Here is a 72,089-nt window from a genome sequence, read left to right on the forward strand (position 1 = left end):
TAAATAACAGCAAATATCTCTAAAATATGTATTTTTCGCTGATTTTAAATACAGTAAAACATTTTTCTGTGATTTAACTGAATATCAGCTTTGATTTAGGAAAACACAAATTATTTATCATTTTTTAATCCTTAATGTAATAATTTTTTTTGACACCAGAAACTATTTGTAAAATATTTTAGAAAGTTTACAGATTCAAAAACAATAAAAAAAGAGCATAATTGAATAATCAAATGTTGGAAAAGAATTAATTACCATCTATGAAAATACTGCTAAAAATACAGATTTTTTTTATGTTTACATCAACTCGTCATCAGCTCTAATTTGATAAAACAGGAGAAATCTGTAAAATACTACTTTAATAATGTTTTATCATTTTTCCATCATTTATTTACATATTTATCCTTCAAAACTGCAAGATTTTTCAGATTTTAAATACAGCAAAAGACATGTTTTCTGTGATTTGACTGAAGATTAGCTTCAACTGTAACATGTAAACAGGCAGTCTAATTAATTATGATTTTTAATCCTTAATGTAAGTTTTTTCTAACTCTCTGTAAAACGTTACAGGAAGTTAGCCAAATTTCAAAACAGTAAAATATTCTTGTGATTTCATAATCAATTGTTAGAAAAGAATGAATTACCATCTATAAAAATACAGATTATTTATAGTTTTGGTCTGTCTTTTAGGGTTTATGTGTAAATGAATATCTTCTGTCATTTTAATGAGTCTTTATCTCTAATTTGTGGAGGAGCTGGAGAAGCTTAATGTTAGAAGATGTTAGAAGTTTTCCTAATATTTGGTAGTCTGTTGTCATACTCACACAAAAACTTAGTGTCTTTATGCAACTGTACTGCATGCACAATTATTAGTCAAGTGAGTATTTAGACCTTATCATCATTTTCATGCATATTTTTCAGCTCCAGACTATAAAAACTTGGATGCTAACTGGTTTTAAGCATCATCAGGTGATGTGTGTTTGTGTGATGATGGAGGGTGTGGCCTAAAACAATCAACACCTGGTAGCAAGGTGTGCAGAATTATTAGGCAGCTCCTTTACCTCAGACAAAATGGGCCCAAAAAGAAATTGAAAAGACTCTGAAAAGTCAAAGATTGTCAAATGCCTTTCAGAGGGATGCGGGAATCCTGACGTAGCTAAAAGCTGCTGAAGCGTGACCACCGAACAGTCAGACGTTCTGTTGCATACAGTCTACAGGATCGCAAGAAAGACAGAGAAAAAGACGCAGATGAACTGCTAAAGGCTTGAGAAGAACTAAACGTGAAACTAACAGGAAGTCTCTAACCTCCAGCGCTGCCAGATTCCAGAAATGCAACCAGAAGTAAAACTGAAACGTCAACGCTGGGCCACAAGATTCCTGAGGACAGATTTTTTTAAAGGTTTCATGGATGTATGAGTGGTTCAGGAAAAACTCTACACTATTCTTCTAGAAGGCCATGATTTAAGCAGGACGATGCTTCGTCACATGGTGAGTCTGTCCAGCAAAGACCTCAGAGGCGACAGAATAACGACATCCTCACCATCTAAACCCCACAGAGAACAAAAACATGTCCACAACACAGCATCTCTGAGAATAAAGGAGCAACGTTGTGCACAAAAATTCTTCATTCATTCTCTGAGCAAACTAAAATAAAATGTTCTGCATTATAGAATTTAATGCTCCAGTTTTTATTTCCTGTGGGTTTATTTGTCTTTTTTCCTTGGTTAATGATACAATTGTCACATTTCTATTGATGCTTTTGCAATTTTATCTTAACTTTCAGGCCAATAAAGCAAATTAAATAGAAAAAAGCTGGATTTTAGGTGGAAAGCTTTTGTGTTTATATGTTAATAAACAGACCAGAATTATAAATAATGTCCACAGCACAGAATATCTGGAATCAAAGGAGCAACGTTCTGCATAAAAATGATCCTTATTCATTCTCTGAAAAAACGAATGAAACTTTCTATATTATAGAGTTTTTGTTTCCTGTTTCTGACCATTTATTTAGTGTTTTGTTCATTTATCAGGCTGTATTGTGGCTCTCTGGGTTAAGGTGGACTGCAGAGGGTTGGGGGGTAATCCAGTCTCAGATCCTATAGAAACTCCCTCCTCTCTGCCTCTTTATCTTTAATGTCTTGGCTCTGGTTTGTCTCTTAATTCTATCTGCTCATCTCCTGAACATCCATCAGTGTCTATTTGTCTTCTCCTGTCCTGCTTCCAGCCTCATTTTCACTTCCCTCCCTCTCCCTCCTGAAGACAGGCTGAATGATGCACTCCTGGTCATTAATAAAACTTTTATACAGTCAGGAAATGCATTTGAGCCCCGGTGGCTGCAGCTCCTCTCAGACACACAGGAAATGGGCGCTTGGACGACGGCCAATCCGGCTATTTCAGGGCTTCGTCCGGAGCCAATCAGGCCGGGGCTGGTCGGCTAATGGATGGAGGAACCGCTCCGAATATCAGCAGATCAGGAGGTGAGGAGGAGGACGGAGTGAAAAGTTACAGAAATCAGCCTCATTTATCCGCTTATATCAACTATAAAACTGAAACCGTCATAAATCTGTGATTAAATTAATTCAACACAAGTCTGAGTCAATGACCAGTCAAGAAAAACAGAAAATACATTTTCAATGGATGTAAACTGTGTGTGTTTTAATGATATTTCAGAGATTTTCAGAGTAAAATCACAGGAAAAAATGTTCATTTATTTGATGCTACATGTGAAAAAACAAGCCCAGATGGAATTATTATTTCAATTTAAACTTTCACAAAGTTTTAGTTTATAATATTATTACTCCATTATTTTTCAGATTTTTCCTGTTTTTATTAGATTTAATATCAAGTAAAATCACAGAAAAAGGACTAAAAGTAATTCTCCCTCGGTCTCGTTTTCCTTCCTTCCTTCCTTCCTTCCTTCCTCTCTCCTTCTTTCCTTCCTCCCTCTCTCCTTCCTTCCTCCCTCCATCCTTCCTTCCTTCCTTCCTTCCTCCATCCTTCCTTCCTTCCTCCCTTCCTCCCTCCATCTTTTCTTCCTCCATGCTTCCTTCCTTCCTTCCTCCATCCTTTCTTCCTCCATCCTTCCTTCCTTCCTTCCTTCCTTCCTTCCTCTCTCCTTCCTTCCTCCCTCCCTCTCTCCTTCCTCCCTCCCTCTCTCCTTCCTTCCTTCCTTCCTTCCTTCCTACACTCCTTCCTTCTTTCCTTCCTTCCTTTCTACACTCCTTCCTTCCTTCCTTCCTTCCTTCCTTCCTTCCTTCCTTCCTCCATCCTTCCTTCCTTCCTTGCTTCATCCTTCCTTACTCCATCCTTCTGTCCTTCCTTCCTTTCTTCCTTCCTTCCTTCCTACACTCTTCCTTCCTTCCATCCTTCCTTCCTTACTTCCATCCTTCCTTCCTTCCATCCTTCCTTCCTCCACTCTTCCTTCCTTCCATCCTTCCTTCCTTCCTTCCTTCCATCCTTCCTCCCTCCCTCTCTCCTTCCTTCCTTCCTTCCTTCCTTCCTACACTCCTTCCTTCTTTCCTTCCTTTCTTTCTAAACTCCTTCCTTCCTTCCTTCCTTCCTTCCTTCCTCCATCCTTCCTTCCTTCCTTGCTTCATCCTTCCTTACTCCATCCTTCTGTCCTTCCTTCCTTTCTTCCTTCCTTCCTTCCTACACTCTTCCTTCCTTCCATCCTTCCTTCCTTACTTCCATCCTTCCTTCCTTCCATCCTTCCTTCCTCCACTCTTCCTTCCTTCCATCCTTCCTTCCTTCCTTCCTTCCATCCTTCCTTCCTTCCATCCTTCCTTCCTTCCTTCACTCTTCCTTCCTTCCATCCTTCTGTCCTCCATCCATCCTTCGTCCATCCTTCCTTCCTTCCTTCCTTCCTTCCATCCTTCCGTCCTCCATCCATCCTTCCTCCATCCTTCCTTCCTTCCTCCTTCCTTCCTTCCTTTCTTCCTTCCTTCTTTCCTCCATCCATCCATCCATCCTTCCTTCCTTCCTTCCTTCCTTCCTTCCTTCCTCCATCCATCCTTACTACATCCTTCCTTCCTTCCTTCCTTCCTTCCTTCCTTCCTCCACTCTGTTTTTACTTCATTAACTTTCACTTTTGTTGGTTTATTTGTTGTTGACTAAAAAAGTGGTCGTCTCACTGAAAGTTAGAATAATTTGTGACGTCTTTGATGTCAATACAGCGACACAAAACTTTAAATTCTGCATGCAGGTTTTGATGAGTCAAAAAGCAACAAATAAAAGATAATCATGTTTCCTATGAAATTAAAAAAAAGAATGTTTCCTATGAAACAAATAAAAGAAAAATATGTTTCCTATGGAATAAAAGATAAATATGCTTCCTATGAAATAAAAGATAAATATGTTTATTATGAAATAAAAGAAAAATATTTCCTATGAAATAAAAGATAAATGTTTCTTATGAAATAAAAGAAAAATATGTTTCCTATGAAATAAAAAATAAATGTTTCCTATGAAATAAAAGATAATGTTTCTCATGAAATAGAAGATAAATATGTTTCTTATGAAATAAATAAAAGATAAATATGTCCTTCCTTCCTTCCTCCCTTCCTCCATTCTTTCTTCCTCCATCCTTCCTTCCTTCCTTCCTTCCTCTCTCCTTCCTTCCTCCCTCCCTCTCTCCTTCCTTCCTTCCTACACTCCTTCCTTCTTTCCTTCCTTCCTTTCTACACTCCTTCCTTCCTTCCTTCCTCCACTCTTCCTTCCTTCCATCCTTCCTTCCTCCATCCATCCTTCCTCCTTCCTTCCTCCATTCCTCCATCCTTCCTTCCTTCCTCCTTCCTTCCTTCCTCCATACTTCCGTCCTTCCTTCCTTTCTTCCTTCCTTCCTTCCTTCCTACACTCCTTCCTTCCTTCCTTCCTTTCTACACTCCTTCCTTCCTTCCTTCCTCCACTCTTCCTTCCTTCCATCCTTCCTTCCTTCCTTCCATCCTTCATTCCTTCCATCCTTCCTTCCTTCCTTCCTTCACTCTTCCTTCCTTCCATCCTTGCTTCCTTTCTTCCTTCCTTCCTCCACTCTTCCTTCCTTCCATCCTTCCGTCCTCCATCCATCATTCCTCCATCCTTCCTTCCTTCCTTCCTTCCTTCCTTCAATCCTTACTCCATCCTTCCTTCCTTACTCCATCCATCCTTACTCCATCCTTCCTTCCTTCCTTCCTCCATCCATCTTTACTCCATCCTTCCTTCCTTCCTTCCTCCTTCCTTCCTTCCTTCTTTCCTCCATCCTTCCTTCCTTCCTTCCTTCCTTCCTTCCTCCATCCATCCTTACTCCATCCCTCCTTCCTTCCTCCTTCCTTCCTTCCTTCCTTCCTTCCTTCCTCCATCCTTCCTTCCTTCACTCTTCCTTCCTTCCTTCCGTCCTTCCTTCCATCCTTCCTTCCTCCATCCATCCTTCCTCCTTCCTTTCCCCATCCATCCTTCCTTCCTTCTTTCCTCCATCCTTCCTTCCTACCTTCCTCCTTCCTTCCTTCCTCCATCCTTCCTTTCTTCCTTCCTTCCTTCCTACACTCCTTCCTTCCTTCCTTTCTACACTCCTTCCTTCCTTCCTTCCTCCACTCTTCCTTCCTTCCTTCCTTCCTTCCTTCCTTCCATCCTTCCTTCCTTCCTCCACTCTTCCTTCCTTCCATCCTTCCATCCTTCCTTCCTTCCTTCCTTCACTCTTCCTTCCTTCCATCCTTTCTTCCTTCCTTCCTTCCTTCCTCCATCCATCCTTCCTTCCTCCTTCCTTCCTTCCTTCCTCCATCCTTCCTCCCTCCCTCCATCCATCCTTCCTCCTCTGTTCGGTCACGTGACAACACTGCAATGTGTTTGTAAGGCAACACCTGTGAGCTTCATGGGACGCAGCACACACACGCGCACACACACACCTACACACACACCTACGCACGCACCTACGCACGCACAAACGCACGCACGCACACACACACACACACACACACACACACACACACACACACACACACACACACACACACACACACACACACACACACACACACACACACACACACACACACACACACACACACACACACACACACACACACACACACACACTTCATTGGAGGCAGTTTTGGTTCCTTTCAGAGAATCTCATCGTCTTTTTCCCCTCAGTGTCTCCATCAGCAGTTTGTTTCATTTCAGACACTTTCCTCCACAGGAAACAGAGCTCCCCTCACCCATTAGGACCCGTGTCCGGTTACCTTAATGTGCATGTGCGTGTGTGTGTGTGTGTGCCTGTGTGTGTGAGTGTGTGCGTGTGTACGTGTAGGTATGTGTGTGTGTTCTTGCTGAGTAAGGCCACGGACCGAAAAAATAGACAAAAGTCTGAACGCTCCCATGCATGAGGCTGAAACCACCCAGAAGAGAGATGAGGCTCAGATTTCATCCATCAGCAGTTAGTGGTGATGTCACCTGTCCTCACCGATCAAATGGACCACTGAAAACGCTCCTCCTTCACTCCTCCTCCACTAACACGACCTCTGATAGGAAATAAAAATCACAGCTCAACGGACAGTTTATTCAGGGAGATACCGATTATCGGTGATCCAGACATATTAATGACTGATAATTGGAACCGATACACCTGAAATGTTATTTATTACTCCGTCAAGGAACACGGCGGAGTTATGTGATGATCGGCGTACGTTTATCCGTCTGTATGACTGTCTGTCATCAACATTACTCAAAAACAGACTAACAGATTTGGATGAAATTTCCAGTGAAGGTCAGAAATGACACAAGGACCAAGTGATTAGATTCTGGCAGTGATGCAGCTTATAGTCTGGATCCACGGATTGGTTAAAGATTTCTGCATCATTGCCAGATAACGACACGGCGTCACTGTAACCATGACAACAAGTGGACACTACATGATCACATGATTGTGATCCTACTACAAATCTACCACTGAGGACTTATCAGGACTTATCCATCAGAAATGATCCAAGGAACAACTGATTAAATTGTGGGGGTGTTTCTGAGTTCCATCAATTCCTGCCACCTGCTACATATTTAGGTCACGTGATCCGGTATCCATACATAACGTACACATGCAGAACACACGCCTGTACTCAGAGCAAGGTCATTTAATCTGTGGGTACATCTATATTAAATGGATACATTCTATGATGATTTCTGATCATCAATAACTAATAAAAAATGCTGCATTTCTGACATATGGGGAATGAGCAGCCTTGGAGGAGGACTGAGCGGCCTTGGAGGTAGACTGAAGTGGCCTTGGAGGAGGACTGAGTGGCCTTGAAGGAGAACTGAAGCAGCCTTGGAGGACGACTGAAGCAGCCTTGGAGGAGGACTGAGCGGCCTTGGAGGAGGACTGAAGCAGCCTTGGAGGAGAACTGAGCAGCCTTGGAGGAGGACTTGAGCGGCCTTGGAGGAGGACTGCTCTCTCTAAGTGCTTTCTGGTTAACAGCATGTGATAGCAGAGAACCAGTCATTCATGGATTCTGTCATTAATAGGAACTAATTTATTCAGTAGAAATAGCTGTGGTGACGTTCTCTGTTCACTGTCGACTGATTCAGAAAATTGACCTCATCTTCTCCTGCAGCTCGTCTGTTCTCTGGTTTCTAAATCTGTTTTGTCACTTTATTGTACATTAAGGGTCAAATGTTAAAGCATTTTTAGTTATTGTTTTCCAGACTATGTTTCAGGTTAATCTCTGGCTGCCTCCTAACTTAGCCGCTAGCCTCTGGCCGCTAGCCTCTAGCCGTTAGCCTTCTCCTGATTTATGCAGACAGCTGTGCTTCTTGTTTAGTTTTTGCAGCTTGTATCTCTGCTAGAGAGACGTGTCTGTCAGTTAGAGGATATTAATGAAGTTAATTTCACTTTAGAAAGATGTTTTGGTGCTGAGGTAGCATTAGCCTTAAGCTAAAAGAACCAGCTAGCCTCTCAGTGATAGCCTTATTGTAGCTCCAGTATAAACCAACAAGTGAATTAATCCGGGAAGTTTGGTGTAACGATGGAAATCCTTATGGAATATTGTAGCATTTACCATTTACTATTGTAAAAACTGCAGAATGTTGTGTACAATATTATGATATTTATACTTAGAAATGTTGGAAATATACAAAAAAAGTACTGAAAATAGCAAGATAAAACTGAAAAGTCACCATAGCTGATAAAACTAAGAAAAACGTGTCATCTGCATATGGATATATAAAAACCATTATGATGTTTACACCTCATAATGTTTGGGAAACATAATAAAAACCAGTGGATTAATACAAATAGCCACACTAGTCAAAGAAAAACACTAAGAGAAGGGTGCCATCTATAGAGAAATAAATAAAGAATATTATATTTATCACCACAAAGGTTTGGAATATAGAATAAAATTCACTGAATAAAAACAAACAGGAACAATAGAATAAAAAACTGAGAAACGAGCGCCTCCTACAGATGAATAAATAAAGAAAGTTATCATATTTATATCCCCAAAGGTTTGGAATTTATAACAAAATTAACTGAACAACTAACAGGATGAATACAAACAGCCACCAAAGCACAAAAGACAGAATAAATGAAGAATATTATGATATTTAAACATTAAAAAGTTTGGAATATGTGAAAAAAAAGAATGGCTTGAATCAGCAAGATGAATATGAAAAGTCATCACAGCTGATAGAACTAAGAAAAATGTGTCATCTGCATATGGATATATAAATAATTTTAGGATATTTACATGTGATAAAATTGAACTGGATTAATGCAAATAGCCAATAGAATAATAAATTAAAAATATGAAAAGTGTGTTGTCAGCAAAAGGCAAAAGCAGCATGTGAGTTAAATGAATTAAATGTTATAAATGAATTAAATGTGTTATAAATGAATCAGATGTGAGTCATAAATGAATTAAATATGTTATAAATGAATTAAATGTGCTATAAATGAATCAAATGTGAGTCATAAATGAATTAAATATGTTATAAATGAATTAAATGTGCTATAAATGAATCAAATGTGAGTTCTAAATGAATTAAATGTATTATAAACGAATTAAATGTGTTATATATGAATTAAATGTGTTATAAATGAATTAAATGAGTTATAAATGAACTAAATGTGTAATAAATGCATAAATGTGAGTTTTCACTAAAGGATCTTCTCTGGTCCCAAACATTCAGGTTCTGCTCTGTCATCTTCAAACAGCAGAAATGAACTGAAGTGATTCCAGTGATGGCAGAGGGAGGAGTCAGAGAGGAAGGGAGGAGTGTGTGTGTGTGTGTGTGTGTGTGTGTGTGTGTGTGTGTGTGTGTGTGTGTGTGTGTGTGTGTGTGTGTGACAGAGAGAGAGGCTGGGTGGGCGAGCGAGGCTGGTAGTGTGTGTTGCAGCTCTCGGTCATTCATCTCTGGGAGAGCAGAGAGGAAACTCCAGCAGAGAGGCTGAGAATCGCTGTTCTGAGGCGACCAGAAGGAAGATTTTCTGTTTTTAAAAGTCTCTGCATCCTCTGGAGGTGCAGCTGATCTTTTCATCGTCACCATTGTTTCTTTTTACTCCTTAAAAACAAAACACTGTGCTGCTGCTGCTCGGAGACACTTTTTTAATAGTTTTTCTGACAGGATCAGGTCAGAATCTTTTGCTGCAGCTTGAATGATTCCTTGAGTCGGACGGAGAGCGTGAAAAGGACTGGTTGGGTTTCTGGGAGGTGGAGGAGGAGGAGGAAGTCTAGGGAGAAGAAGAAGAGGAAGAGGAGGAAGAGCATCCTCACCACCCAAACACACCCTTCAGACGGCCAGACTTCAGCCGTTTCCCTGAATTACTGCCTCTAAGGTTTTAAAAAGCTCAGAGTGAGCTCCATCGTTTAAATCCAGACCCGGTGTCAGTCCTTACAGGATACCGTAGAGGTCTAAAGGAGGGTTGAGACTCCCGGGACGCTCAGCAGCAGAATGGACCTCCCACCAATCAGAGGTAAGCATCAGTTCATCCCGTCGCCATCCGATCTGCTGATCAACTATTGATGATCCGCGTGACCTTGGAAGTTCCCGACAGGTTTTCCATGAATTAAGGAGCTATAAGCATCCTGAATTATGGCTCAAGTTTGTTTCTTTATATTTTCAGTATCAATGCAGAGAGTCAAGAGTTCAGGACGTAAAATACGACTTTCAAGTCTTTACAAGCTCATTTCAAACAAATATCAGAAGTTTTCTAGGACTCTGGTGGGTGGGATGATGCAAAAACCAGTTTCTGTTTCGGATCTATATACTTTTCAAGCATAGTGACAGATTTGTGCTAGATTTAGTTTGAGTTTTTTGGTCCTAAAGATGATTTTGCTGCTTTTAAAGGAGAGAAACCTCCTGTTCAGCTCCACTCGCTTCCTTTCTCACAGGATCACATGCAGTTTGTTCTGTGTCCTTTAAACTTTTCTGAATACAGTAAAACATGATCGTAAAGATGCTGCTGCAGCTTCTTAAAGCTCCCTCTGGGATTATTAATGTCTGTTGAGCATAAAATGAAGAGGAAAAGTGTGCAGAGGGCAGTTTAATCAGCTGAAAACTGCCCTTTATTATCATTTTAACCTCCAGAATCAGGACATGGAACCGGCCAACATAAACATTTTAAGCCTCGATACAAATCAGCAACAGGAAGGTGGCTCATAAATATCTGGAAATCGCTGCTGCTTTTTCACCGTTTGGTGGTCAGTGTTTGTTAGAAAAGACCAAATCTTCCTCTGCTTGTCTGAAAGACTCAAAGGGAGAATTTTATTTTCACTATCTGTTCATCCAATCGGTACTTTTCATCTTCAGTAGTTGGTATTTAGAGCTTTTATGGCTGGATGTCGGTGTTGTTTGGTCCTCTGGGTGAAGTCGAGCCTCTCATGCTGGAATTAACAGGCAACGTGCTTTATTTGGTGACTAACTCGTCTGAGGCCTCGTTTCTGAACAATCCTACGAGTAAAATCAACCAAATGCTCATCTGGTTGTGTGTGTAGTTGTGATCGGACATGTGGGGTTGCGATTGATTGTCCTCAAGGTCGGATGCAGAACGTCAATATCCATCTCCGCTGGGTGGGACTGGAGGGGCGAGAGGACGAGGAAATGATGGGATGGACTGAGAGGAAGAAAGTGAATGGAGAGGAGGGAGGGAGGATGGATGGATGGATGGATGGATGGATGGATGGATGGATGGAGTCTATCAGGCATTACTTTGCAGTAAAACTTAAAAAGTGGAGGATAAAAAGGCAGAAAATAATGGAGTAAGTGCACATAGGAGATACAAAGTGCACAAAAATTATATTTTTAGATAATTCACAAAATTTTGTTCGTTTTTTTGGTTTTCTTAAAGTTATTAGTATTTTAATGATTTGTGGATGTAAGTAAAGTCAACCGGATGAATGGGTGAATGGATGGATGGACGGACGGACGGACGGACGGACAGACGGATGGATGGACGGACGGATGATGGATGGATGGATGATGGATGGAGGTTGGATGGATGGTTGGATGATGGATGGATGATGGTTGGATGATGGATGGATGATGGTTGGATGATGGATGGATGATGGATGAATGGATGATGGTTGGATGATGGATGATGGATGGATGATGGATGTTGGATGATGGATGGATGATGGATGGATGATGGATGGATGATTGGATGATGGATGGATGATGGATGAATGGATGGATGTTGGATGATGGATGGATGTTGGATGGATGGTTGCATGATGGATGGATCATGGCTGGATGTTGGATGAATGATGGATGGAGGGTTGGATGGTTGGATGATGGTTGGATGATAGTTGGATGCACAAATGTGCTGCAGAACCACAAACTTGTGGAAGGAAACCGACTCCTGAAACACTTCATTAAAAAAAGAAAGAATGAAAAACTCATTTAAAATTCAAGCTCAGTTAACAGGAAAGAAACAGAAACCGGATGCTTTCTGTTCAATAACAATAACAATAATAACTATAATAATAATGATAATAATAATAATGTTTTTATATGGTCAGTTTTGTCACATTTACAGATTTAACATTTGCTGTTTTAAAAACCTACAGAATATTCACATTTATATTTCCAAAAATTGTTAACATGCAAAAAGTGGGTAAAATAATAAGATGAATATGGAAAGTGATCATAGCTAATAAAACTAAGAAAAGCATATCACCTACACATGGATATATAGAGAATATAAAGATATTTACGTGTTCAAATATTTGGAATATAGAACAAAATTCAGTGGATGAATTCAAATAACCACAATGGAATCTAAAAGTAATTAACATGTGCCACCTATAGATAAATAAAAATAAAATATTGTGATTTATATCCCCGACAGTTTGGAATATAGAATAAAATTCACTGAATGAAAACAAACAGCCACAATAGAATAAAAAACTGAGAAAAGAGCACCACTTACAGATGAATAAATAAAGAATATTCTGATATTTATACATCCAAAAGTTCAGAATATATTAAAAAAGAAAGCTTGAAATAGCAGGATGGTTATGAAAATTCATAATGGCGAAGAAAAAGTAAGAAAATAATATTTTGTTTATAGATGAAAAATAAATATAATTAAGATATCTATGTCCCTAAATGTTTGGAACATAGAATAAAATTAACAGGAAGAAATCAAACAGCGATCATAGTGTTAAAGAAAGAAAATGTGCCACCTACAGATGAATAAGTATAGTAATATCATAATATTTACACCTTTTAATGTTTGGAATATGTAAAAAAAAAAAGTAGCTTGAAATAGCAGAATGAATATGAAAAATCATAATGGCTGAGAAAAACTAAGAAAAGAGGGCGACCTAGAGATAAATAAATAAAGAATATTATATTTATTCAGTCAACATAGCTAAAAATACTAGATTATGCGTGCCTCCAACATAAAAATAAATAAAGAATATTGTTTGAAATATGTAATAAAAGCACCAGAATTAGTTGGATAAATGTAATAAGAAGAAAAAAGAAAGAACACAGATGAATAATAAGAACATTCCGACATTTCTACTTCCAAATGTTTGGAATTTATACAGAAAAAGCTGCAACAGATGAATAAATAAAAGAATATCTTCATCTTTACACCTCCTAATGTTTGGAATATGAAATAATTAAACCTGAATTAGTAGGAGGAATATGAATTATCACCACAGAATAAAAACAAAACGAAGTAGAGCAGCCAGGTAGGGATGAATAAATATTAGAAACTGTGCAGAAATTCGAAGTTTAACAAGAAATTTTAAATGTTCTTTAGGTGAAGTTTCACCTGACTGTGTTTCATAGGAAGAAAAATCAATAAATTCACTTGTAAATTCATTATTGTTGGATAGAAGGTTTGTTATGATCAATCAGGGAAGAAATTATTTAAGATAAAATTCAAAACTTTAGAACTTTCATCAAACTAACGACACTTAAAGTTCCTGGAGAACAAAGAGAAAAATTTAGGAGCAAAGATCAAAGTTTTACTCGAATATTCAGCTTTTTAGGCTACTTTCTTTAAAAAACAGAAATAAAATGTAATTTAAACATAATTAGCCAACAGGAATCCTCAACATTCGGCAAACAGAAATAAGCAGGAGCTGAAAACAGACGACAAGAAAACGAACCTGATGAACAACTGAGGAGGTAAAATCATCTGAAGTTTCTCCTCCAACAAACTCTGACCTCCAGAAGGAAAAGAATCGTTTCAGTTTCACTACAGAACGACAGAAATGTTTTCCACCTGAAGGACTTTAGCGGCAACAGTTCTAATGGAAACAAAGACAAAACCTCAAGATAACCTCTAACTAATCATTTAACAATAGTAATAATAATAATAATCTCTGACTATCTCTCTGGCATAAAATGGAACTTGAAGCCAAATCGTGACTTTTTTGGTTATTTTTCTTTTAGTTTTTGCCTCCAAACGTCACGTTCAAGTTTCTGGTTCACAAAGAAATGAAAACACTGGAAGCTTTCTGGACAAACTTAATTCATATATTAATAACATCTTGGACAATTTTACAATTAAAACACTATAACTTTACAGTTAAAAACTGTAAAAGAACAAACTGCTGTTATTATTTACAGCTCTGGCCTGTCTTTTACGGTTAACATGCAGATTAATAGTTTTTTAGGAGGATTTTTTCCAGATATTACCTGTAATTTCAGTTTAAAAACTATTAAAAATATATTTTTCAGTTCATAATATAAAAATTTTTGCTTTAACAAGAAAAATGTGTAAAATCACATTATTGCTAATTTAAAAACAATAAAAATTCCATAATTTTACAATAAAACATTGTAAAAGAACAAATTATTTTATAAAAGAATAGTATATTTTTGATGTAGATACTTTTTTGCAGTTGTAACCTTTTAAAATAAGTTCTACAAATCAATATTTTTTTCTGTGATTTTAGTTGATATTATCTGTAATTTAACAAAACAAGGAAAATATCTGTGAAATAAAAGTCTGTAATCGTTAAAATACATCATGTTTCTTTTAAAATATGAACAAATATTTGTGAATTCATTATATTGCTAATTTAAGAACTGTGTCATTTACAGTCAAACATCATTAAAAAACAAATTACTCTAAAAATACAGATTTTTGATGTGGACATTATAGTTTGTTTTTATTTGATCAACATTTAAATTCAGACTTTTTTTCCTGATTTTATGGGATACTATCTGTAATTTCACAAAAAACACAAATCATTTAAACAAATTAAAGTTTAAAGCAGATTTTGTCACAGCTGGTGTGAATATAGAACAGATTGTCAGGTTAAGAGCCACTCTGAGGTGAATACTGATGGACGGTTTGTTGTTTGGTTGTTATCAGTATCAGTATCTCCATCTCTCAGTCCTCTGCAGCTCTATTTCAGTCTTTCCGTTGGGATCAGATTCAGAACATCCGGAATCTCGTCCTCTTTGTTGTCATTTAATCCTGCTGGGCTCCCAGAGGGCGGCGGCCGGAGCCCCTGGGTCCTAGAGCTGGAACCCTCGTTAACAGACTGTATATACGGTCTATGCTCGTTAACAGGAGCTGGTCTACACCGCCAATAGAAATGGGTCTAATTGACTGGTTTTCTCTAATGCTGCTTGCTAAAGGGTCAATGGCAAGGGCAAATAACCACGGTGATGAGGGACACCCTTGATGAGTGCCCCTTTCAAGTGAAAATGGTGGTGACTTTTCCTGATTCGTGGCCACTGACGCAGTAGGGTTAAGATATGCCATCTGCACCCATGAAATGAAAAGGTCCTCCTGGCTGAACCTCTGCAGTACTTTAAACAGATACCCCCACTCCACTTGGTCAAAGGCTTTTTCAGCGTCTAAACCTAAAATGGCACATTTTGAATCGTTACTTACAGTACATAATGTCGAGCACTCTTCTAGTATTGAAAAGGGAATATCTATTCGGGATGAACCCTGTCTGCTCCTTGTGTACTAACGATTCAATGCACTTGTTTAATCTGTTAGCCAATATTTTTGTGAAAATTTTACCGTCTAGATTAAGCATGGAAATTGGATGATAGGATGCTGGATTGGCACCATCCCTGTCAGGTTTTAGTATTAATGAAATATCTGCCTTATATAACGTTGAAGGTAATGTTTTTACTTCCATAGAATGGGAGAACATCCGCCCCAAGAGTGGAAATATCTGTCCAGAAAATTTCTTATAAAATTCAGTCCCAAAGCCTTGCGGCCCGGTGGCCTTCCCATTAGTTAATGACTTAATAGAATCCTTTATTTTGTTAACAGTTATTGGTCTATTCAAAGTGATTCGAGAATCCTCATCTAGACTTGGGACAGGGACATTGTTAAGCCAAGCATCAACATCCCCTTTTGCCTTAGATTTATATAATTGTTGATAATACTTTAGAAAACATTCATTTATAGCTTTAGGATGGGTAAGGATATCACCAGTAGCAGATGTGATTCTATGAATTGCACGACTGTTTTGTTGTCCCCGGAGTTGACGGGCTAACAACGTATGTGGTTTATCATCAAGTTCAAAATAGCGTAACCGGAGTCGAGACATTTGATCGCTGACTTGTTTAGTTAAATTGTGTTATATTCTTATTTCAGATCGACAATCTCTTGCAACGTTTCATTATTACCATGCTGTCTGTAAAACAATTCCAACTGCGTTAACTTCTCATCGATTACTTTTAAACGTGAATTTCTTTCCTTTTTCTGTGCAGCTTCATATGAAATAATGTGTCAACTCAGAACTACCTTAAATGTTTCCCATAAAATAGAGTCAGTTGTATCTAAAGTATCATTAGTTTGCAAGAATTCTTCTACTGTTTTTGATAGATATTTACAGAACTCTGCATCATTAATGAGTGAGGGTCTTAGCCTCCATGTAGTTTCTCGCTTCGGTACGTCAAACTCAAATATAACACTGACAGGGGCGTGATTCGAAATTAAGATGTTATGATACTTACTGTCTATCACATTAGGTAATAATTTTGAATTTAATAAAAAGAAATTGATTCGTGAATAAGAATTACGTAGTTTAGAAAAGAAGGAATACTCCCTGTCTGTTGGATGTAGCAAGCGCTAAATATCTATCAAATGAATTAAAGAAGTAAGACTATTTGAAGTTACTGAAGCATTAGAGGGTCCCATTTGTCTTTGTGAGGATCAGTCCAAGTGCCAGTCTAAAATTACATTATAATCTCCTGCAATAATCAATTTTGTGTTTGTTAGATCTGGTAATTTCTCAAATATTTTATGAAAAAATCCAGCATCATCAACATTCGGGCCATAAATATTAACCAAGGTAACATGCATAGAGTATAACTCTCCAGTTACAATAAGGAATCTACTGTTGATATCACTAACAGTGTTTATATGTTGAAAAGGAATATTCTTTTTAATTATAATGGCAACCCCTCGTGCCTTACTTGAAAATGTTGATTGAAAAATATGTCCTGCCCCATTACACTTCAGGCGAGCTTGTTCAGATGGTCTGATATGTGTTTCTTGTATAAAAGCTATGTCAGAAGACAAAGATTTTAAATAGCTGAAAACCTTGGCTTGTTTAATATGATGACCCAGGCCTCTTACGTTCCAACTCACCATAGTGACCCCTCTGCTCTTGCTATTGGTAATAGACATAATGAAAAATTATGCAGTTTCCTCTCCAAAAAGGTCTGGTGGACATGCATACCCCAAGCAAACAAACATAAATACATGTTTCTGTGTCATGCCTTTAGGCAGCAGTCGGTTCCTGCAGTAACAAAACATGAGGTCATGGAAATGCTTCTTCTTTTTCAACCATTAGATGCGCCGATAGCCGAGGAGAAAACCAGTATCTACTGCCACTGCTCCGTCTGATGCCATTAGTTGCCAGGACTAATCAGAAAAGCATCTCCATCTAAACCGACCTGGAGCTTCGGTTCAAACCCTCTTTAGCATTTTAACAGTCCAGATCCCATTCGTAGGTTCCTTTGAATTTATTTTGCTTTCTGTGTCTAGTTGTACAAAAAAGCAAAAATACAAGACAGAAACATCATGTCCAGATGTTTATCAGAGCTGCAGGTTCATTAGTTCTAGTTCCACAACTGGATTCCTATAATCTAAGGACACACGGTGGTTCTTCCATCATCAGGTTCCTCAATCTTTACGTCATTTCAGAAAATTTTTCGTTGCATGAAACATCAAGGACTCACATCTAGAAGGTGTTCTGGTATCTAAATGACTCCTTTCATTGTCTGTAACTCGTTCTGACCAACCACCAGTAACACAGACTGCGATGAGACTTCAAATTTCACCCAAATACTCAAAATACTAAAAAGAAAATAATTCAAATGAAAAATTTAGAGTTTCTGGAACTCAGTAAAACTTAATAAAAGTTACTGAATGTTAAAAAAAGTTTCTGTTTCACATCTGATTGTTCTCAAGACTGCAGATGGCAGAACGTTCATAATAACGGGTTCCTGTACTGTGATATTGTAACAACGGTGAAAAAAAATCCGCAAAGTTAAATAAAAATGAAGGAAGAACGTTCTCAGGGCAACATTTAGTTTTGAGAACCTGAAGGTGTAATGTTCCAACAATGTTATGACCAAATATCTTTAGAACATCTTTAGTTTAAGAAGAACATTCTGAGAACTTAAAGAAAACTTCACACTGAAACATTTCTAGAACTTTGCAGATCTTCTTTAGAATTCTTTCGGAATAAAATTAATCATCCTGTGAGCTGGCCGGATTACTGGTTTCAGAAAGTTAAGAAAACTTTCAGACACAAGCCCTCAATTCTGACGTTCTGATGATGAAGAACTGGTGTTCTTGAGAGAACTTTGGTGGAAGGAAACCAACCCCCCGATTATGACGACGGTTTATTTGAACCTTTTCTAATGCAGAACAGGAAGAAACAGAACTGAACAGTGGTGGAAGGTTCTTTAGATTAAAGGAGGACAATCTAAGGAACAGAGAATCTTTGGAACGTTAACGGAACGTGTTTCTGAATAGATGCAGCTGAAGGTTTGCTGCTGCTCTCCGGTTCCTCCTCCATCTAATCTCCTCATCTGAGAGGCTTTATTTCCATCTGGCCTCATTATCAGAGCGAAGCAGCCAGATCTGTCTGCCTTCGGCCACTTGGCACTTTGTGTCTGTTCATCCCAGTGTAGAAATACAGAAATATATCTGTGTGTTGGTAGAAAAATGGTGTAAAACCACAGAGAATCATCGTAGACCCTCTGTTCTGTCTGAGCAGTGAATCAAATCAGCTGCATGTTCATCTAGATTCAGACCTTTTAATTTAATTTTCCATCATTTGCTGGCTATTTAAGGACTCTGGAGCAGCTTTAACTGCAGCGTTACTCAGCATTACAACGCTCTTACAATCCATGTCAATATTCCCCCACCTTTATTCTGCTTTTTCAGATGGACACCTCAGATTGTCTCATTAGACTTCTACTACAGCTGTCCAGTGTCGCCACAAAGACTTAAAATTATCATGAATTTTTTATTTTTTTTTTTGCAAATCACTGCTAATTTACAGATTATTCAGTGTTATTTTTTACTGTATTTAAATCAGCAAAAAAAATTATAAAAATAAAGAAATGCAGATATTTACTGAAATAATTTGCATATTAGGACTAGTAAAATTCCAGAAAAAAGGATTAATTTATGTTTTAATTTACTGTGTTTAAAATCTGCAGAAAAAAATTCTCCATATTAACAAATTAGAAATGGCAATTCAATATTTCTTAGAGATTTCTCCAATTTGGTTAAATTACAGATAATATTCAGTAAAATCACAAAAAAAAAACAACATTTACTAATGGCTTCTACTACAGTTATTTAGCATCGCCCCAAAGAGTTCCTATTATCAACAATTTTTCAAAAAGAAATTTTAAATTTTTTAAATTTTATTTTTTACAATTTACTGTAAAAAGAAGATTTTCCCACTTTTGTTTAATTGCATAGCTAGTAAAAGGAGGAAATATATAATCTGCATTTTAAATGGAATATATTTTATTTAAATGTACCTTGCCTAATCCTTTATCCTCTTTTATTTTTACATGTTTGAGTTGTAGATGCATTTTAAAACATTAAACCATGAATGTTTCTGCGTTCTGGGGTTGTATTTATAAGTTAATGTTGATTACAATGGAAAAACTATAAAATTACAACATATTATTAGTCACAGTATTAAACAGTAAACCTCATGTTCTACTGTAGTCAGTTACACAGTAAAACTAGAATAAATTACAAAAGTAAAGCTGTAAAAATATGAGAGGAGAAACTGCTACATGAAAACGGATGATTTCTTTTCTTTTACAGATGTTGGTTGAAGAATCTGTGGTTGCTGCTTGGTTGGAACCGCAGACCAAAACTTAATTTTTACTAAACTGCTTTTCCAAAAGGAGATGTCTTTTCCTGAATGAAAATGACCCGTCTCCTGTATCAGAACTGTTAAACCTCAGCAGGTATTCTTCCTCCGGTCGATGCCAACAGAAAGACCCAGATCTAAACCTGAGTCTTGGCTCTGAGTCGACACTCTGTCGGTGGGATTCCTCCACGGCGGCTGCAGCTGTATTCAACAGATGCTAAATTACAGTGTGGGCTTCAGGGTCGCATCTCTCCGACTAATAATAGCACTAGCCTGGTCAGGATGACATGGCTGCTGGTTGTTTGGAGGCTCTGCTGCCAAAATCCATCTTTGATTGAGTGCTGCTGAATATCTGGAGCGAACATACCGGCTACTGTTTGCTTCATGCAGTTTTAGTACCGTCTCTGCCACTAATTAAACCAAAATGGTCAATTTTTAGGTTTATTTTGACCGATAGGAGTTTTTCTGCTCCATAGGAAATTTGAAAGAACGTGACAAAGAAAGGTCGACACAAATCAACCGATGTGTGGTTGGATGCCAAAGCTGTTGACTCTGAACTATTTTGCTTAAACAAAAGTAAAATTCAAATACGTAGACTTCTTAGATGACTGATCATGAGCTGGGAATCTGTCAGAACTTCCATTGTTTCCTTGGGGTTTAGCAGACGGAGCGTCGGACAGGGACTGCTGTCTGCCCAAAGACGTACTTTTAGCATTTTTAAATTTAAGGTTGTACGTGGATGATAAAATCACAGACACTGAAATCTTTACTGTTATTTCTCAACATGTCACTAATTAAGAATCTGCAATATCTGATGAGTAGATCAACTAATCTCAGATTACAGGTGAGCTAAAATATGACAAAAACTGAGGCTGCCATGGAAAGTCTGATCTCTAGTTAACAAGGGTTATTTTCTGAACCATCTGTAGCTGCATGTCACAATAAAATAAAAATACTTTATAATATGAAATACTTGGTCACAAAAAGCTGACTGAGCAGGTATGACAAGCTTTCAAGCAAATCAGAGATGGTCGAGTAGAAGATGCGTAATGGTTTGAGATGGAAGAACTTGTATACAAGAGGTCCTCGGTTTACATCAGAGTTCTGTTCCAACAGATAGATGGAAGTCAATTTTCACCGTAAGTCGGAACTCTGGTGAAAATGTAACCAAAGCCGTTCCGTGCATCACGACATCGATCAGTTCTTCATACAGTCATGAATACCAACGACTTTCATGTGTGTACGAATCATTTTACTAGAAGATAACAGAATATTGTAACGGACTGATATTGTTGTTGATGTTGAGGTTTCAGTGTTTATTGTTCAGTTCCAGATTTACCTAATGTCAGTGAACGTGCCATGTTTAGTTAGCTCACCTCTGATTGGCTGAGAGTCAGCAGTAGAGAGAGCTGGGAACGGTGGCTAATTCTGGAGCTAAGTTATGGGGTTTTTCTAGTTATCCTGGCGTTGGCTACGGTCCACAGTAGCCTGTGTGAAGGTTCAATAAACCAGCAGAGAACCAGATAAAGTCTCACTCATTCATCACAGAGGGTCGCTACAATATGTTGACCTCTTTTTACAACTTGACCCATGTTGGTCGGTGTTTCTTCCTGGTCCCAGCGTTTTATTCTATCTAATTTCACTTCCATGGAGACGGCTTTCCTTTTCTTTCAAGCATCAGAAGAGTCTGACTTACGCTGGGAGTCATAATGAAGGACAAAAAGTTAGTGAATGTCGCACAATCCAAAGTGGCGTACAACTAGAGAATGGAAACAAAGCCGTCTGATAGCGCCATGTGACGACGTATTAATCCGTTCCGCTCATCAACTAGTTCCAGGTAAACAGTTCTGATGTAACGATGAAACGCTGTAGGTCGAGGACGTTGTAAACCGAGGACCTCCTGTATATGATCTGGAATTTGATAACTGAATGATGAAGTTGAATTCAGCACCACTAATGACTGCTGTTCTGTGTGTTTACAGGCCTATCTGATGTGCCGTGAACGTTGGGAGTCCTTTGCCCCGGCTGGCTCAGGATGGACCCAACTCCTTCCCTGAGGATGGAGATGGACTCTGTGCTGTCGCTGGACCAGATCCGTGCCCTCCGAGCCAACAATGACTATGTGGAGAGGCCTGTGGCACTGGAACCAGCGGCCCAGACTGGATTTTTTTATCCCCACGATGACCGTTACCCTCACGGAGTATACGGCCATCACCCGCAGCCTTCCTTCCCCTCAGCGCTTTCCCGCAGCCAAAGTCAGCAGCAGCACGCTCAGCTGACGCGCCTGAGCCGATCCAGCACCATAAGCTCTTCCATGTCTCGGACCAGCGCCACCTCAGACCAGCGGCTCCTGGCTGGTTTGACTCCGTCCCACTCCGGCCTCGGTTCGGTGGTCCATTCTCAGCCTAAAGGGGAACTGAAGCCCAACGCCTCCTTGGGTAAACGGCTGGCGGGAGACGAGGCCGAGCTCGGCCTCCACCTGTTCATCTGCGAGCGTTGCGGTCGCTGTAAATGCCACGAGTGCTGCGCTCCCCGCCGCCTGCCGTCCTGCTGGGCCTGCGGTCAGCGATGCCTCTGCTCGGCCGAGAGCACTGTGGAGTATGGTACCTGCCTGTGCTGCGTCAAAGGCCTGTTCTACCACTGCTCAACCCAGGACGACGAGGACAACTGCGCCGACCGGCCGTGCTCCTGCGCTCCGGCCCACGCCTGCGCCCGCTGGAGCTCCATGGGGCTGCTGGCGCTCTGCCTGCCCTGCCTCTGCTGCTACCCCCCCGCCAGGCTGTGCCTTGCTGTGTGTCGGTGCGCCCACGACCGGGCCACGCGACCCGGCTGCCGGTGCAGCAACACCAACACTGTGTGCCGCAAGATCTCCGCCTCCAACCCCAATCCCTGCCACCCGTCGCTCCGCAGCAAAGCCCTGGAGAAGCCGTTATGACAGGCTATATCCAGATCCCCTACAGCCAAAGCTACGCTGTTGCCGACTAGCCACAGCCGACACTGTGACCACGGTGCCATCGTCACCCACCTACCTACATACAACAAGCCAACCAACCAACCAACCGTGAAGTGTTGTTCACCTAATGTACCTTGAATTTACTTCTTCTCCAGCTCAGGAGGGACCAAAGCTTTACTGTGCCTGTTCACGTTGGAGACTGAATGCCTACAAAGAAACACTCGTCTGTCAGAAGGAAGAAGACGTCGTGCCTTGCTGGACCGTCCTTCAACTTTAACCAGACTTCCAGACAGAAGTTGCCTCTCTGCGGTCTGAGGTTCAATCTGTGTTAAAATCTATTTATTTATTGTTGAGCCTCCTTCCTCCACCTTCTGCAGAGGGTTCCCACAGAGCAGAGAGGGTTAGGAAGCTACAAAGACATTCAGAGAAGATGAATGGATGAAGAACCCAACGTTGCACTGAGGGGACACAAAAGAGAACAAAGAGAATTTGACACCAAAAACAAAGGGACCATGCACTGTAGAACTGAAGCTCATTTTAAAGAAGAAGCGCTGTGAGGTCGGCGTTTCCCCGGCAGCCTGCAGCTGAACCAGGGACTGTTTAACCGGAGGGAGGATGAATCTGTGGTGATTAGGCAGCGTGTGTGTGTGTGTCCTACTGTATGATGTGTGTGTCCAGTGTGTGTTGTTGTCGTTGTGGCAGCAGAAGAAGTCTCCCCTCCGTTATTTTTAGCTGCATCGGTGGAGCTCTGAGGGTCTGGTTAGGTTTCCTCCCCAAGTCAGTCTGTCGCCAACCTCCTCCTCTGACCTCCTTCCTCCTCCTCCTCACTTAATCCGCTTCAGGGATCGACAGACGGCTTTTCAGGGCCGATAACCAATATTTGGAACCAATAATGTTTTAACAGCTGCTGATAGCAGAGAATCATTCATAACTAGAATTCTTTATGCGGCTATGTCTGCTATTCTTCTGTTTACTTCATATTTCACAGTTTGATCACTTTTATTTCCCACTAAAGATCTTAAAGCACGATGTATTTATTCATTTGATAGGGACGGTGCACTTTAATGAAAGTCTGTTGAGGCAGCAACAGACGTAAATACGCCCGATTATAACAACAATGCTCATTTATATCCACAGGACAATAGGTCACAATAAAAGGACATTACAAAAAGTACACATAGAAGTTTCAGGTCAGTGGTCACCAGACTGGTTGACTTCCAGCTGTTTAAGGGGAGTTTTGAAGGTTTCTATCGTGGGACGCTCCCTGATGGAGAGTAGAGGACTGGTCCAGATCTGACTGGTCTACACAGAAACAGGCTGGTTTTCTGCAGGACCTCCCAGTCCGGTCTGGAGGAGGTCCTGGTCTAGAGGAGGTCCTGGTGAAACCTTCTTATAATAAAGTCAGACGTGGTGGTGGGTGAGTCCATGGAACAGCTTGTAGATCAAACAAGCACATTTAGCATTTCTAAATTCTCAAAGCTCAGTGAGTTGCACTTCTGTTCTGCAGTATTTAATGTGTTAATTAACCAGGACTTTCCAGCCTGTTTCAGGTTCATCTGTTGCTGTCTTTTTACTTAGCTGCTAGCTGTGAGCATTCTTAGCCACTTGGAGCTAATCTCCTGGTTTGTTTCTTGTTCAGTTTTTGCTGCTTTAGAGACGTTTCTGAGACCACAGAGTGACAACATCAGACCTGAAGTAGAGCATTTAATCATCAATAATCTCTCAATAATTTACCCATAACCACAAAAAAGGCCAAATATCGGTCACAGTATCGGTCCATCCCTGATCTACTCAGTAACTCCCACCAATCAAACCTGAGTTTCTCACAAGATAAAGTTTCTCTCTTTTGTATTCAGCACAATAAAGAAGATTGTAATAAAAACACCTAAACGAGAGAAAAGCTTTTGCTGACACACGGCGTATTATTCCCTTCCTGCCTCCATCGCCTCTCCTCTTAAACTCAGATGGCTAAAAGCTTCCAGCTTCCAGGTCCTCAGAGAGCTGATCAAACAGGCAATTAGCTCCATGATAGCTCTTAATGGGCCAGAGAAGGATAGAGGATGGATGGAGGGATAGATGACGGATGGATGGAGGGATGGAGAGATGGAGGAATGGATGGAGGGATGGATCATGGATGGAAGAATGGATGATGGATGATGGAGAGATGGAGGGATGAGAGATGGAGGGATGGCTGGAGGGATGGATGATGGATGGATGGATGAAGGGATGGAGGAATGGATGGAGGGATGGATGATGGATGGAAGAATGGATGATGGATGATGGAGGGATGGAGAGATGGAGGGATGGATGGAGGGATGGATGATGGATGGATGGATGGAGGGATGGAGAGGTGGAGGGATGAGAGATGGAGGGATGGATGGAGGGATGGATGGAGGGATGGAGGGATGGAGAGATGGAGGGATGAGAGATGGAGGGATGATGATGGATGGATGGAGGGATGGAGAGAAGGATGAGGGAGGGATGGATGGAGGGATAGATGACAGATGGATGGAGGGATCGATGATGGATGGATGGAGGGATAGATGACGGATGGAGGGATGGAGGGATCGATGATGGATGGATGATGGATGGATGGATGGATGGATGATGGGTGGAGGGATGGAGGGATAGATGGAGGGATGATGATGGATGGATGGATGGATGGAGAGAAGGATGAGGGAGGGATGGATGGAGGGATAGATGACAGATGGATGGAGGGATCGATGATGGATGGATGGAGGGATGGAGGGATCGATGATGGATGAGGGATGGATGATGGATGGATGGATGGATGGATGATGGATGGATGGATGGATGGATGGATGATGGGTGGAGGGATGGAGGGATGGAGGGATAGATGGAGGGATGATGATGGATGGATGGATGGATGGATGGATGGATGGATGGATGGATGGATGGGGATGAGGGAAAGATGGATGGAGGGATGGATGATGGATGGATGGAGGAATGGATAATGGAGGGATGAATGATGGAGGGATGGATGGATGGATGGATGGATGAGGAATGGATGGATTGATGGATGGATGGATTGATGGATGATGGATTGATTGATGGATGGATGGATGGAGGAATGGATGGACGGATGGACGGATGGAGGGAGGGATGGATGGATGGTGGATGGATGATGGATGGATGGATGGATGGATGGTGGATGGATGGATGGGTGGATGGATGGGTGGATGGATGGAGGGATGGAGGATGTTGCCATGACGTCAGGCCGAGGAGATCAGGCAAAAAAATAAACCTTTTATTTTAACCCTCCTGTTGTCTTCATTTACAAGCACCAAAAATATTGTTTCCTTGTCTGAAAAAAATCCAAAAATTCTGCAAAAAAATTCCCCAAATTTCTGAAAATTTGCAAAACCTTCAGGAAGAAAATTCCAATAATCCCTTAAAAGTTTGATTTTAGAAAAATCCCCCAAATTTGCAAGAAAATTCTTGTAAATATTTTCAAAAAATGAGTAAAAATGTTCAAATAAATCCTAAAAATATCTAAAGTGATTCCATATATATCAGTAAAACTTCTAATATTTTCTTTAAGAACATTCACATAAAAATCAACTAAAATCCACTGGATTTTGATACAATGTGAATGTTCTTAAGAAACATTTTTAACATTTCTTTTTTTCCACCAGAAAATGTTGAAAAACTTCCCAAAAATGTTGAAAATGTGGACAACAGAAGTTTCACTGTGAAATTATTTTTTTTCTCCACATTTTCAAACTTTAAAACGGGTCAATTTGACCTGCAGGACGACACAAGGGTTCAAATGCAACAAACATTCACGACCTCCTTTATTATGTCTGGACAGGAGGATCTAACGCTGGATAAAACACAATGTCTGGTGTGTGTTGGTGTGTGTGTGTTGGTTGGTGTGTGTGTGTGTGTGTGTGTGTGTGTGTGTGTGCATGGACTTTTCTGTTAAATGTTGCTTTGATATATTTTTATATGTAAAAACGGGCTGTTAACTCTACCACTATTTTCATTCTGCTTTGTTTTGTTTCTATGAAAGGATCTTCTCTTTAATCACAGCAAACATCCACCCATCTTCTGTCCACTGATGAAAAATTCAGGAACTTTTGGTTCAACTCTGGTGACCTAAAACATCTCTAGTGTCAAAGTTTAGCTTCTCCGTGATTTTCTGCTCTTTCTGCCAGCACGAAACGAGAATTTTCCAAACAGTTTTTCCCAGACTGACACTAAAATAAAACGGCTCGGTGTGTTTGTTGGATCATCCCACAGGAACAACTTTCAGAAACAGACAAAGAATGAGTTGGCAGGATTTGTCTTTCTTCGTTTATCTAATTCTAGTGCAGGAATCTGAACACATACAACCTACCCCAACAAACAGTGAGTTGATTTAACTCTACTTCTAACTGGCTCAGTTTGTTGTTTTACTATGTTTAGTGAATTTTAAGTTGTTGATGGCGATGCTAGAGAGGAGAAGACTAAGAAATTGTGCTCGTTGTTCTCTCCGAGGTTGAAGTAATCAGCAACAATACGTAAACTTCGCTCAAAACCCTGAAGTAGACCCTTCTCCATCTGCAAAAATAAACCTTAAAGACTGTCTGCAGGGACGGTGATGAACATTTACAAAAGTTCAGCCTCATAAATGCCGATAAATCAAAGAGAAACTGTGTGAAAATGTGCAGCGTTGTCCTCAACAGTCAGATCAAGTCAAGATGACGTTATTTATGCAAATTTCTAATAAATAAATGAGACAGGTGAACATTTCTTTCTTCAGATGTGATCAGAAAACAAGCAGCACAAATTTCAAACAGGGATTTTTATGAATGAGCCGAGTTGAGAAGCCAAAGATGTACTACATTTAAATCTAGCAGCAGTTGTTCTCTGACCTTCTTAATTAAGGCTGGAAGATAAAATAAAAAGCTGCAAACTTTATTTTAATGGTTGAACTGATGCTGTGTTGCACCATCTTAACATTATGTTGAATTTAAACTTAAATGTCTTCCTTTAAGTTGAGCTAAACTTCATCAAACTGGTTCAAGAACTTCATTTTCTGTCGCCTAGCGTTGAGGATTTCAGATCTTCTCCTCTTTGTGAACCCATCTGGAGGATTTAAATAGTTTAATGTGGAGGAAAAGCTGATCCTGCAACTCAAAGCAGTTTGTTGGTTTTTCTTTTGAACCCAAACGTTATTTTCCAGATGTGTGAATGTTGCTCTAAATGTTCTGGGTCTACTGGGTTGAGAACTGAGGAGGACACTCAGTTTGGGTTTTTTCCCCTTTTATGACATTAAACTTTTTCCACTTTTACCTGTGACTTTATTTTTACTATCAGGAGGATTGGCAACCAAAAAAAAACGCTAAAAATCAATGTAATTGACACGTGTTTAGCACAAACCACCCAACTGTCCACATTAACGCGACTGAATCTGGAACGTTTCCTGACATTTAATCTGAACGTTTTCAACCAACCAAAACGCTTTTAAATGCCCGACTGGTGAAAGTTTTCTCGTGCATGCAGCTCAGAATAGCAATGCTTCAACAGCAGAGTTAAACGGTTAAAAAGCGGCAGTAAGGCGGATAAAGTGTTGGATCATTCCAGATTTAAACGCATCAGCGAGGACTCGGCTTCAGACACTGGTGGAGATCACCTGAGGAACCTTTATTTCTACCTGGACTCTTTTTCTACTCGAGTTGGAGCAAAGTGCTGCACATTTTTAGGATTAATTATGTTTTTTTGTTATTGTTATGTTCAGAGCAGCTTTGGAATCTTTACAGCGACTCCTGTCCACTCAGATCCTCTTCAATTTGCAGTAATTTAAAGTACGACAGATGCACACAGGCAGAGGGAGAAGTTCACTCCGTTTCATATAAATTAGAGATTTATTTTTTTCCAAAAGAAATTTGTATTATTTTTAATTAATACTTACTGGCTTACTAAAATGACTTTTTTAAACATTTATTTTTTATTTATTTCTTTTTCTTTATTTTACATTTTTAAATACCAACAGTATGACTTAAAACATTTAGAGGAATTAATTACAGAGTTCATTTACTAGTTGGAGGAAAAGCAGGATTTGGCATCAGCAAATTTAACAAAAATAGAATTTATCTTAACAAGACCTGCAAAATGAAGGACATCCAGGAGGATTGAATTTTTCAGTTTTTTTTTTTTTTACATTTTGGCAAATTAATTTCTTGTTAAAGTTGATTACAAAGCTTGTTGTGGTATCAGTACATTTTATGGAAAATTAAATTTATTTTGAGAAGATTTTTTTTAACTATTCTGATTTCAAGATCTGTATATCTTTTTTTAAAAAAAATGTACAGATCCTTTAAAATAAATTAACAGACATTTCTTCTGTTATTTTGGAGAAGCAGTAAATTAATGTCAGATGAATCTTTGCTGAATTGCTGAAGTTTGCTAGATTACCAAAAACAAAATTATAAATTACATTTTATTTTAAATATTTAAAATGTTAAGAAGCTCAGAAAAAATCTGACTTTAACAAAAAATATTTAATAAAAATATAATTTTTATTAACAAGACTTATGAAAATTGAAGGACAACTATTATGATTTTAAAATCTGTTTATTTTATTATTTTGGTGAATTCATTTATTGGTAGAAAGGATTAGAAAGCTTATTGGCACGAGAAGAAGCATTTGGCATCAGTAAATTAAATTAAAAATTAACTTCTTTATCAAGATCGCAGAAAATGAAACAATACTTTTGATTCTACAAAAATCAGTTAATTTTTCTGGGTTTTTTTTGGTGAATTTATTTCTTGCTAAAGTTGATTAAAAAGCTTGCTGGCAGTAAAAGCATCAGTAAATTTGAAGGAAAATGCAATTAATCTTAAAAAGATTTCAAGATCTGGACAATTTAAAGATTTTTTAAGACATTTTTTATGATATTTTGGAGAATCACGAAATAAGATTTTATTTGAACCTTTGCTGAAATGTTTGTTAGATTACCCCAAAAAATTATTTATAAATTACATTTTAAACACATTTAAACAGTATTTAAAATGTTAAGAAGCTTAGAAAAATAACAATAATGTTTCATAAAATATAATTTATCTTCACAAGAGTTAGAAAAATGAAGGACAACTATTATGAGTTTAAAATCTGAATTTTTTCAGATTTTTCTTTACATTTTGGTGATTTAACTTCTTGGGAAAGTTGACTAAAGGGGCTTGTTGGCGTCAGTAAATAAAAAAAAAATCATTTATCTTATCAAGATCGAAGAAAATGAAAGACTACTTTTGATTCTACAAAATCTGTGAATTTTTCAGATTTTTTTTTTGACATTTTCGTGAATTCATTTCTTGGTAAAGTTAAAGTTCACTGGCAGTAAAAGTAGCGTTGGGCATCAGTAAATGAAGTAAAAATATCATTTATCTTATCGAGACCAAAGAAAATGAACGACTACTTTTGATTCTACAAAAATCAGTGAATTTTTCAGATTTTTTTTGCAATTCTTGCTGGATTATTTCCTCTCTAACCTCCAGTCATTGCTGCAGTCCATTTTCTTCTTGTTTTTCTGCTGCTGTGTGCATCTGGACGTCCAATCAGACCAGAATCCAGATGTTTTCATCATTTCTCCTCAGGCCCGATGCTGAACGCTGCCGGCTGCCGCTTTAACCAAACTTCTCCTTTCGTGTCTCAGCAAGCATTGCTTTTGGTACAAATTGGCATCTTGTATGTTGTAAAAGAATTTACGGAGAGTATATGGAACAAATATATATAGAAATCTATCTAAAAGGAATATATTCTATATCACACCATTCTGTTTCTCTGCTGTTCTGCTTCATGGGATTTATTTCAATGGGAACAATAATCACAGTATTTATTTTACAGCAATCAGAGGAGATGTTGTTGTTTGTTTCTCTCGGTGTGGTGTGGCTGCTGCTACCCTCCTGGCTAAAGACGAACCAATAAAAGGAGTTTCCAAGCAGAACCAACATGTGTTTTATGACTGATTTAATGATTTATTTATTTTATTTATCTATTTATTTATTTATAGGTAACATGCAAATTAATACTTTAAAAAAGTTGTGGAGATTATCTGTATTTTATTTTAACTAAACAGTTGGAAATTGTGAAGTCAAAGCTTATAAAGATATTTTTCTATCTTTAAAATACTTTTTTCCTCAAGAACAGCAAATAAAAATAACATTTTTGAGCTCTTAAATGCAACAAGAAAATAGAAGAATTTTATTTGAATTTAAATACAGATGTTGTGGACATTATTTATAGTTTTAATCTGTTTTTTTTAAAGGTTTACGTGAAACAGGAAAAATCTGTAAAATAAGTTTAAAGTTTACGATATTTTTCAATACAGTAAAAATGTGTCATTTGAAAATCAAACATAGAAAAAAAAATCACCATTTATAACCAAATTTTTGACATAATTAGACACTATTTCCATTTTTGGCCCATTTATTTAAGCTTAATATGCAAATTAACACTTTTACTTGTGATTTTATTGGATATTATTAGTCATTTAAAATAAAATTAAACTTTAAGCTTATATACCTTAAATAAATTAAATTAAGTTGATAACTTCACTTTTCTTCACTTTGCATTCAGGATTTGAAGTCTCCTCCTTCTGAACATGCCTGGATGATTTAAATCGTTTAAAACTAGTCAGTAAAAAGATGTTTGATTGCAGAGGAAAAACTAATTCAACCAACTCAGTGTAGTCTGTTGGTCGAACATAATTTCATTAGAAGTTGTCACAAACGAAAGAATAAAAAGATTGATTGTTTGGAAAATGAAAAACATCTTCCATTAAAATGAGTTTTCTTGGGGTGAAAGAAATCTTCACAAATATATAAAATCAGAAAATGGTGATCTTGATTAGGGGTTTAAATATAAATATCCATTATTATCAAACCATAATGTTAGATTATTAGATCGATACTCGTTTGCAGCAAAACTTTAAATTCAGAGGCAATGCCTTTTTTTTTCAGAGGATATATTTTAATTTCCTGTGCAAAATTATACTTTCATCTATAACTCTATCAATGTAATGAATAATATTTCATTTTTATATGTGATATTACCAGTATTAGTTTTGTAAAATCACTTATTGTATCATGTTATATATCATACTTTTACCTTATTGCTTTTCAGACACTGCATCTGTTGTCATTTCACTTTTCTGAGCAATTTCTGTCACAAGAACTTTTATCTTGTCTGAATATGTGCAGAAATCCAGCCTTTTTAAAACCTTCTGTTGTCCTCATTTACAGGCACTAAAGAATATTGTTTCCTTGTCTGAAAAAAATCCAAAAGTTCTGCAAAAAAATTCCCCAAATTTCTGAAAATTTGCAAAACCTTCAGGAAGAAAATTCCAATAATTCCTTAAAAGTTTCCCTTAAAAGTTTGATTTTACAAAATCCCCAAATTTGGCAGGAAAATTCTTGTAAATATTTTCAAAAAATGAGTAAAAATTTTCCACAAAATTAGTACAAATATCTGAAGTGATTCCATGTATATCAGTAAAACTTCTAATATTGTCTTTTAGAACATTCACAAAAAAAATCAACCAAAATCCAGTGAAATTTGCTGGATTTTGGTTGATTTTTGGTGAATGTTCTTAAGAAACATTTTTAACATTTCTTTTTTTCCCACCAAAAAATGTTCAAAGATTTCCCCAAAATGTTGAAAATGTGGACATCAGAAGTTTGACTGTGAAAATAGATTTTTTTCCACATTTTCAAACTTTAAAACGGGTCAAATTGACCCTCAGGATGACCTGGGTTATTAATATGAGCATATTTGTGTCTTTTCTGTATTTTTTTGCAGATTGTGTGAAGTGGAACTGGTCTGTCCAGACGAGGCCCCCGGTGCTCCACTTCCCTCATTTTAATCTGCAGGGTCCATAAATAAGTAATCAAGGCCGGGTCACACTAATGGCTTCCCAGAGCAGTGAATACAGATGTGTGTTTGATTGTGTTTGTGTGCATGGATTAGACGCACAAAAAGAAAAGAAGATAGAGAAGGAGTATTTCCATGTGTGTGTTTACATGCATGTGCAGAGAAACTTAAAAACTTGAAACCGTTTGTGGTCCAGTTTGCTCGTTTCCCTCCCTCTGAATGAAATCCACAAACAAACACTCAGCAGAGCGTCAGGGAGATAAAAGTGTGATAGAGGAAATGAATAATGCATGAATGTTTCCCTCCTCAAGCTTTCACCAGTAAACCCATTGAGCAGGTCCCGTTTGTTCAGACATCGCTGGTTCGATTCTCTATAACAAACTTCAGAAATCTGGACTTTGACTCACCTGCTACAGGTAAACTGATACCCAGGGACCGTCTAATGGGTTTAGTTTTGTTTTTTGGGTCTATAGCGATTATTGGTGATCAAGAAAGGCTGATAACCAACATCTGGAAGTGATAAATATTAAATATTATGTTTTATCAGCAGAGAACCAGACATTCATAACCAGGATTCTTCATTAATAAATATGACTAAAACAGAAATAAGAGTGATTCATTCTTTTACTATTATTTCTCAGTTTTATCACTTTCATCGTCCACTAAGGTCCAGATCTTAAAGTTTTATTAATTATTGCTTCAGGTTCATCTGTAGCTACCTTCTAGCTTAGCCGCTAGCTGTTAGTTTAGCATTAGCCACTGAGAGAAGCTAATTTCCCGCATTTGTGTTGACAACTTGTGTTTCTTTAGGGTTTTTGTTTTTTTTTTTGCTTGAGAGACATTTCAGAGACCTCAGAGTGAAACAGACAGACAGAGGAGGCCTTAATTTATCAATAATTGATCAATAAAAATACCGATAATCGGAAAGATGCCAAATATCGGCCACGATAATCAGCCAGGTTGATAACTGTTCCATCTAGGGTTGCCACCCATCCCTTAAAATATGGAATCGTCCTTTATTTGACAATTAATTGTTGCGTCCCGTATTGAAACAATACGGGGCGCAAATTGTTCCATATTTTCATAAATGTCCCATGTCTGTCACACACTCATCAAAACCGTATAGTGAACAAAATAAAACAGGAAATATTAAGGGCAGCCAATTTCTGCGACGTCGGACCTATGTAGCGAGGACCCGATGCGAGGTCCAGCGGATAGATCTCTGACTGTCCGGTCCTACGGTCCTGTCTCTGGTTGCCTGGTTACAGACGGTGCTGCACCCGCGTGTTTAAAAATGTCTACACCCGAAACTCCACCGCGTTCAAAGAAGCAAGAACATTTTCAAAACTGCAGACGTGATTGGGAAGACTGGAACCCCTGGCAGTGGGTACGAGACAAACTGTGTTTTCTGCTCATGGATTAGCTGAAGTAAGGCAGCATCAGTGGACCAACATGTAAGAAACATGAGAACAGAGAGAACCCAACCAGCAGGTCACAGTTTATCATCATCTAATCATCTCCTGAAGTCCATATGCACTGCAAAAAGTGTGATCAGGATTATTTAATATTTACTAAAGAAATAAGAGTAAACTATGCATAATAAAAAAGACTGTGTGCAGTTTGGAATCACATTGGGTTGAATTCACCAAATTTGAACAATTTATTAACTGCATTTAAATTAGTTTTTTAAATAATAAAATCAGCTGAGAACCGCTGAGTAGAATTTAATGATGTTTATCAGAAAAGTCAAAAGTGCAGAAAATTGATGAATGTTACTCATTGGGAGGTCGTGACTTTAACCATCTACATTCCCGCCCACCACATTTTTCACCACACGGACATGCAGTCTGCCACACACTTCACGGACTACCGTTTGCTTAAAGGTAAGCCCTGTTTAATTGTTCTTAGTTAACAAACAATTCAAGTGTCTGTACCAATTAAATATTGTTTTGCGTTACAGCAAATTACCAAACATGCCAATTTTACTGCACTACAAGTCAAAATTAAGGTATTGTGTCAGTGATTCAAAGCCAGTTTGCGTAGACTTTGAGTCGACTAAAAGCAATGATTGAAAAAGTAGCCTCAATGTCACAATTTAATGCGGCTTTCCTAAGTATAACGTAATACCGTTATATATTGGCCGTAAAATGCTAGTTCATATTTTATTTAACTTAGTTTTCTGTCCTCAGCCCAAGCCCCCCTCCCCCACCATAACAAACCAGCTAGCTAGCTAGCAAACCCGTGAAGCGCAAATGGAGGCGCAAACGTTGCTCTCAAAGGTGAATAATCAACTCACGGGTTTTATTTCAAGTTAATGCATTTAGTTTTCACAATTAAATTTTACTCGAGCAATATTTTTACTCAAGTAACCTGATTAAAGCAGAATGCTTATCAGCGTTCGTAACGTTATACATTTCGGAACAAAAATACAACGGTTTGGTGTCCTTACGTTTTGAAATAAAGTGCGCTGTTTCCTCTGTCTTATTTTAATTTGCCGTTATTGCCGTTAACGTCTGTTAATGTGTTTTGAGCACACTGGCTGGTGCTTTGCTAATCCCAATTTCACCGGCTCTGACCGAGGCTCTCCTTTGACGTTACGTTAGTTACATTCAGATGAACGGCCTTCCTCAGTTTTCTCGGAGTAACGTTACGCTTTCAGACTGTGGTTCCAGCGCACACTGACAGATAAGCAGTTACACCGAGCTGCGTTTGTGAATGCTGGGTTGACATCAGTATATTAGAGCTCTATGCGGACTCTGAGCTGCCAGAGAAAGGCTTCGTTAGTCCGCCTGTTTGCGACTACACATTTAACTTTGTACATATTATCTTTACGTCACGCTCAATATATCCAAATGCTACGCGATTTCTCCTTTTCCCCTACTAACGTTTTAGAAGTCATACTGCCAGCAGTGTGTATCCATAGAGTAAATCACTCAGTTAGGCACTGGACATTCTTATAGAATGATGAGACCAAAATAAATACCAGCAAAAGAGACCATATTCACATGGAGAAAGGACCAGAATATATTTCCTTTTAAAAATAATTCACCCTATAATGTTTCATTCACTGATAGTCTTCCTATGAAAGTGAAGAAGGGAACTCACAGTTGTAGGTTAAAAGACAACTTATGATGAAATGCCACATCTTTGGATTTTATATATTTTCCCTGTCAGGGTTATTCTTAGCCTCATTCTTATTTGCATGACATGTTTCAGTGTTCCTGCTATTAGCACCCTCTTAATGTAAAGGTTCTACAAAGTTTATTAAGCTTCTACAATTTTTTTCATGCCACTGTTTTTATGATTTGCTATGTCTTTTGTTTTTCATGGAAGTAAATCTATTGTAAGTGTGTCTAACTAGTCTTTCAGAGGCTGCTGGGTTATTTAAATGCAGTTCTTCACTTAAGTAAGATCATAGACTTCTTCGTTGTACCCCTAAAGAAATGTTCTCTTATTATCCTCATGTTATTAGAGACCTGAATGTAGTGGATCTGATACATGAATAGTTATCCAAAGAAAGGTTCAGTCAAGGCATGTGGACTTGTTTTTAGATACTGAAGATGTTTCTTTTAGAATAAGAAGCCGTTTGGATGAGAAGTGAAATGTCGTCAAGATCTAAAAACGAATCCAGTTACCTTGATTCAACCCTCTTTGGATGATACATTCATATTTGCAGGTACATGAGTGACAATTTTCGTCATGCAGTATGTGGACAAGCAATTGTAAATTTCAATTGTTTAAGTTACTACTAATATCGTCCCTGTTCTGTGTGTGTATGTGTGTTATTTAAATCCTGATATGAATTTATTTCCAGATGCATTAAGAATCTGTGACTGAACGTTCTTAACAGGTATGTGTCACACTTGCATTATTCATAATACACTATATCCTGTGATACCATATTTCACATACAGTACATGTTGTGTAAAGGGTTGTACATCATTGGTATTGCAGTAGAAATTGATAACTATTTTTGTATCAATTTTTGCTACATAAAAAGCAGATTAACTACTGTTTAAATTGTTGGTGATGTTCAAAATTCATTGTTCGAACTTGTATTTGAAATTAAAGCAGCAGAACATATAGAAATGCTGATCACAGATTTCTCATAGACATACAGTTAAGTTAAGTTAATGGTTTGTACATACTTTTCCCACACCTGTAACACTAATTAATCATGTTTTCTTCATGTAATAATGTAACAGCAAAAAAGTTTACTGCAGACTTTCTTAAAGGGATAGTTCAGGCTTTTTGAACTATACATTGGTCAGCATCTGTGCCAGTGTAATTGTCTGTTTCTCCCGAGAGGGGACATGTAGATTGCAGTCTACTGCAGGTAAGACACTATGAATAAATACCTTATATAATCCCACTTCAAAAAGTGAACTATTCCTTTAAGATGTCAGACAAAAACTTTATTAAACCGATTCTAAGGTAATATGCACATCAACAAATGCCAGCGCTGAAGGATTTTGAAAAAAGTATCTAATTGTAATTATGTTTTCAGTGATATTGCAGTTGCAATATGATTTGCAATATCAGAGGGAATTACATTTTTTTATCATTGTTCTCATTTTCATTGAAAAACATTAAAATGATTATGGTGTGATTTTTTGCAGGGATCTGTAACAGATGAGTTTTGAAGTCTGTAGGATATGATGTGTAGGCTACGACATCTGTGCAGCATAGCATTTCATTTAAAATGATTTTTGACACACGTTTTTTGCTTTTAAGAAATATTATGCATTCTGTGATTTGAAAATTGTAGTAGGCTGGATTGTGAGTTTGACAAAATTTTGATTAATTGTTCAGCCCGAGTACATTATTTAATTACTAGATAAACTAGTGATGTAGGCTACTAGTTATACACTAAGTAAAAAATACCTTTTTTTCTTATTACTTTAGGTTCTGGCCTATGGCATGGCAGTGTAAGATCTGCAAGTCTTTGTCTGCTACAAAGGGGAATCTACTAAAACATTACAGACTACAACACGCAACATTTGGTCGTGGGCAAACCCAGCCATGTCTATATGACAGTTGCCCTTGCACATTTAAAACACAAGGTGCCCTTCGCACACATTTGTCCAGGTATCATACAGCTGAAGACAGTCTACGGCCAGGAATCATCTCTGCTTTTAAGTGTTTAGTTTGTGGTGCTAGTTGTTCTTCAGAGAAGGACTACTTTCAGCATGTTGGAAATCATCTGAAGAGCCATGAAACTGTCTTTTGTGTATTTGATGGATGCAGCTTTCGGACAAATATATACAATACATTTCTGAAACACAAAAGTAGAAGACACAAATCCTATTCTTTGTGTGATTTTAAGCAAGGCGTGTATGAGAGTCACCAGAATCAGACTGCTGACCATTCTGATTTTTTAGAGGCCAGTGATGATAAGGGCACTAGTTTAGACTGTGAGAAGGAAAGTACATCATACTTAGTTCTTCAAAGAATTGCCTTACTTCTGCTGAAGCTAGAAAGCGTCTATAATGCCTCAGTGAAGTGCATTGATGCTTTGGTTGAAGACCTTCAGTTCATTTCATCTTCAGCATCTGTTGAAGTTGTTAGAAATTTACTTGATTCAACATTGAAGGTAAATAAGTGCATTCTTGACCAGGCCATCATAACAGACTTGGCAGAACAATTGTGCAACTTCCATCCCATTAGTACAGCACTTGCTGCAGGCGGTCCACTTGGTTCAGCTTTTAAAAGAAGAAGGTATTTTAAGGAACATTTTGATTGTGTTGATCCTGTTGAATATATTCTTGATTCCCAAAAGAACAAGACTTTTCAATATGTGCCTATTCTCGAGACTTTGCAGAAAGTCTTGAAGAATAAAGACATTGCAGAGGGAATCTCATCCAGACACTCAAACAGTACTAGATATATTAAGTCAACTTTTGATGGTAAACTTTTCAAGCAAAATGCCTTCTATTTTGGGGAAGAGACGAGACTCTCTATAATCCTTTATGTCGATGACTTTGAGGTGTGCAACCCACTAGGAACTTCAAGAAAGAAACACAAAATTACAGCTGTTTATTGGATTTTGGCAAATGTACCATTCCAGTTGCAATCTGCATTAACATCAATACACCTAGCTGTACTTTGCAAAGCTGTTGATGTCAAACAGTTTCAGTACAAAGCAGTTTTGGAACCCCTCTTGAAAGATCTTGCCACTCTAGAACAGGACGGGGCTTTCATTTCCAGTCTTGGAAAAAATATTAAAGGGACTGTACACTGTGTTGTAGCCGATAATCTCGGTGCACATTCGATCAGTGGACTAGTTGAAAGTTTCACGGGGCCGTACATTTGTAGATTTTGTCTTGGACATTCTTCAGAATACCAGACACATGAAGTGCGGACTGGAGTGTTTCCACCTCGGACAAAGAAGGACCATAGTTTGCATGTGCAAACTGTGAGAGAAAATCCCAATTTAACCCATTGCTTTGGTGTTAAGCGGTCGTGTCCCTTGACTGATAAACTGAATCACTTTCATTGTGTATCTGGGTACCCACCAGATGCACTACATGACCTTTTTGAAGGCATAGTCCCAAGAGAACTAGCATTGTGTTTTCAGACTTTCACCAAGAAGAAGTACTTTCGTTTGACTGAACTCAACGAGTTAATCACATGTTTTCCCTATAAGGGCTCAGACAAAGTCAACAGCCCTCAAGCAATCCCTGAAAACTACATTCATCGCAAAACTATAGGTGGAAATGCCCATGAAAATTGGGCCCTAATACGGTTGTTGCCACTCATTGTTGGTTCACGGATACCTGAGGATGATTCAGCCTGGCAGGTGCTTTTGACCTTAAAAGACATTGTGGAATTGGTCGTTGCCCCTGTTCATACAGTTGAAACTATTGCATACCTTGACTTTAAAATATCTGAGCATCGTGACAGATTCTTAGCAGTTTTTCCTAAAGAGACACTGACACCCAAACACCATTTTTTAGAACATTATCCTGCATTGATTGAACAGTATGGGCCTTTGGTTGGTGTATGGACAATACGCTTTGAAGCGAAACACAGCTTTTTCAAACAAGTTGTGAGGCACACAAAGAACTTCAGAAATGTCTTGCTGACCCTTTCTGCAAGACATCAGATGATGATGGCATGTCATTTGCATACAGATGTTGGAAAACAGCCATTGTGTGTCACAAAAATATCTGTAGTGCCTTTAGATGTGCTGCATTCAGACATACAGGAAGCTTTAAGAGAAACATCACCGCTTCTGTCTTATGTGCAGTTAGCTAACACTGTCACCTGCTATGGAACAAGGTACACTGTTGGGATGATCTTGTCTTATGGCTCTACTGGGGGACTTCCAGACTTTGCTGAAATTATTCAGATAGCCATTTTGAACAACTCTGCACATTTTATTGTAAAGTTACTTGATGCCTGGTATGAAGAGCATATAAGATCTTTTCAACTAGAGAACACTGGTAAAATCGCTCTTGTTGAGCAGCAGAAACTTGGTGATGTGTACCCCTTGGCTGCATACAATGTGGGAGGAAAACGCTTGGTCACACTCAAACGTCACATCTGTTGTTCATTTTAGGTAATTTTGATAAAGTATGTTAACTTTTACATCTCATATCTGTATTTTAACCCGTTGTACTTGAAATATAACAATACAGTGTCTTTTATTTGTTGACATTTTAACAACTTCATAATAATTATAATTATGGCATACACATTTAATGTTATGATTATAAACCACTGTAGTGTTCCACTTGAATAAATACAGATTTTTCTTATTTTTATTCTTTTTTTTTCATGTACTGTATAAGCTTCTGCTTGTGATGCCATTGAACTTTTGTCTGTTCCTCTCAGGATGGCAGAGATGGAGGCAAAGCTGAGAGTGATAATTCATGATCGAATTGAGAAGTTGGTCCTTCCATCAGGAATCCCGCCCACTGTGGAGGAGCTGCAAACTATTGTGAAGGAGACTTTTGGAATTTCTGCTGAGTTCAGTCTTCAGTATTTGGACTTGGAATTTGAAGATTACTTTACTCTTCACAGCAGTGATCTTATCAAACACAAAGACACCATAAAGGTTGTTCACACTGCTCCGATTCTTCTGAACTTGCATCAATTTGATGAAAGTGTGGATAGATCCTTTGTTCAACAGTCAACTGACTGTGACTCTGCATCATTTGCAGAGTCAGCTACATCAAATGCAGAGTCAACTGCATCAAATGCAGAGTCATCTGCTGGAACATCTTCTTCACAGGACACCATTATCCTGTCAAGGCGAAGTACCACAGAACGTTGTCAACCATGGCCAAAGCAGTTCCCCATTCCACTTTTTGCATATGAAACTGAGATGTACCTTGAAAGAGCCACTGAGGACTACAAGAAGAATGGAACACTTTTGACTACTTCTAAGATCAAGTCGGACATTCTTGAGAGGCTGGCTGAAACTGTATATACATATACAGCCTATCCGTCAGGTTCACAGATAAGTGATGTTGCTGAGGCACTGGTCAATAAATATCCTTGTCTCAAGGAACCTGGCTCCTTTGCAGGCTACTATGGCTGGCAGCAAAGCCTCAAATACAAGATGTCAAATTATCGCACCAAACTCCGAGGCTACGGTGTTCCTGAGGTGTTATGCAATGCACTGAAACGCAAGACCCCTGCAGACCAGAAGTCTGCAAAGAATGTCAAAAAGCCTCGAAAGGCAGAGGTAAACTTCCTTCCTCCTTACCCGGCTGGAGAGGATGAAGAAAGTCAAGAACAAGAGAGGATTCAGTTGCTTACTGAAGTAAAGAAAAAGGACAACAACGCATTAATAAAAGAAAAAATGGCAAAAACATTTGCACACAGAAGAAACGAAATCATCAACCAATCACCCAGCATAGAGGACATCAAAGCCAGATGGCCCGCTCTATTTGAGACATCTAACGTGAGTTACAAGTGCATGCTAATTAGAAGTATCCCCAGTCCATTGTGAAGGATTGCACTGGTGATTCTGCATTTAGATCTTAAATACAAAATGTGTTGCGTTACTCTCATCTATTTTCTAGATCAAGTTTTAGAATTATATAGTTTTTGTTGCATTACTTGGTTATACAGTTTCTAATGGGAATCATTTTAAATAATAGAGGAAGTACCAACATTGAACATTGTAATGTTCCTACCAAAATATTTGATTAAAAGGTTCATATTTTGCCCCTTTCACAGTTTGATATTGTGATATATGTGATGTATATACAAACAGCATGTTTTTATGATCAAAAAGCTTCTAGTTACAGCTGAACAAGCCAAGGATACAGGTCTTCTGTCTCACTAAGCCTACTAATGCTGTGATTGGCCAGCGTCTTTGACCATGTCGAAAGTGTCACACCTCTGAGTACAGAGCAAGCAGCCCACATTAAACTGACTGAGTTGTCATTTCAGTTTCTGTTAGTAAGCATACCAGAGTCCAAAATTCAAAAAAAGTGTTTTTTTTTCTTAATATGACCAATTTAACATGCTGTAGAGTCTAACCCAGAAGGTAAACAATCGACAAACATGGAGGTTGTAAAATGATGTAAAAATAGTGATCTGAAGTAGGTTGCTTCTTGCTTTTGAAAAATGTCATAAGAGAAGTATGCATGTTTGTAATATTTGAGGCTTTAAAGCTGGAGTCATGATTTATCTTTCAGATCCAGGATGAGTTTCACAGAATCACAATGGTGCATCTTGAATCGAAGTTCATGTCCAAGCTGGATGAATATACTCCTCATCTTCTGAAACTCTTCCACTCCAAGGGCGGAAGCATGGGGTTGAGGTTGCAGGCTATCCTACTCAAGGTATCCTTCACTGAGTATTATGTTTGCTAATATTTTATTTTTGGAATTTTGTGATCAAACTGCTGAAATATCACGAATTACATTTACAGGAGGTAATGTTAGCCTGTGATTCTCTTTATAAATGGATTATGAAATAATTGTATCAGAATTTGTTTGATTAATGTTTCATTATACAGGTCCCTGAGACAGCACAGTAAGGATCCTTGATAGTGGCTTATTGATAGTAATATAAACCACCTGGTGTTTATTTTTTTCATTTCAGACTCCAAGCAATCCTAACATCAGTATGACCAGAGATGTTGTCATTCGATGTTTGATGATGTACCTTGGGGAATCTACAGATCAACTCTTAAAAGAGTACGATGTAAGTTGAAGTACATGTTAAAATATAAAGAAGGTGATCTCTCTCATCTCTTCTACTTGGTATGCCTTGGGAAAGTCAAATCACAAAATTGTCATAACTATATTTCTCCCAGTAGTTCGTGGTAGGCTACATCATTGTCCTCTGTTAAGTGTGTTTATGAGTTTTTATTTTTCATTAGGGAATTTTTAAGTACTAATGCAGAATTAGGAGATGTTATTAAATCTCAATTTGATTTCACCACCTGGCAGAATTTATAACTTGTCAGTAGTTTATGTATTTTTTTCCTAGGAATGCTTTACCTAAAAACTGTAATTTTATCAGTCTTATTTTTTTAGTTTTTGTAATTTGTCCCTAAAAGCTAGCTAAGAAATGCTGGCCAAAGAGCTGTTTTGTGAATACAAAGACATTTTTACAGAGAGATTGAAGCAATGTCTTAAATAAGCAAATGAGAGCAGAGTTGAACTAGTTGCTGTGGAAGACTTCAAGCTTCAGGAATGAACTTAGAGTGCCACATAAGTCTTGTTTCCACTACAGTATGGATTGGTATGGTAGTGGTTCTAATCGGTAACAGATGGCTTTGCAGGTCCACTGTATAGGGGACCCTTACAGTAGTAGGCAGAGTGTTGACTACTGAAGAAGTACCGGCCTGTACCTCTTCAGTAGTCAACACTCCGTTGTTAGCAGGTTCTGACATTTTCCTCTTGAGAATATACAATCAGAAGGTACAAATGGCAGGTACCATGACCAAAAGGGTTACAAAAATGGTAACAAGTTACCCTGAAATGGTAGCAGTTCCATGGCAATGAAAACATTAAAATAAGTATGGTTATAGAGATTAGTGGACTGGTGACCAGCCTGTGTTAGCAAATGTAGAATAAGATATTCATTAATACAGTGCCAGCAAGAAATTATGTAGTAATGGATTGATTTCATTTCAGAAGTTTCATTTACAGAATTTTTACAACTGTAACTCTGTTCAGCCCATCATTGTATGATTGAATTGTTTTGAGTTATTGGTGAACTGATTGGATCATTTTCAATTTACCTGGTGTGAAAATATGCTTTATGTACATTTTTTACTTGTTATCTCAGATTTTTCTAAAATACTGACATAAATAGAATGCATTACAAGCAACAGCTATGACAAACGCCAGATTTTCTTGTCCAAACAGTTGGAAGCAATTTGGGAAATAGGACCTTCTCCTTTGGCTGTACTGTCTGATGTACACAATGTTCTTGCTATTACAGGATGCTGATGAAGACAGTGTGTCGCAGGACCTTACTGTTCAAAGTCTGAAGATCTACAACATCAAAGCTAAATCGTTGGAGGATCCAGACAACATCGGCATCGTGGTGGAGGGTGTGAAAGTTCTGACTGCACTGGGTAACTTTTCAAGGGCTTGCTCTCTGCTCATTGGGTTGGCGTATGTGCTGAATCTTGCCTATCCAAAGGAGCTCAGGTACACGTTTGAAGTGTTTCAGAAACTTCTCCTCGAGCTGGATAGTTCAAAGCTCTCCCCAAAAGTGAACAGCCTCAGGAATAAGCTACTGGCTTAAGAAAAGGGACCGTTGCTAATCAAAATAGAATTGACAAGTCACTGTCAAAACTGACACAGAAGACTTTGTGAAATGCTTGAGTTTTAGTGAAATTATTGCAGTACATTACAAATTTTAATTTGTTGAATTTTTTTCTTTTATTACACTACGTTGCTGTTAAATGCTTCCATGTCATTGAATGACACCATCCATTCCGAAACCACCCTTTCTAAGGACAGACCAATTGTTGTCATATGTGGTAATGTGGCCTGTTGCATGGCTTTGCATCTGTTCAGGTTGAAGTTTGTATACGTGTTCTGTCTTTCAGCTGATTGTTAGAATAGGAAAATAAGTGTCATGGAGTCAAGGGCCCCAATACATTGACATGATGTAGCATAGAAATACAACAAAAGAAAATGGAAGTGCGACATGGGTCTAGCCCAGCTCTCACATTTTGTCATGCAGATTGGCTGAGGTGTTTTCCCCAGTTAACCTGTACATGCATACCTGTCCTGTGCACTACATGCCCCTTAAACAGGAAATACATGTTGTACTTTTATGTGATTGATAATGATGAAAATGTTGAAGCAGGCTTAATTGAGTCCCAGTTAATTGTTGTTCATGTGATGGTTCTAAAATATCATATTAACCATACTTTGAGCAGATTGGCATCATGTTTTTAACTTGATACTGATATATATTGCCCCTTCTCTGTTTTATTATTGTATTTTGGCATTTTGCAGTTGTTGAGTGCTGGATTAACATGTTTTAAAAAGTTGCAGAAATAAATGTTTATCTGCTGCTGTTTTATGCATTGTAATCTGTTTATGTTTCTTGATGCCACAGTTTACTTAAGTTTGGTCAGAATATTGGGTAAATTCGACACAGAAAAATTATGGCAACAAAGTGACATTCAATATTATTGAATAGATTTAAAATCCCATGACACAAATTATAACTTAAAATTAAACAATTGTTTTAGGTACAGATAAGTGAGATAAATGTGCTGAATTAAGCAACAATGTGCTAGAATATGAGTTGATGTAATTTATTTTATTTACTTAATCCAAATCATTTTTATGCAAATATTTAGCAAATGTAAATCAATTTCACCCATATAATTAATAAATGTAAGTCAATTTCACCGAGATTATCAGTAAATAGTAATCAGTTTCCCCCAGATATTTAGTAAAACTAAATTATTTTCTTTCAGATACTTAGTAGATATGAATCAGCTTCCCTTGTGAAACTGATTAGGATTTACTAAATATTTTTTTTGCTATTACTAAATCCAACACATTTCAACTGTTGCTTTTATAAAGATGTACTTAATTTTTTTGCTTAAGTTTAGATAATGTATTCAATACTTTTTAATCAAAATTATAGAACTTAAAATCTATTCAATTATATTGTGTGTCACTTTGTTGCCACAATTTTTTTAAGTAACCATTGGTCAAATTTTTCTGAGTGTGGTGAGAGACATCAGTATCTGGTTGTTAATTTACCAGAGGATGCTTATAATCATGCTGATGTGGCCACAGACACTACAGTATTTTAGTGACTCAATAAATGCCTAAGTTGTTTATTTTTTAATGCTTTTATAGTTTTTAATAAACATTTATTAAATAGCCTATATGTGATCAATAAATGGCCTTTGACTATCTGAAGAAAAACTCACTCAGAACTCTGATATGCGAACAGCACTAAATAAATCAATAAATACATGCATACACACATAAATATGTCAACACATTAATTGTATTAAGATAAGATTTAGATGAAAAACAAATGTCTGCAGAGAATTTCTTTGTACAGTATTCTGCATTCAGTTGTTTATGTTTTTGCAGAATCCAGTATTGCACACTGGCTGGTCATTTTATTTCATTAGTTTGGTTTCACTGTTTAAAATGATGCCACTTATTTTCAGACAGAACCTGTGATAATAAAACAAAACAAAATTCTTAGTATCATGTTAATAATGCACTTAAAGCATTATGTATGGCTAAGTGCTTTTTTCAAAATTAAATATATCACTCCTTAGGTGGTAGTGGCCCCGAGTTCGGTAAAGTTGGAAAGATATTCACAGATTCACACTTCCAGCATCAATAAATCGTTAGATATACTTTGTCAAAACATAAACGATGCCTCTTTCCCCATCGTTGTAAGGTAGACAATGTGTTACAAGCCCAGTTTTATCAAAAGTAGCTGTTTTTCAAGTTGCAGAAATAACATTGGTGTCTATGGAGTGAACAGGGACCGTCTGCAAACTGCAAAACCGCTGCAACAGCGAAGACACACAAATATTCACTAACTTAACTCTGATACACTGTAGTGTCACCAAAATCACTGCAGCCTTCAACTGGTTCCTGTTGACACCAATGTTATTCCTGCAACTTGAAAGACAGCTACTGTTGATAAAACTGGGCTTGTAGCACATTGTCTACCTTACAATGATGGGAAAGAGGCACCGTTTATGTTTTGACAACATTTATCTGAGTTATTGATGCTGGAAGTCTGAATCTGTGAATATCTTTCCAACTTTACTGAACTGTGGCCCCGGCAGCCGTGGTGGGCGTCCTTTATTTTCATTTCTGAAAGGTGGCAACCCTAGTTCCATCCCTACCTCTGTTCACCCTGTACTGGGATGGAACCATGATACCAGCATATTGTTACTTAGAAGACATTTTTAATTTCTATAACATTTTTATCTTTCCTACCTCCATGTTGGTTTTTAAACTCCATGTTATTGTCTGCTCTATTTGCTGCCCTGTGCAGGACTTGGATTTTGATAAGTGCTCCAAAAAATTAGGATTATTTGCATTAATATTGATGATCTTAGTGCCAGCAGTTCGGATGCAGATAAGCATGGAAGCTACAAAGTTTTTAAGTCCAACAGAAAACTGGACGAAAAGCTATTAATAGCAAATAAATTTAACAAAACCCCCAAAAAACTCAGTCATGCTGCTTGAATAAAATGCGCTGCAGTCCAGAGGAGATGCTAATTCTGTCTCTTTTCTGCCATTTGGTGCATGTACATGCTCCTAATAACTCATTTCCCAGTTGATTAGATGTAAATGGGAGTTTGACAAGCAAACGAGTCTCAAAGTAAGAAAAATGTTAAAATTTGCACAATTTAACAACAACCTTGGCAGATATTGCCTGTAGCTGTTAAACTCTCTGAACTCTGTTTTCTTTTTGTTTTTAACTCGGTGTTGCTCATTTTTCACTGCAACATAAAATCCTGGATCTCTATGGAAACAGAATAACGATGAGTAGAAGCAGAAAGAACTGAAACCCATTCTCTGTGCATCAGGACACACTTAAAATGACATAAATCACAAAAAATAATTCTATTTTTTCACAATAATGCAAACATGAACATTTTTCCAACCACCCACAGCTGTTACCAATATTTAAAAAGTGCGTCTACAAACTGTAGATTTTTTACTGCTCATATTTATTTCCATACTTGTCTCCTACCTGCTCTGTGTAAACACAGCCTGCAGTTCAGCTGAAAAAGTCTCTGGATTATTATAAAGTGATTCTAGGTTGCCGTCAAGTCAATCATGGCTTCAAGGTTGCACCGTGGAGTGCAGAATTTTTAGTTTTTCAAATAAGTTTAACATAAACGGTTCATTTTTGGCTAATTTTCGAGGTGATTTTCATGAATTATGATTTCTGCTGATGCAGTGTCTCAGCTGATCAGTTTCTGGATAATTGATAAGTTGTTTTCTGTTTTTACAGTTTCTTACTGATTCATTATGTCATTTTGGTGATTCAAAATAATGAAGATAACACCTTTAAACCTTCTGTCTGGTTATAGAGCGATAAGAGCCACATTCTTTAATGATTTAATAAGATATTCCTGTCCTGTGCAGAAGAACATTATCAAAACATGATAATAGTTAAACAGCATAAAACTTCTAACATCTTGAAGGTGAACACCAACATGTCTGCACTGAGTTCCGCTTCATTCCAGTTTAGTCCAGTTTGTTAGAAACCCTATTTTCACATTCTGGATCTAAATGCTGTCGACCACGCTGGGTTTGTCCAGATGTCTGAGCTGAATGTGGCTTCGCTGTATTTCACTTCAGTCTGGCTCAGAACCGACACAGAACTTTATTTTCAGCTCATAAATCAAAATGCGACCAAACCGAGCTGGTTTCAACAGAAATCATGATCCCAGTTTGCAGCTGGACGGTTTACACGAAGACACAACACAAAATGGAGGGAACAAGGGAGTTAATCAGATAAAAACACCTGAAACTACAGCGATAATTCCTTGATAATAATTCCTGGTTTATGAGGAAAACGGAGCCCACAGATGCTGCAGGTCAGAGTTTAACGTGTAAACATGTGGATGGGATTCATCTACGGCTGTCTAGACTAAAAGACGGTTCTGGTGGAATAAAGAATAGTGATAGATCGATTATCGTAGCTGATATTTGCTATTTTCTGATTATCAGCATCAGTATTTTTACTGGATGATTATTGATAAATGGTTACTTTAGCTCCTCCCTGTTTCACTCTGAGGTCTCAGAAACATCTCTAAGGCAGAAAAAGACTGAACATAAAAACACAAACCAGGAAGTCAGCTTCTGTCTCAGTGGCTAATGCTATGCTAACGGCTAGCGGCTATGATTGGCAGCAGAAACAGAATCTGGAAGAGAATAACTAATAAAGGCTTTAAGATCTGGATCTTAGTGGACAATAAAAATGAATAAAACTGAAATAAGAAACCAGAGAAGACCAGCAGCAGATAAACTGATCAAACTCAGCTGATCCCACATAAACAGAGCAGATAGTTTAACCCTGGTGTCGTCCTGCAGGTCAAACTGACCTGGTTTAAACATTGAAAATGTGGAAAAAAAATATTTAACTGTGAAACTTCTGATGTCCACATTTTCAACATTTTTTGGAAATCTTTGAACATTTTTTGGTGGAAAAAAGATGTTAAAATGTTTCTTAAGAACTTTCACAAAAAAAAAAAAATCAACCAAAATCCAGCAAATTTCACTGGATTTTGGTGGATTTTTTTGTGAATGTTCTTAAAGAAAATATTAGAAGTTTTACTGATATATATAGATGGAATCACTTTAGATATTTTTAGGATTTTTCGGAAGATTTTTACTCATTTTTTGAAAAATATTTACAAGAATTTTATTGCCAAATTTGGGGTTTAAAAAAAAAAAATCTAACTTTTAAGGGAAACTTTTAAGGAATTATTGGAATTTTCTTCCTGAAGGTTTAGCAAATTTTCAGAAAATGGGGAATTTTTTTGCTGATTTTTTGGATTTTTTTTTCAGACAAGGAAACAATATTTTTTGGTGCCTGTAAATGAAGACAACAGGAGGATTAATGACTCCTATTTCTATTTTACATCTTCAGTTACAGTCACTCTTATTAATGAAGAACCTCGTTATGAATAACGGTTCTCTGCCGTCACAAGATGTTAAAACATTACGTTAAATGTGAATCAGTTCCAAGTATCAGTTATTGTTCTTTCTTGATCAACAATAATCACCACTGGCCCTTAAAACTCCATATCAGTCGATCCCTAATAAGAAGCATCTTCATCTACTAGAAGAATGTCGGTGATGCGACAGGCTGATGCCACTTCCTGTCCTGACCTCTGCCCTGGCTGTTAAAGTCGAGGTGAGGAGCTCTCCGACCTCCTTCCCTCCACAACGTGTTGCATCTCTTCTTGTTCCTATAGAGCCCTGTCCCGGTGCACCATGGGAGTCGGTCTCACGGCCCCTCAGAGACAAAACCTGCTGTCCATCAAAGGCCCATACAGCCGTCAATCACAGCCAGGACTATTCATGGGTGTCTACGGAGACGGCGCTGTTGAACCAAGTCAGATCCAAGGCTGGCATCGGATTTAAATGGAGGAAGGTTAGAGGCCGAGGAGGGACCAGAAGCCGCCCACCGTCCAAACAGCCTCAACGTAGAGTCAAAAACCAGCTCAAGAAGATGCTAAACCACAACACATTTCAGATTATTCACCTGATGTTAACTCAGACAGTCCCAGAGGAAAACTTGCTGGTCATAGTTTGCTCTTTAAAGAATTAGAATCAGAAATACTGTAAAAATCCTCAGTGCTTGGTTAAATCGGCTCCCATTCAAAGTCCATAGATACAAGCAGTACAAAAAAACACATAAACATAAGCTAGAAAAATATGTCCTTAAAAACAGTCAGCTGGAAAAAGCCTACAATATAAAATGTGCACTAATCTATGACGCATTTAAATAAATAGTGTAATAAATTAAAATTGATTTATATTTGTGTTTTTGCAGGAGTGTACTCTACTGATCAAAAGGGTGGGTTCACTGAGAATGTCTTTATTGTTGAAAGAAAAGAGTTTATTTCCATGAAAACAGCATGAAATGATGATAAATCCAGTGTAGACTAGGTGTTTAATGTGGGTAAATGGACTATATGTAGCTGGAAACAGCTTGATTTAATGGAATAATCTCCTGAGGGGTTCATGTAGGCAATTTCCAGCAACATCCTCTCCGTTTTCTAATCGTACATGTGTGTTAGCTAATGGTTGTTGAAAGCTCATTGATGATTAGAAAACCCTTGTGCTCGAATTCATGTTACGCACATGGATATAAAAGGTGGGAGTTTTACTGGAAAACATGAAATTGTCTGGATAACTGCAGACTTTTGAACAGTAGTGTAGATAGTGTAGTTATTGTCCATTATAAATCAATAAGTTACCTTAAGGGGCAAAAAATCACATTTAAGTTCCGTTAAAAGTTCTGCTGCAACCAAACCAGTTTTACATCCATCCAGGTGTCAGTCTAAAGACTAAATCTGTTTTTTGTTCATTTTCTCTATAACCAATTATAAGCATCAATATTCTGGGAAATATCACAACTTTAACAGCAAAACTGCAGCAGTTTAATGTCTCAGACTTGAAGTCACAGAAACAATCATTGGTACCATGGATGTGTTTTCTGATGCGTTTCTGTTTTTACTAATTCATTAAAAAAAAAAATCAAAAAGTGCATCATGGGTACATTTTAGAGTCTCATATCGGCATGTTGGACAGGTGGTTGGTCAGAACAAATTACAGACAATATAAAGGTCTTATTTTGATACCAGAACCATCTTCTCGACACCATTCCTAAAAATTTTATCTCCATTTCCAGTTTTTATGAAGTTATAGAGATTTGAAAAAAACAACGCAAATTAAAACTCTCTAAAGGCCAGTAACTGATAATATCCATAGTACGAAGGTAAAAGTTCACTAAATAGAGTAAAGTTATGGTACATTAAACATAACTGCTGCTTTAAGAGGCTGCATCTGAAAACTGCTACGGTGATGAAAAATTCTGTGGAGAACCTGAGTAGAAAAAACTAACTACTGCCTCAGAAACAACCACAGTGCTGAAAACAGACAAGACGAATCGCATGTTCAAAAACCAAACAGAGTTCTAGACTCCTGACAGGAAACCAGCAGCACAGGGAGGATTTCACACAGCTGGAGGACTGGGAGGATTGGGAAGACTGGGAGAGGACTGGGAGAGGATGGGGAGGACTGGAGAGGACTGGGAGGACGGGGGAGGACTGAGAGGATGGGGGAGGACTGGGTGAGGACTGGGGGAGGACTGAGAGGACTGCGGGAGGACTGGTGTGAGGACTGGGGGAGGACTGAGAGGATGGGGGAGGACTGGGGGAGGACTTAGAGGATGGGGGAGGACTGGGGAGGACTGGGGGAGGACTGAGAGGATGGGGGAGGACTGGGTGAGGACTGAGAGGATGGTGGAGGACTGGGGAGGACTGAGGATGGGGAGGACTGGGTGAGGACTGGGGGAGGACTGAGAGGATGGGGGAGGACTGAGAGGATGGGGAGGACTGGAGAGGACTGGGGAGGACTGAGAGGATGGGGGAGGACTGGGTGAGGACTGGGGGAGGACTGAGAGGACTGGGGGGGACTGGGTGAGGACTGGGGGAGGACTGAGAGGATGGGGAGGACTGGGGGAGGACTTAGAGGATGGGGAGGACTGGGGGAGGACTGGGGGAGGACTGAGAGGATGGGGAGGACTGGGTGAGGACTGGGGGAGGACTGAGAGGACTGGGGGAGGACTGGTGAGGACTGGGGAGGACTGAGAGGATGGGGAGGACTGGGGGAGGACTTAGAGGATGGGGAGGACTGGGGGAGGACTGGGGGAGGACTGAGAGGATGGGGGAGGACTGGGTGAGGACTGGGGGAGGACTGAGAGGATGGGGGAGGACTGGGGGAGGACTGAGAGGATGGGGAGGACTGGGTGAGGACTGGGGGAGGACTGAGAGGATGGGGGAGGACTGGGAGAGGACTGGGGGAGGACTGAGAGGATGGGGAGAACTGGGAGAGGACTGGGAGAGGATGGGGGAGGACTGGGTGAGGACTGGGGGAGGACTGAGAGGATGGGGGAGGACTGGGAGAGGACTGGAGAGGATGGGGGAGGACTGAGAGGATGGGGAGGACTGGGGAGGACTGAGAGGATGGGGGAGGACTGGGGGAGGACTGGGAGAGGACTGGGAGAGGACTGGGAGAGGATGGGGAGGACTGGGAGAGGACTAAGAGGATGGGGGAGGACTGGGAGAGGACTGAGAGGATGGGGAGGACTGGGGGAGGACTGAGAGGATGGGGGAGGACTGGGAGGATGGGGGAGGACTGGGAGGATGGGGAGGACTGGGGGAGGACTGGGGGAGGACTGGGGGAGGGTGGGAATGTTATCTGCTGAGGTTGAGGGTCGAGACAGAGGTTTTAACTCACTTCCTGTTTCTGCTGCTCGGATGACAAACCTCCTGGAATTCACATCCATCCTTCACTCCCACTCAGTCTTTCATTCCCAGTTCAGCCTTCCAGCTGGTTTTTACTGGTTCTCCCACTCAGACATTTACATGGAAGTTCTTACGTGTGGAATTAAGGAGAGCAGAGATTTTAAAAACCCAGTAACTTACCATTTGTTGCCACTTCTGTGCACCAAATCAAAGTATTTGTCTCTGTTGGCTTTGCAGCTGCTGTGGAGTCCAGTCAGCTGTGTTCTAACATGTTCTAACGTGTTCTAGCCACATTATAAAGACACATATGAGATTTGGTTTGTTGTGTTTGGTCAATGAATGACAACCACACAACACAAACGAAGATAGGAAGCAAAATTATGCTCCTATACAACCAGACTTCACGTTATGTGAGGACAATGTTGTGTCCAGCAGATCTAAACTATCAAACGGCTCCAGCAGAGGACAGATTTTTCATTTTTGGACCTTGAAAATGCAAAAAATTCAGTATTTTTAAACAAGAGTGGCATTAGGGTCCCAGAAAGTTCCTCTTTTTTCATCTGAGTTTGTTTCCGTCTGTAAATCTGGAACAAGCAGCGACCTGATGTAGGTCAGGACCAGGACTCTACAGCAACACACACACCTACACACACACACTCCATCCGTACGAGCACACACACCTACACACACACTCCATCCGTACGAACACACACACACGCACGCACGCACGCACGCACGCACGCACGCACGCACGCACGCACGCACGCACGCACGCACACACACTCCATCCGTACGAACACACACTCCATCTGTACGAGCACACACTCCATCCGTATGAACACACACTTGCTGTGATTTTCTTGTGACACTTTGCATCCTGCAGACGAAGTGATTGAATAATTCAGCAGATTTCCTGAACAGTAATGGATTGATGGTGGTTCAGACACGGGGTTAAGTGCTGTACTCAGCATCCAACCATTATCCAACCATCATCCATCATCAACCAACCATCATCCATCCATCCATCCATCCATCCATCCACTCATTCGTCCATCCATCCATCCATCCATCCATCCGTCATCCATCCGTCCATCCATCCATCATACACTCATCATCAATCATCCATCATCCATCCATCCATCCATTCATCCATCATCCATCCACTCATCCGTCCATCCATCATCCAGCCATCCATCCATCCATCCATCCATCCATCCATCAATCATCCATCCATTCATCCATCATCCATCCATCTACCCACACATCATCCATCCATCCATTCATCCATCCACTCATCCATCAATCATCCATCCATCCATCCATCCATCCATCAACTCATCCATCCACTCATCCATCCCTCCGGTTGAGTTTATTTCCATCCATAAAGCATTAAATCCAAATAACTAAGAAAACTGCAAAAACATAAACGGAATTATGTGAACTATGTGAAAATATTTGTGCACATTGTACCTTGTATGTGGACTTATTACATTATCTGCCTTTTTTCTCTTTTTTATGTTATTTTATACATTTTCCTGTTTTTAACATGATAAATATACTGATAATATACAACAACAATCACAGAAAATGCATTAATTTATGGGTCTGCTGTAAAACATTTGTATAAAACTGGAAATTTGTTCTTTTACAACCATAAAATTACACAGATTTACTGTATTTAAATCAGCTAAAAATAGCTCTAAAAAAAACAAAAAACAACTGATATTTGCAGTTCTTTCACAGCTTTCTAATGTTACAGTATTTCACCATTTTTAACATATTTGTTCTGCTGCTGTCAGATTTTCACAGTTTTTTATTGGATTCATTCTTACAGCGTACATCTGGTCCTCTAAGAACCAACAGAACTAACGGAACATCAGAAATGTGAAGAACTCAGCCATAAAATCTCTGAAAGAACACGTTTGCTGTCAGACACAAAATGGTCCTAAATGAGCCGTTTGGTTCAGGAAGTAGGATGAGGAGGAGGCTGATGGACATTAGAGAGCCTCTGGGACAAACCAGCGTTCCCACATTCCCACAGTCTGAGCTGGAAAACGCTGCATGGATGCAGCTGGAACTGCAAGGAACTCTGGGTAACGTATGGCCACAGGAAGCAGAGGTCACGCTTCAAACATACAACACGCCTGAAAATACCCCAGATCTGCTGAGTCCTTGTTAACGGTGACGACGGCTGCATCGATTCATCTACAATTAAACTAAATGATTCATTTTCCTCCAGAAAAACAAACTCAGTAATTCTGTTCCGCTCATTTAACAAACTGTATGGTATTGTATAATCCAGCATTAGAGGAAACTAACCATAACTCTTTACTATTCATTCATTTCAACACTTATTTATAGGCTAAAAATAGTGTTTTGCAGATTTTCCTTGTTTGGTTAAATTGCAGAAAATATTAGGTAAAATCAAAGAAAAAGCATATTTAAAAAATAAGTAAATAAAAAGAGGCCCAATTTTTAAAAAATAAAATCCACATAAAAATCTGTATTTTTTTTACTAATTGTTGTTAAGTTACATGAAATATTTAGTAAAATGTTAATTTTGGAAAACAGGCTAAAATTGGTAAGAAAATTCACATAAAAATCAGTATTTTTAAATTTTACAAATAGTTCAGTGTTAATTGTTAAATTGCAGAACATATTTTGTAAAATCAAAGAAAAGCACATTAATTTGTACAATCTGGACAAAATTGTAAACAAAATCCATGTATTATCATTATGTTTTTTGTTGTTTTTTTTTTACAAATGGTTAATTGTTGTTAAATTACAGCTAATATTAAGTAAAATTCTATTAATTCACAAAAAAGAGGCAAAAATTGTTAATAAAATCCACATAAAAATCTTTATTTTTACTAATTGTTAATTGTTGATAAATTATATAAAATATTTTGTAAAATCAAAGAAAAAGCAAAATAATTTACATAAATGTAGTGTAAATAAAATCCAAATTTTTTTGAACAAATTAATAATTACTGTGTCATGTTTTGTTCTAAATATCGGTTGTTTTGTTTGAGGAAGTGGAAGCTGCTGGTGAATCAGTCAGATTATCACCAGTTTATCAGCAGTTTATCAGCAATTAATCAGCAATTAATCAGCAATTAATCAGCAGTTTATCAGCAATTAATCAGCAATTAATCAGCAGTTTATCAGCAATTTATCAGCAGTTTATCAGCAATTTATCAGCAGTTTATCAGCAGTTTATCAGCAGTTTATCAGCAGTTTATCAGCTGCTGAGGCTGAAAGAACTTTCGTGGAGCTGCAGCGCTCTCTAGTGGTGGAATCAGATCATTATGAGATATTTACAGACCAGATCCTCCCTGACTTCATGCAGCTGTGTACAACAGTTTATGTTTGCACTATAAAACGCTGCACACACTTATTTTACACAGTTTCTCCTGTACATGTCTTTTTTTACTTTGTCTATTCAACAGCAGCTCAGCAGATCTTAGTTTTTCTGCACCTCCTGCTTTTTGTACAGTTTTCCCAGATATATTCTGTCGTTAGGTGAACCGTGGCTCTGTAGAGGCACAGAACTAGGAATTTCATTTCACTGATAACTTGTTATTGCTTCTCAGGACAATAAGGTTGATTTTAGATGGAACAAGCTGGACTGAATAGATCAAAAATATTTAACTCAGCAAACTGTCAATAAAAGCTCATTTCACATGAGATGCTGAATGAATCATGTTGATCAGAAATGTTTAAAATGAAGCACAGAAGAGTAATGTTCTGCTGCAGGTGAAGATTTGGAGTCAAATTAAATGTTTAAAAAATACCAATAATCCACTCAACTATGAGAACTTTCAGAACCTTTACAGAATCAGACGGAACAAAAATATTCATCAGTTAATGAACAAACAACAGTTTGATTCTCAAAGTGAAGTTTTTATGAGATTTTGGTTGTTTTCTTCCTATTTCATGTGATTTTTATGTCAAGATGAGTTGAATTTGTTTCTAGTCTCATCTATAATTAACACAGGAAGCAGCTGGCAGAGAACGTTCTAACAACACTTCTTTATAAGACGTTTCTGTGCTGTGATATATTAACAAAAGTGGAACTTCCTGTCTGCTATGTTCTAAGCATGTTTTGGGGATGTTGTTGAGGGAACACATTATAGAACGTTCTCACAGTGTTTCAGGATAACAAAGGAAGAACATTCTCAAATATCTCAGATAACAGAATGTTTAGATTTTTTTTAATATAAAGAATTTTAAAATGTTCCTGTAAGATGTTCAAGAAAGAACATTTAGCTTTTTGATTGAGGGAACACATTATAAAACATTTATCTAGGAAACATTCTCACTTTATTCTGTTCTATCAGAATAAAGGCAGAACATTCCCAAAGCACCGTTCAACAAATGTTCTCCAGATGTTCAGGAGGCTTCAGGTAGTTTTTAGAAGACGTTCCTGCACCGTCATGTATTAAAAGAGGTGGAACAAACAGAACAGCTTGTCTTTTTCCTGAGAGAACACATGGTAGAACGTTCTTCAATAAAACAGTCCCACAATGTTCAACGATAACAAGGAAGAACATCACACATTCTAAACTATTTTTCCATGGAACATCCTGCCTGCAATATTCTAAAGATGTTTTCAGGATGTTGTTGAGGAACTCATGGTAGAACGCTCTAATATAAAATACTCTCATAATGTTCCTGATAACAAAGAAGAAATGTTCTTAGACCAACAATGAAAAAATGTTTTCCAAATGATTTCTGGAAAATGTTCCTGTAATTTGATTTATTAGAGGTCGAACATTTTGCCATATTGTTGAGAGAACAGAGAAAAGATGTTCTTAAACCAACGTTAAGAAAACATTTTCAGGATATAATCGAGACCTCAGATGACAGAACGTTCTTTATATGTTAACTAAGGTGGAACGTTCTGCCTGCAATGTTCTGACGACAGTCTGGAGACGTTACTTAGGGAACATATTACAGAATATTTACAGTGTTCCTACAAAGTTCTACAATGTTTTATGGTAATAAAAGAAGAACGTTCTCGGTGCAACATTCAGTCTGGAAAACCTTAGACCAGAACGATCTATCAGAACGTCAGATCAACCTGTGAACCGTCAGATGTTCTGGTGATCAACCAACTCTCCTCCATCAGCTCCAGAAACCAGCTCTAGAAGAATCTGTGGGTTTTTATGTCATTCTGGTTCAGAATAATCATTTGTATTCTTGTTTTTATAATGATTTCATGTTTGAAATATGTTTATTTTTCAAATTCTAACAGATTTTTAACATCTTGATGATTGAAATAGAAGAATATTACAGAGAACAGCAGTAGAAGAACGTCTACGTCCATATAGTTGGCATTTTCTACTCTTTTCCTCCAGATGTTGCTGCTCTCCCCGTCCCTCCATGATATTATCACTGATGAGTTTAAGATAGTCATACAAACATTACAGCTTCTTTAAAAGTACAAAAGGGAACTAAAAATTTAAATAGAATGAAATCAGGAACATGTTTTTGATGAACAGCTGGAATATGAATTGATAAAAACTTTACATTACAAAGATATTGCTAGAAAACGACGTCACCAGTTCTTTTTTTAGAGCCACTGATGCATCTGAGGGTCAACAAGAACATTCTGGGAACTAAAACAAAACTTGAAAACATCAGTAGAACTTAGCAGAACTTTCTCAGAACGTTTCTGGAACAAGAACAACAGAGTTCCATGGAAGGAACTCAAACTTCGGTAAAGTTGGAAAGATATTCAAAGATTCAGACTTCCGGCATCAACAACTCATGAGATATACGTTGTAAGCTAGACAATGTGCTACGAGGCCAGTTTGATCAAAAGTCGCTGTCTTTCAAGTTGCAGAAATAGCACTGATGTCTATGAGCAGCCGGCTGTGCAACGAGTGAACAGGGACCGATCTGCAAATAGCAAAACCGCTGCAACAGCGAAGAGAGACAAATATTCAATTACTTAACTTTTATACACTGTAGTGTCACCAAATTTACTGCAGCCATCAATTGTCTCCTGCTGGTCATACTACAACTCTTGGTTTGACACTAAATAAAAAAAAAATCTGAATTTTAAGGAATTTTTTTTATCATTTTATTAGTAATAAAATACAATAACCTTCCCCCTTGTTTTACTGTAGCGTCACCAAAATCATTGGAGCCCTTCAATTGTCTCCTGCTGCTCATACTACAACTCTTGGTTTGTCGACGAAATACAAAATCTGAATTTTAAGAAATTTTCATTATTTTAGTATTGTTTTAATAAATTCAATAACTTCACTCTTGTTTACTTTAGTGTCACCAAAATCACTGGAGCCTTCAATTGGCTTCTGCTGGTCATACTACAACACTTGGTTTGATATTAAGTACAAAATTTGAATTTTAAATAATTTTTATTGGTAATAAAATTCATTAACTTCACTCTTATGTACTGTAGTGTCACCAAACTCGCTGCTGCCATCAGTTGTCTCCTGACTGTCACAGTACAAACCCGTGGTTTGATATTAAATAGAAATAAACTGAAAGGAATTGTTATTGGTAATAAAATTCAATAACTTCACTCTTATACATTGTAGTGTTACCAAAATCACTGGAGCCATCAGTTGACTCCTGCTGGTCATACTACAACTCTTGGTTTGATATTAAATTAAAAAATCTGAATTTTAAGGAATTTTTTTCTTATTTTCTTATTATTTTATTAGTAATAAAATTCAATAACTTCCCTCTTATGTACTGCAAAAAGATTACACTCTGTCTAACTCAGTTGGCTCCTGTTGATCATACTACAACTCTTGGTTTGATATTTAACTATTTTTCATGATTTTAAGGATTTTTTTTTATCGGTAATGAAATTGTTGTTATATATCTCAAATATTTTTTGTTGTAACAGTTAAAAGTGGTCATCCATTTTTTTTTTTTTTTGGTAGATTGTGTAACATTAACAACCAAAAGTAACTGAATTTTAATGATTTGGGTTGTTTATTGCCATGTGAAGATGTGCACACTATTTAGTGTGCATGCTTGTGTGTGAAGTTTAAGGATTATGAGTAAATTAGCTTTGACGGCTCTTCTCTTGATGTGTGTGGGGCTATATTTTTAGATCCACAGTGCACCTGTTTGTCCAAATACATGATACTGAATAGTAATGGAACTTGGACTCCTCATCAAAGAGAGGATCAGATAACATCAATATACCAAACTAAACTGTTTAGACTGTCTCCTCAAGTACTGACGACTGGGAAGAAAGACAGTCAGACGCTTTCTTACGAGGCTGCAGCCTTAACTGATTCATTTAAACCCTAATGTTAAACAGCTAATAATATTTTCCAAGTTAAGGACTGCACGGACAATACTCGGAAGAAAAAACCTGAAGGTATGATCAGTAGGACCCTTTTGATGGTTGGATGGCGTTTATTTTTTCTGCAGTGTTTAAGAGTAAAGTAAGTGAATTTTATTTACTACAAAAATTCCTTAAAATTCAGATTTTTTTACTTAATGTCAAACCAAGAGTTGTAGTATGATAATCAGGAGCCAACTGATGGCTCCAGCGAATTTGATGACACTACAGTGTGTAAGAGTGAAGTTATTGAATATTTGTCTCTCTTCGCTGTTGCAGCGGTTTTGCAATTCGCAGACGGTCCCTGTTCACTCCATAGACATCAGTGTTATTTCTGCAGCTTGAAAGACAGCTACTTTTGATAAAACTGGCCTTGTAGTACATTGTCTACCTTACAACGATGGGATAGAGGCATTGTTTATGTTTTAACAACGTATATCTCCTGAGTTATAGATGCCGGAAGTCCGAATCTGTGAATATCTTGCCAACTTTACCGAAATGGAACTCAAAGGCAGCAAACAGCAGAGAAACTAAAGCAGAGTTTCTACATCCAGCTGTCAGTAAGAGCTGAAGGACTGAATCTAGCAGAAGAACCAACATTTCACAGCAACGAGAACAACAACAAACAAACAACGACAAACAACAACAACAAACAACGAGATAAAACCAGCAAACATCTGAACATCAACACATTAATGGATGCTGTCTGTCAGGAACTCCTCATGTCTGTCTCTACAGGTGAGTTCTTCAGTGACACACAAACCAGAAGAAGGAAATTAAAACACAATCCAGCAAAACGAAGCCAAACTTCAGACCTCCAGCTGCTGCTGAAACCAAACCAGTGATAACGTTCAACGACGCAGAAACGCACAAAAAACACCCCGAAAACCTTAAAGTTCACAAATATTCTGCAGCAGTCATGATAAAGGGAAAGCCGACACCGTTTTATGTCATAAAGAGGCATAAAGACCCCGTTTCCTACCTGCTGAAGACCAGGAATGAAGTCGAGGAACACGTGCAGCTCAGCTCCGGTCCCTGAACGCATCATTCATCCTTTAAATCCACCTGATGAAGGAGTTCATGCTGCTCCGTTTAGGAAGAAATAAAGAATCCAGACCATCCGCAGAGATTAAACCCCGTCCAGCTGCACACCTGAGCACACCATATGTTTTTCATAATTTTAAGGATTTTTGATTATTATTTTGATTATTATTTTATTAGTAATAAAATTCAATAACTTCACTCTTATACATTGTAGTGTTACCAAAATCACTGGAGCCATCAGTTGACTCCTGCTGGTCATACTAGAACTCTTGGTTTGATATTAAATTAAAAAATCTGAATTTTAAGGAATTTTTTTCTTATTTTCTTATTATTTTATTAGTAATAAAATTCAATAACTTCCCTCTTATGTACTGCAAAAAGATTACACTCTGTCTAACTCAGTTGGCTCCTGTTGATCATACTACAACTCTTGGTTTGATATTTAACTATTTTTCATGATTTTAAGGATTTTTTATTGGAAATGAAATTGTTGTTATATATCTCAAATATTTTTTGTTGTAACAGATAAAAGTGGTCATCCATTTTTTTTTTTGGTAGATTGTGTAACATTAATAACCAAAAGTAACTGAATTTTAATGATTTGGGTTGTTTATTGCCATGTGAAGATGTGCACACTATTTAGTGTGCATGCTTGTGTGTGAAGTTTAAGGATTATGAGTAAATTAGCTTTGACGGCTCTTCTCTTGATGTATGTGGGGCTATATTTTTAGATCCACAGTGCACCTGTTTGTCCAAATACATGATACTGAATAGTAATGGAACTTGGACTCCTCATCAAAGAGAGGATCAGATAACATCAATATACCAAACTAAACTGTTTAGACTGTCTCCTCAAGTACTGACGACTGGGAAGAAAGACAGTCAGACGCTTTCTCACGAGGCTGCAGCCTTAACTGATTCATTTAAACCCTAATGTTAAACAGCTAATAATATTTTCCAAGTTAAGGACTGCACGGACAATACTTGGAAGAAAAAACCTGAAGGTATGATCAGTAGGACTCTTTTGATGGTTGGATGGCGTTTATTTTTTCTGCAGTGTTTAAGAGTAAAGTAAGTGAATTTTATTTACTACAAAAATTCCTTAAAATTCAGATTTTTTACTTACTGTCAAACCAAGAGTTGTAGTATGACAATCAGGAGCCAACTGATGGCTCCAGCGAATTTAATGACACTACAGTGTGTAAGAGTGAAGTTATTGAATATTTGTCTCTCTTCGCTGTTGCAGCGGTTTTGCAATTCGCAGACGGTCCCTGTTCACTCCATAGACATCAGTGTTATTTCTGCAGCTTGAAAGACAGCTACTTTTGATAAAACTGGCCTTGTAGTACATTGTCTACCTTACAACGATGGGATAGAGGCATTGTTTATGTTTTAACAACGTATATCTCCTGAGTTATAGATGCCGGAAGTCCGAATCTGTGAATATCTTGCCAACTTTACCGAAATGGAACTCAAAGGCAGCAAACAGCAGAGAAACTAAAGCAGAGTTTCTACATCCAGCTGTCAGTAAGAGCTGAAGGACTGAATCTAGCAGAAGAACCAACATTTCACAGCAACGAGAACAACAACAAACAAACAACGACAAACAACAACAACAAACAACGAGATAAAACCAGCAAACATCTGAACATCAACACATTAATGGATGCTGTCTGTCAGGAACTCCTCATGTCTGTCTCTACAGGTGAGTTCTTCAGTGACACACAAACCAGCAGCAGCGCCGAGATCCCAAAATGGCTTTTGCCATATGGCAACGGCTTTTGCCATATGGCAAAATGGCTTGCCATATGGCAACGGCTTTTGCCATATGGCAAAATGGCTTGCCATATGGCAACGGCTTTTGCCATATGGCAAAATGGCTTGCCATATGGCAACGGCTTTTGCCATATGGCAACGGCTTTCGCCATATGGCAAAATGGCTTGCCATATGGCAACGGCTTTTGCCATATGGCAATTAAAACTGTTACAGTTGCATGTCATTTCCTTGTACGGAAACCAAACAAATCAATCAACACTGTTTCTTAGATGAGTGGCAGCTTGCAGAGGACGTCTGCTGCACTGCATGAAAAGTGGGGTTTTCGTTCTCGTTTTATTTTTGTGTACTTGTATACTAAGAGGTAGGAATCTTGAATCTTGAAGTGTGTGTGGCAACCAGTCATGACAGACAACAGCAAGATTCAAATGGTAATTAGGGCCATTCACACTTCTGCTGATGTGTGAAACCCTCACCTCCATCCCTGAAGAACCGGTTCTGCCAGTTTAAGGCACAGCTGAAGTTCTCGAAATCTGTCTCTCATGCTGCGTTGAATCTCAGAACAATGAATAGCAATGATGTAATGATCAAGACCAACAGAGTGTCAGAGTGACAATTTAAAAGCTGAAGTCAAGGATCTCACTTTCTGTAACTTTACTTGAAGGTATTTTTGTAGAAACATAGAATAATTAAAGTGAGAAAAACAAGGCAAATTATATACACGTTTATATACACATTTCTGCTCGAATTTGCAACAAAGGAGAAATATCTATCCACAGTTTAAAACATTCTCATATTTAAGAGAAATGTAGCACTTTAATCAATAATCCAATGATTGTCATTGGAAATACGCACTGACATTACAGTGTGACAAAACTGAGTATGTGCCCCTGGTTTGCACAACAACCTCCATGGCCCTCCCACCTCTAATGGATCTGGTACCACTGGTATATGTGTTATATATGCCATGATATATATATATATATATATATATATATATATATATATATATATATATATATATATATATATATATATATATATATATATATGGCATGCCGTTTAGGAAATTATATATATATATATATATATATATATATATATATATATATATATATATATATATATATAAAATCTAGAATTCTGAATATATTGAATGAAAGTTTGAATATATTGAATGAAAGTCGGAATATATTGAATGAAAGTGTTCAGACTTTCATTCCATATATTCAGATTCTCATTCCATATATTCAGAGTTTCATTCAATATATTCAGAGTTTCATTCAATATATTCGGATTTTCATTCCATATATTCAGACTTTCATTCCATATATTCCGACTTTCATTATATATATATATATATATATATATATATATATATATATATATATATATATATATATATATATATATATATATATATATATATATATATATATATATATATATATAGCTATCACATGTAATAGCCATTACAGGCGAGGGAGGGATGTACACAGTACATCCCTCCCTCAGCTGATGCGACTGCAGCCTGTGAACTCATCCACATTGAAGCGTCCCAGCTGCAAACATCTCACCCTCAGTCTCTTATCATCATCTCAGGAGACTTTAATCATGCATCGCTCTCTGCCACTCTCCCCACGTTCACCCAGTACGTGACCTGCCATACCAGACACAATAAAACCCTGGACCTGCTGTATGCAAACATCAAGGATGCATACAGCTCCTCCCCCCGCTGGGCCACTCAGATCACAACCTGGTGAGACTGCAGCCCATTTACATACCTATGGTGAAGAAACAACCCCCCACCATCAGGTATGTGAAGAAGTGGTCTGACGAGGCCACTGAGGCGCTGCAGGACTGCTTTGAGACCACAGACTGGGATGTGCTGTGTGGTCCACATGGGGAGGACATTGATTCACTGACTGACACTATTACGGACTACATTAAATTCTGTGCAGAGAACATCGTACCGACCAGGAAAGTACGGTGTTTCTCTAACAGCAAACCCTGGGTGTCCCTGGAACTGAAGGCCCTGCTGAAGGAGAAAAGGAGGGTTTTTGGATCTGGGGACAAAGAGGAGCTGAGGAGGGTGCAGAAGGAGATAAAGACGAAGATCAAGGCGGACAAGGCCAGCTACAGGACCAAGATGGAATCTTACCTGCAGGACAATAACACAAGGGAGGTCTGGAGAGACCTGAGATCCATCTCTGGTTCCAGCAGAGGCCATGAGAGGGGAGCTGCAGCAGGAGGCCGGGAGTGGATCAATGAGCTGAATCTGTTCTTTAAGAGATTTGACTCTGCTCCCACTCCTCCCCCCTCTCATCAAAGCACCGACCAGCCAGCTCCTTCTTCACACCTCAGCTCTCTACCACCAACACCACCACCACCTCTCCTCCATCCTCCACCACCTCCGGACTCTACATACAGCCCCATCACCCCTCCTTGTCTCACCCCCCACCACCACCATCACCCCTCCCCCTGCCACCCTCCTAAATATTATTACTACTGTTCTATTATTATTTTATTTCTACTACTACGTCTATTGCTACATAAACTGCTGTAACAATGTGAATTTCCCCTGGCGTGGGGAGAAATAAAGGACTTATATATATTGCCATGTGGCAAAACCTAAATGCCAGATGGCAAACCAGAAATGCCATGTGGCAAAATGAAATGCCAGATGGCAAACCAGAAATGCCATGTGGCAAAATGAAATGCCAGATGGCAAACCAGAAATGCCATGTGGCAAAAGGAAATGCCATGTGGCAAAACCGAAATGCCAGATGGCAAACCAGAAGTGCCATGTGGCAAGACCGAAATGCCAGATGGCAAAAATGCAACGGCACATGGCAAACCTGAAACGGTATATGGCAAGGATGATGGCGTGTGGCACTGTATTCCACTGGTAATGGCGTATATAATGTCACTGGTCACAATCAACCATGTGGCGGTGGTGGATAAGTAGAGGAATTAAAAATGGCGTGTACTGAGTTTCAATTCTGAGTCATCTCTCTGCAATCTCTCATCTTTCACCTAAGAAACCTCTAAAACTGTGTCATTGTTGACATGGAAAAATACACCAACGACGCCCCCTACTGGCAGATATCTGACCGTGTGAAAGAAGCACAGTTTTTTCATACAGCGGATATTTCAGTGAAAAAATAAGTATCATCTGTACATACACGCAAGGCCTGTCCCTGCCTTTATTAGTAATATTATTACTACCAATCGCTGTAGAATTGGTAGATGTGGTGCAAACTGTGTGGCTTATATTTCACAAGTGAAACTGTATATGGCTGATTTCAAAATTAAAAGAATGTCTTTATGACCCTTGGAAATGACATGCAACTGTAACAGTTTTAATATAGCGCTATTAATAATGTACAGTCGTTCATAAAAAAACAAAAGTGCAAGCATACGTCTTGCGATTGCACACACACACACACACACACACAGTATATACAGTGTATAGACTATTAGGGCATATGGCCGGTTAAGGCTAGGCTGGCTCCGGTGTCTAACACGGTTAGCCTAGCCACCTAACACGGCCTGTGACGTTACGGTACTCATCGGCGGTCATACGTGTACAGACGTCAGTGTGAGAAACATAAAAAATATAGTAAACCTAAATCGCACTGCACGTGAATCAAAAGCACATTGCATGACAGTATTTTGTGACTAGCGTCAACAATGATTAGTCACACAATTTCGCCATATACCAATCCTGAGTCTGTCATAAGCCACTGCTGAATGCCATATGGCAAAACCGCTCGGCCATATGGCAAAAGCCATTTTGCCATATGGCAAAACCGCTCTGCCATATGGCAAAACCGCTCGGCCATATGGCAAAAGCCATTTTGGGATCTCGCTGTCTCTCCAAACCAGAAGAAGGAAATTAAAACACAATCCAGCAAAACGAAGCCAAACTTCAGACCTCCAGCTGCTGCTGAAACCAAACCAGTGATAACGTTCAACGACGCAGAAACGCACAAAAAACACCCCGAAAACCTTAAAGTTCACAAATATTCTGCAGCAGTCATGATAAAGGGAAAGCCGACACCGTTTTATGTCATAAAGAGGCATAAAGACCCCGTTTCCTACCTGCTGAAGACCAGGAATGAAGTCGAGGAACACGTGCAGCTCAGCTCCGGTCCCTGAACGCATCATTCATCCTTTAAATCCACCTGATGAAGGAGTTCATGCTGCTCCGTTTAGGAAGAAATAAAGAATCCAGACCATCCGCAGAGATTAAACCCCGTCCAGCTGCACACCTGAGCACACCTGAGCACACCTGAGCACACCTGAGCACACCTGAGCACACCTGAGCACACCTGAGCACACCTGAGCACACCTGAGCACACCTGGCCAATCAGTGGGGAATAAAGTCAGACTGTGGGGGAACTTTCTGAACCCTCGTGTCGTCCTGCGGGTCAAACTGACGCGTTTTAAAGTTTGAAAATGTGGGGAAAAAAACAAAACAAAAAATTCACAGTGAAACTTCTGATGTCCACATTTTTATGTGAATGTTCTTAAGAAACATTTTTAACATTTTTTTTTCCACCAAAAAATGTTCAGAGATTTCCCAAAAATGTAGAAAATGTGAACATCAGAAGTTTCACTGTGAAAATATAGTTTTTTTCTCCACATTAAAACAAGTCAATTCTGACCCGCAGGACGACACGAGGGTTAAATGGTTAAATACTTCATCTTATCCTCTACTGTAGAGAACTGTAAGCTATTTATGATGCAGCTGTTCACTGATTATCCTAATCATAACAATAACATGGTGAAAATACAGTAAAATACATAAAATACAGACATTTTGTTGTAATTTTACAGTAAAATTAGAGCTCTGGAGTCACTGAGGGCTATATTTATTATGTGCAGTGCAGTTTTCAGCCACACAGGGGCAGCATTGGAGCATTTAAAGATGATCTCCTGCTGCTGAGTAGAAAAAAGGTTCAGATTTATTATACAGTCTATGATTCTTCCTGAGCTTCTCTGGAGCTCCAGTCAGCAGTCAGGGCCTGAAGAAGAACTTGGATGGAGGTTCTAGACGTTCTGCTGATGTTCTGCTGCCTGCAGGGAACTCCAACAAGCAGCAGTTCCAGGTAGACCCACCTGTCCAGACACTCAGGTGCTTTTATTCTAGGAGCTTCAGCCTCCAACACTAGAAGTTAGAATCATCAGTTTATGATGTTTGAGGGATAATTACGGACCAGGTGTTGTGTTTGTTTTTAGGCCGGTCCAGGAAACAGAAACACAGTGTTCAGACAGAAAATTTCTACAAGAATCTACCAGAAATTCCTTCCTGTGTTCAGGAGTTCATCGTTTCTGCTTCTTCTCAGTGTTTGGATGCTGGGAAAAAAAAGTCACAAAACAAAACAGATGCAGATTCTGCTTTTAAAAAAAAACAATTTACTGAATGTTTGTAATTTTGTTTAATTAGAAATAGTGTCTGAAATTACAGAAAAACTATGGAATTTACGAACAAACAAACAAACAAACAAACAAACAACAGGCTAAAACTGTAAATAATGCTCCGTTAAAAAATTTTTACATTTTTGACAATAAAAATGCACATTTTTTAACTGTATTTAAATCTGCAAACTATGTTATTTGAAAGAAAATAATTTTTACCAATAGAAATTTGTTCTTTCACATTTGACTGCATTTAAAAAAAGTTTTATTTATTATTATTTTTTATTTTATTCATTATTTTATTTTTTTTTTTTACTAATATCTGCCGTTCGGGCTGAAAACTAGTAAATAATTTAATTGTTATTTTACAGATTTTCCCAGTTTTAAATTACAGGAAAAAGTCTAATATATATATATATATATATATATATATATATATATATATATATATATAAAACTTACATATATTAAACATTAGACTTTATATTTTAAATGGTGTAATTTTACAGTCAGACTAGATATTAATTACAATTTAACAAAACTGGTAAAATGTGTAAAATAAGATATTTACCATTTTTTACTTTTACATATCTGTAAAATCATGCCATATTTTGCTCATTTAAATGTAGTAAAATGGTTTAATTTTACAGTCAAATGTCCAGGTTTGGCCTCTTATTGTTTGTTTTTTTTGTTTTTCTTTTAGAAGTTAACGTGTAAATGAATACTTTACTTCTACGTTTTTTCAAATTATTAAATGTGATTTAACACAACAGCAGAAATCTGTAAAAAAAAAAAAAAAACAGTAAATTGTTCAATAAATTATTAACATTTGTATTCTAATCACAAAGTGAGCAGCAGCTTCATTGTTTCTCATGGATGTTTTGATCTGATGTGGGATTTCATGTCTCATGTCAACATTTAGAACATTAAAGAACATTTTTACTGCGTGTTTTATGACATATTTGGGTAAATTCACTCACTCTAACAGACTGAACCAGACTGGAACCCTGCAGACAGCTGGAGGTGAGTTAGGCTCATGATTAGATGAACTAGATGAGCTGTTCTCAGGTGGGTTTCTGCTGGTTCCATGGAGCTCTCTGGGTTCCTGCTGGTTCTTGTTGGTTCCTGTTGGTTCCATGGAGCTCTCTGGGTTCCTGCTGGTTCTTGTTGGTTCCTGTTGGTTCCATGGAGCTCTCTGGGTTCCTGCTGGTTCTTGTTGGTTCCTGTTGGTTCCATGGAGCTCTCTGGGTTCCTGCTGGTTCTTGTTGGTTCCTGTTGGTTCTATGGAGCTCTCTGGGTTCCTGCTGGTTCCTGTTGGTTCCTGCTGGTTCCATGGGAGTAACAGGAGCACTTCATCTGGAAACAGGAGAGTCTCGGTTCACTGGTGGGACATAAATCCACATATTTGTTCTGTGAAAACCTAAAAGAGCTGAGGTTTGTATTCGGGGACGGACTTGAGCAGAACTGTAAGCGTTACATCAGCGCTGAAAGACTCTGAATGAGCCCCTCAGCTGCTTAGCGAAGTAGATTTCTGATTTTTCATCACCTGGGACCGTCTGACCGCATTAACCAGCCTCAGGATCCTCCCAAAAATAAGTTACACCTCCTGACTGAGGAAGAGAATAAAACTGGAAGGAACCAGAGAATGACCTCATGGCAGTTTGTCTGTTTTAATAGAAACTACCACAGACTTTGAGGGCCGGAATAGACCCTCTGGAGGACCGGATTGGACTGGACCCTCTGGAGGACCGGATTGGATTGGACCCTCTGGAGGACCGGATTGGATTGGACCCTCTGGAGGACCGGATTGGATTGGACCCTCTGGAGGACCTGATTGGACCCTCTGGAGGACCGGATTGGATTGGACCCTCTGGAGGACCGGACCGGATTGGACCCTCTGGAAGACCAGATTGGACTGGACCTTCTGGAGGACCGGATTGGATTGGACCCTCTGGAGGACCAGATTGGATTGGACCCTCTGGAGGACCGGACCGGATTGGACCCTCTGGAGGGCCGCTTTTGGTCCATGGGCCTATAAAAAAATCTGGTTGAATACTGTAATGATAAGCAATAATAATAATCAAAATAACGTCAAATATTTCTACCCTAATGTTTTTTTTTTTTGATGATTTAAATACAATAAAACAGTAATCTGACAGTAAAACATTATAAACATTATAAATTAATGTTTGTAAAAATGCAGAGTTTTGATGACGGTATAACATAGTTTTGGCCTGTTTATTTTCGATTAAATTATTGAAACTTGCTGAAAAGATTCATCAAAATAGCCAGAACAAGGGGGAAAACCCATCCCAGCTGGGAGGGAACGTTCCCACAACATTGGATAACGTTCCCTATAAGTTCTAAAAATATTTTAAAGAAAATGTTCTATTCAAGTGTTCAACATTTTAATTTATTATTATTTTTAATCTCCAGTAATGTTCCTGTAAATTTAAAATAATGTTTTCATGTTAACATTCAGAGGATGTTGTCACGAACCTGATGATGTCCCACGATGAAAAGGAGGAACGTTCTCAAACGGACCTTCAAAGAATGTTCTCCAGATGTTATCGAGACCTCAGATGATTTAAATAAAGTGTTGGAACCAACAAAGTTGGCTGCAATGTTCTCAGGATGTTTTGGGAATGAACGTTTCCTAACGTTCCTGTAAGGTGATACATTAAAGGCAGAACATTTTGCTTTTTGATTAAAAGAACACGTTATAGAACGCTCTTCTGTTGGATGTTTCCCACAATTATAACAAAGAAAGGACGTTCTCAGCAATGCAACATGCAAGAAACGTTTTCAAGATGTTATCAGGACCTCACATAATGGAACATTCTTTCTAAGACATTCCTGTTCCGTGATTTATTCACAGAGGTGGAACGTTCTGGCTGCAGTGTTCTGAGGATCTGTTGGGAATGTTGTTGAGGGAACACATCTCGAAGGTTCTATATTCTATGACAACGAAGACAGAATGTTTTCAAACCAACATTAATAAAACGTTTTGAAGATGTTATCAAGACCTCAGATGACAGAACGTTCTTCAGAAGACGTTCCTGTGCTGTGATATGTTAATGATGTTATCACCAAACATCTTTAGAACATCTCTAGTTGTTCTCTCTTTTAAAAGGAACATTCTGGGAACGAAAAGAAAACTCGCTGAAAACATTAGTAGAACTTTCTCAGAACGTCATGGTTCATCCAGACTAATGCGTCCATCATTTGTTTGTTGATGATATTTAAGGAGCTGCTTTGTTCCAGATTGTTCTCCTTTTTCCACCAACTTTAAATGGAAATGAACTGAAAATCTGGAAAAATTCAGAAACAAACAGTCGGTTTTAAAAACTGAACAAACCTTTGGGCTGCTGGATCTCAGACGTACAACTTGTTTGTTTTAAAACCG

At 38.4% G+C, this 72,089-nt stretch overlaps 1 protein-coding gene across 1 annotated transcript; it reads left to right on the forward strand.

The window, feature by feature from the left end:
* Positions 1-9,371: 9,371 nt before the first annotated feature.
* LOC111569372 (protein sprouty homolog 3) lies at positions 9,372-30,714 on the forward strand. The gene is made up of 2 exons (XM_023271435.3): positions 9,372-9,937; positions 21,791-30,714. Exon 2 carries the CDS (start codon positions 21,844-21,846, stop codon positions 22,741-22,743), a length of 900 nt encoding a protein of 299 aa, XP_023127203.1. The 5' UTR covers positions 9,372-9,937; positions 21,791-21,843; the 3' UTR covers positions 22,744-30,714.
* Positions 30,715-72,089: the final 41,375 nt, after the last annotated feature.

Source organism: Amphiprion ocellaris, chromosome 14 (genome assembly GCF_022539595.1).
Source record: "Amphiprion ocellaris isolate individual 3 ecotype Okinawa chromosome 14, ASM2253959v1, whole genome shotgun sequence".
Taxonomy (NCBI): domain Eukaryota; kingdom Metazoa; phylum Chordata; class Actinopteri; family Pomacentridae; genus Amphiprion; species Amphiprion ocellaris.

Excerpts from the sequence above, each read along its gene's own strand:
- LOC111569372 (XM_023271435.3), top strand. The coding sequence starts at position 21,844 with ATGGACCCAACTCCTTCCCTGAGGATGGAGATGGACTCTGTGCTGTCG.